At 46.1% G+C, this 72,089-nt stretch overlaps 3 long non-coding RNA genes and 1 other non-coding gene across 4 annotated transcripts; 1 reads left to right on the top strand and 3 right to left on the bottom strand.

Annotated features, from left to right (window-relative positions):
- Positions 1–38,347: 38,347 nt before the first annotated feature.
- trnal-caa (transfer RNA leucine (anticodon CAA)) lies at positions 38,348–38,460 on the bottom strand. The gene is made up of 2 exons: positions 38,423–38,460; positions 38,348–38,393 (listed from the first exon to the last, which is right to left on the bottom strand). It is a non-coding gene; the product is annotated as a tRNA-Leu (tRNA).
- A 13,635-nt stretch (positions 38,461–52,095) lies between these two features.
- LOC148666148 (uncharacterized) lies at positions 52,096–54,068 on the bottom strand. The gene is made up of 4 exons (XR_015936613.1): positions 53,581–54,068; positions 53,055–53,102; positions 52,630–52,685; positions 52,096–52,238 (listed from the first exon to the last, which is right to left on the bottom strand). It is a non-coding gene; the product is annotated as an uncharacterized LOC148666148 (long non-coding RNA).
- Positions 54,069–54,080: 12 nt separating this feature from the next.
- Positions 54,081–65,890, bottom strand: LOC148666146 (uncharacterized). The gene is made up of 4 exons (XR_015936611.1): positions 65,813–65,890; positions 64,178–64,251; positions 63,236–63,306; positions 54,081–54,103 (listed from the first exon to the last, which is right to left on the bottom strand). It is a non-coding gene; the product is annotated as an uncharacterized LOC148666146 (long non-coding RNA).
- LOC148666147 (uncharacterized) lies at positions 54,316–54,998 on the top strand. The gene is made up of 2 exons (XR_015936612.1): positions 54,316–54,496; positions 54,668–54,998. It is a non-coding gene; the product is annotated as an uncharacterized LOC148666147 (long non-coding RNA).
- Positions 65,891–72,089: the final 6,199 nt, after the last annotated feature.

The following is a 72,089-nucleotide window of genomic DNA, read 5'->3' as shown; positions in this document are numbered from 1 at the left end:
AAGAAGCATTTCAGCGTCTTAAACACCTGTTCACTACAGCCCCCATCCTAAAACACCCTGATCCAACTTTGCCCTTTGTGGTCGAAGTGGATGCTTCTGGCCATGGTGTGGGTGCTGTTCTCTCCCAACGTCATGGAGAAAAACAGATTCTTCATCCCTGTGCCTTCTTCTCTAAGAAGCTATCACCTGCCCAAATGAACTACGACGTCGGTAACCGTGAGCTTTTGGCCATTAAGCTGGCATTGGAGGAATGGAGGCACTGGTTAGAGGGTGCTCATCACCCTTTTTTAATTTACACTGATCATAAAAACCTGGAGTATCTGCAGTCGGCCAAACGTCTTTGTCCTCGCCAGGCTAGGTGGTCCCTTTTTTTTTCCAGATTTAATTTCTTGATCACCTACACTCCAGGTTCCAAGAACGTCAAGGCAGACGCCCTTTCACGGATCCACGACCCCCCTGAGGCCGAATTGATTCCAGAACCCATCATCCCGTCTGGAAAGTTCCTGGCAGCGGTAAGATGGGACATTGAGGTAATTGTCCGACGAGCCTTGGTAGGGCAGACGGTACCTCCTCAGTGCCCTCAGGACAAGTTATTTGTCTCTAATTCCGTCAGATCGGCAGTTTTACAATGGGGACACGACTCCCGCTTCGCCGGACACCCTGGATTCCACCGTACCTTGGATTTCATCTCCAGAGACTTCTGGTGGCCAACTATGGCCAAGGATGTCAAGGAATATGTCCAGGCCTGCTCTATCTGCTCCCAAATTAAGTCTTCCCGGATGAGGGCAGGGGGCCTTCTTCAACCCTTACCCATCCCGGACCGTCCTTGGACCCACCTCTCAGTAGATTTTATTACTGACCTTCCACCCAGCCATGGACACACGACTATTATGGTGGTGGTAGACCGTTTTTCCAAATCTGGCCATTTTATTCCCCTACCATCCTTACCGACAGCTCGAGAACTAGCAGAATTGTTTGTACAACATATCTTCCGACTGCATGGCATCCCTAAGGATATTGTTTCTGATAGGGGCCCTCAGTTTGTCTCCCGATTTTGGAGGGCCTTCTGTAAGTCACTGGGCGCCTCAGTCTCACTTACCTCAGCTTATCACCCTCAGGCCAACGGTCAGACTGAACGAATGAATCAGGAACTGCTGACCTATTTACGGACTTATATCTCCTCTACCCATGATAATTGGGTGTCCTTGCTCCCATGGGCAGAGTATGCACACAATTCTTTGTATACCACATCTACCGGCATGTCTCCCTTTTAGTGTGCTTTGGGTTATCAGCCTCCTCTTATCCCTGACTCCCATCCCAACACAGAGGTACCTTCAGTTCAGGACTACATCTCTAACCTGAAGACCTTCTGGAGGAAGGCCAAAGCCACCCTTCTTCGCACCTCAGCTCAGCGGAAGAAGGTGACTGATCGGCGCCGTCGTATCCCACCCAGACTTCGATGTGGTCAGTTTGTTTGGTTATCTACTCGTAACCTTCCTCTTAAGCAACCTTCTGGCAAGCTTGCTCCCAGGTACATTGGTCCTTTTCGTGTCCTCGCCCAGATCACTCCTGTGACTTACCGACTGGCCTTGCCTCCTACCCTTCGGATCCACCCTACTTTCCATGTTTCCCTCCTTAAACCCTTTCACAGATCCACCCTGTCTAAACCGGAAAAAAAAAACCACCGCCTCGAGTAATTGATGGACTCCCTGCTTACACGGTCAATAAAATCCTGGATTCCCGATGGTCTCGTGGATCCCTACAATATCTCGTCGATTGGGAAGGCTACGGTCCGGAGGAGCGCTCGTGGGTCTCGGAGAAGGATATTCTGGACCCCAACCTCATCCAAGACTTCCACCTTAACTTCCCGGATCGTCCCGTTAGGGATTCAGGAGCCGCCCGTAGAGGGGGGGGTAATGTTACGATCCCTGCCTCCCGGCAACGGAGGAGGCAGAAGTAGGCGTAGCCCCTATCCATCAGTTCACCTATCAGTTTTCCCATTCACCACCACACCCCCGTCTCATCCTACTTAAACACCTGTCCTTCCCTACCTCGTTGCTCAGTATTGGTTTTCCCTTTCGAGCTTTCTGGTTGCGCTTCTTCTACTCTGTGTTCGTCTTGGCTTTCAGTTTGTGGTTTTTCCCTTTGGACTTTGGCTTTTCGGATCTCGGCTTGGATTGGTTACTTTCGCTCTGTTTGGATTACTGGCTACCCCTGGATTCTCGGATTGCTCTACGGACTACGACTTCGGATCTCGCTTCGGCTTCGGTACTCGTTCCCTTTCGGATTTCTGGCTTCCCCTGGACTCTCGGCTCGTTCCTACGATTACGGTTTGCTTTCGGATTACGACTTGGTTTTGTTCGCTCCTGCAAGTGGGTTCACTCACTGGTTCGGTCCCTATTACCGAATACATAACAATTAGACCTAATTGACCAGTTAAAGTGAGTTGTTCTGCTTTCTGCACAGAAATCAGTGCTCTCTTCTCAATGTGTGGGTGAGTCTGTCAGTGATATAACAGCTAGGCAGGACTGCCATTGTGGTCTATTTCATCACCTGTGACCCCATCTTCCAAAGACAACAGTCCAATCTAGCATAGAGTGTCCCGGACTGCTCCGTCAGTGACAGTGAGAGGTTTATCTTGTCTCTTGTTCCGCCAGAATGTAACAAATAGTGACCCCTTAATGGAGGAAACTTTAGCTTTTGTAGGTAATTATACCACTTGACAATGTTGCAGGTGTTGGGGGGGGGGGAACCCCTAGTGATCCCACAGTCTCACATAGACAATGGCCAGTCTACTCATACCTCCAGTCAACACAGCCCTGACCCCTGTTATGTCACCCAGGTCTACACTGTAAGACAATGATTATTTAGTAAAATTGTAAGGAATGCATTCCAAAGCAGTCAATGGAAGTATGGAATTAAAATAGTCAAGTCTTGATAAATAGAGTATATTATCTATTTATTATACCTTTACATTGTGACAAAAACAAATTTCAAGTCCATTATGAGCACACACAGCATATTAAAGATGGGTCTCTGCACTGTTAAGGAATCTGTTCACTTATAAAAACTTTAGCTAATAAACCTGAAATGTCATTTCTTTTACTGCTTGTTCTTTAAGGTACTAACTCATTGACATTATGAAGATTAAAATAAGACTATTCAAAAAGAAAAAGCATTTATCACAAATGTATCATGCCAAATAAAATCTAGTAATCAAGAGCAATTAAGAAAAGGAAACAAAACCATCTTTTGAGGATGCCAGATAGAAATGTAAACACACACTCACACGTGGGGCCAATCTTACCAGAAATCAATTAACCCACCAATAATCTTGGACTGATGTCTGAAAACCAGAGCAAACAGTACAATATTGAGGTACTAAAGCTATTAGTAGAACAGATCTAACTTCTCAACATAATACTTATGTCTGAACTTCATTGAATAGTGACACTTCAATCTTTCATATTCAATATTTTTCACAAAATCAACAGCTGAGAACAGACCGCCATGTACCTTTATCCAGTGGTTTTCAGAGCAGAGACATCCGTGTGGGCAAGAGTTCTTTCCCTGAGGTCCACTGCACGTCAGCTAGCCACGTTCTGGCTGGGTCGTGTGTACTCCTGGGAACGTCGCCTGTAATGAATATTGGAGACTTTGTACAAATTAATAATGTGAGCATATTAATATGATTTGTGTTGAGGCCAAACATAGACAATCACTGTTAAAACTTGAATTCAACCTCCAGTGTCTGATTTTGAAATGCTGATCATCACCCGTCTTCTGGCTTCTAGATGCACGTGTTAATGGATATTTCTTGTCTTCTTTTTTTTTCCCCCATATGCTCTTCTCTGTATCATTAAGTACTTCTGGGTCATTTCATGTACCTCGTGGCATCTTGGCTGGTGGTGAATGGCAGGCAGCTGCTCTAAAAATAACATGCCTATTAATATGATGTTGAAGACAAAACCAAAACAATACAACTTTGTTTTGCACTTTAAAATTTATCACAAGCTTGTCATATTTACAGTCATCAACTGATTTAGGCTGCTGTTCCTGTGAAAAATGTCCTTTGTTTAAGAAAGATTCAATTTAAAATCTTTAGGTTTTAAATATAAACCACTGGCAATATGGTAATCACTTTTACAACTTTTAAGAAGTTGCAAGATAGCTCTACAACTATGTTGTCCTTAACCTATTCAGAAACTACCACTAATATTGTAAGAAATTGTTCTCTAGGCTCTAGATCTTGTGGGCTCTGTTCTCGATGAATTGGAAAGGTGTCGTTCATGAAGTCCAGTACTCTGTCGATCTCTCTCTTACCAAGAGACTACCCATCTAACGCTGCAGGAAACTCCAGTGCCTGGTCTGGGAATGCTGTGCTATTCAGATTCTGTCAATAAATTTCAAGAATGGTTCACCTTTTTGTTTACACTGTGGCATTTCTTTGCAGTAACAATTGAGTGGGATAGTTATCTGCCTTCTATACTCTCCTGAAAATCATGTATCTTTTTAGCAGTCCCATATCCCTTCCTTATATCCTTGCTGATGAGAATGAGAAATGCTATTTTCAAGACATAAACACGAATATAATTTTTACATTAATTCCAAGGTACAAGAAAATGAATATCTTCAAAATATGCACTTTAATATACTTACTTAGTTTCTTTTTTGGAAATGGTCAGTGAACCAACCACTCCAGAGCTTGTCCTTCACCTTGAAATGATTTCCTGGAAATGCTGTAATCACAGAGGAGCTCTTCTCCCCTCAACAATGTCCCTTTTTGTCACAGACAGAATTATGACAGGCTGTTCGTTGATTATAAATGACTTTCTTACAGCCCTTACATTGTCTTTTCTCTTTGATGGATTTATCCATCTTCCGATTTGCCTCCTTATCCAGGAGGCAGGCTCAGTGTTTTTCACGAGCATCAATGCAGTTTTTGTGCAGGTTCATCTGAAAAGAAAAGACATCTCATCTCTCCCTGTGAGCTTCAGCAGTTGTCTTTGTGATGACCTTGCCATTGTTATCACACACCACCTCTCCCTTCTGGAAACACCTGGAAGTCACAAACTTCTTCCCCTTCACAGGATCGTCAGTGATGCTCAGGCCTTCCCAGATTTGATACTTTATCAACTTTTTAATTTGCATGTCATTTGGTGGCAGTCCTGTGTTGGGCTTCCAATTCTCTAGCACTTCGACACTGTTGATACATTGGCTGACCAGTCCATCTTCTTCGTCTCCTTTCACAGCTGCTGACCTGGGCATTACAGCGTAGTTTAGTGAAGTAAAGATGAAACGGCTGATAAAACACAAATAAAATGCAATTAAGGTACATTCCAGATTTTCTTAAATACTGTACATGATTGGAGCTATGCAGGTGGAGGTCTTTTGTTCGGTATTAACATGGATTTTAATTGGCTTCTATGAAAATTGGCCATGGTGTGAGTGAGTCCTGTGATGGACTGGTGTCACATTATGGGTGATACAGTACTTTGCATCCACTGCTTGCCAGGATGGTTCCAGTTCTACCACAACCCTGAATTGAGTGGATGGGTATATCAATGTAGCCATCAACTTGCATGTTCCCCTTCTTCACTAAATGTAAAGGAAGCCAGCTGCTGTTTTAGGTTTTGTGCTCTTTAACAGGAATTATGACCATTTTTGTGCCCACTTATTGAGACAACACTTTCTTTGCACCCATTTCTCGAACTGTAATAGCGAGAAAATAAAAATGAATACACCAAACTGTAAAAATCCCATATATGTAATTTATTACTTTTGTTGTATGAAAGTATCCTTACTCTCATGTTCTTTACCACCCCTGGGTGCTGCAGGTGCTTCAGGTGGAGAAAGGCCTGCAGGTAATACAGTACAAGAAGCTGCTCAGGCAAGGTGATGTCTTGCCCAGTCTGTGCAACACATCTCTCTTTGCAACCATCAACACCTTCCAGCAATCCTTCGTACTTGGTTCTGGACTCTGCAACTGTCTATATCTGTGGGAGAAATTCGTACTCATCAACTTTTTTTGTATTCAAATTAAAAGTACAACTGAAAGAAGTTTTATAATGAAAATGACCTAATTTTAGTAATCTCTTGGCAACATTCTTACTGTTCTTCTTCTGAATATCCTTTAGGATACTTTGGAAGTTGATGATGAGGTTAGCCAGGCTGGGATCCTCTACTTTCACACTGATATCATTTAGGATGTAGCCCGGAAAATGGTTTATGTTCTTAATATAATTAGCAATGATTTGGTGAGACAGTCCAGTGGTCTTCATTTGGTTACAATAATTGTTGTTTTGGATAGGCCCTTTACAAAGTTTAAGGAAGATGCAGATGGATCCATAAAAACAGGAATCTGGAAACATTTTCTACCTGATAAATGTAGAGTCACTATGTTTATGGCTGAGATTTCACATGGGTGAATTTTAAGCTAAGGAGTAAAAACATGTGCTATGGAAATATCACTGCTCAATTTTAAATGCCTTTAAAAAATAAATACCTCCTGAGAGCAATCTGCCACTCCAAGATCCTTGGTAAGGTCCTGTTTAAACCCAGCCAGGTGAGGAGCATCCAGGGAGTGCGTTCTGTCCAGTCCAGCCTGGGTCACCATCTTCCTGAAAGCCTGCTGATGGCTTTTAAGAACTGGGGGGACAGAAGGAATACAAAATACACATTTAAACATTTTTACTTCTAAGACAAACTAGAATACAAGTATAAAACAAAAGATACATTTGGAAAAAATAGAAAGTTCTCCAGAACTCACATCTTCCCCTTCCTCTTCCACTTCAGTCTCTGGCATCTCTTCCTCCTGGACAGCAGCCTCTTGCTCAGGGCATCTGGACCACTGGTATATCATTTTAACATACCCTTACATAAAGGTAAAGGTTAGAAATGAAACAGAAGAACCCTTATAAATTCTAAATATCTTACCTTGCTGATGTGTCTTCAAGATTCCACATAAAACAGTCCATGGACTCCGCCAGTCTCACATTCTCACCACACATGAGCCCTATGCTCTTGCAATCCCCGACCTGCCGATTCCTCAAGGGATTCAACAAGTCCTTCCTGGCCTGGAGAAGGACCTTGCTGATCTCCTCTGCTGAGGTTCATTTCATACACACCCTCTTTAGGTGAAGAGGAAACTGGTCAAATGTCTTCAGGCAGGTCTTGCACACCAGAGGAATCCTCATGGGTCTCTTTTGAAAATAAATAACTTTTGTGTAAAGGAACAAGTCAAGACTGTTTCAGTTTCTTAACCGAGCCTTAATTTTCTCTCCAATAGCTTCACCATATTGTTTATTGTATTTTTATCAGAATTATACCTTGCTCTAAAATAATGACTTTATAAAACAACTTAACTCTTACTTGGTCATGTTCGCAGTCTTTCCAGTAGAAGTCGTTGTAGAATTTAAAAACTGCTGTGATAATTTGATCTGCCCGAGTGTCCTTCCCTAACCCAGTATTGATAGTTTGTGTACTGTAGGGTCCAAAGGTGGTGTTCTGCAATTTCCTCCCATAATGTTTCTTTGATCAGTTGGAAGCAAGTGTGAAAGCTTCCTCCCAGTGGGGAAGCTCAAGATCCTCTAGTTGTATGACAGATTTTCGTCGTAGTGCTCTTCGAGGATCTGCAGTGTGGTGTGAAGCCAATTTTTGGCATTGCTTACCAGCTTCAGATATGTGAGTTTGGGTGGCTTGGCAGGTTTTATGAGTTCCTCGGTCTTCCGTCGTAGGCTGGCGGGTGCTCGGTTCTCCCGTCCAATAAAACTGCTGTGTTTTGTAAATGGTGGACTGTTTGGATCATTTTGTAGATGATCCTGGTTCCTTGGTGGAAGGTATCCTGTCTGACATGTTTGCTGTGTAGGCAGTGTGGAGGGTGACCATATGGTTGCGTGCATTGTCAACTCTGGATTGATCCATACTTACCATTTAAATGCCTAAAGCTTCGTTGACACCGTTAGGTTTCCACTGTTAGGCAGCTTTAACTCTGTAGAATCTGTGGCTCCATAGGAAGACTATCTTGCCTTTCTGTGTGTCGCTATGTTTCTGCCTGGGTCTTCTTCAGGCATTGTTCTGGAACACTGTGTCCATGCTGGCTTGTTTTTATCCTGTTTTGTAAGGGGCAGTGTGTTGTAGTTCCTCCTAGGGGGCTAGTTTGTATCCTATGGTCTGTGTTCCTTCTGTACGTTTCTGTATGAGTAGGTGCAGTTTCAGTTGGTGAATGGGTTTCTGCTTTCCCTGGTGGGGATTATGCATGGACCATTAACATCTCAATAGGCAATCAGGGTATTTTGTTTTCCTCCCTAGTAGGACTGTGCAAGCTGTGTGAGTTTCCATAGCTGATTGGTTTCAGTTATTCTTCTGTTTGTTGCGTGTTAGTATGGTGAAGAGTTCCAGTCCCTGTAGGATCTGGCTAGTTAGGAGAGGGGAACGAAGCTCCTTCTCCCAGACTTTATTCGAGAGGGGACCATCTGGGACAAGGAGAGTACTCTCCTTCCAACGACTAAAACCCTCCCAGTTTTTCTGATGTACAGGTCTTGTGTAAAGATAGTATTAAGTCTTTTGATCCACTCCCTTTCCTTTTTCTTTCTTTCTGTCTCTGTCCAGTTGGGGTTGCTTTCCAGTCCCGTGGTTCCTGATGTACCTGTGTTGTGTCAGCTGGGTTCGGATGGAGTTACCCGTTCCCCCCACATAGGTCACCCCGCACTTTTTGCACTGGATGCTGTAGATGGCGTTATTGATGTTTTCTGAGAGTGCCCTTTGCAACTGGAAGATTTCTTTAGTTTCTTTGTTTTGGATAGTTGTTTTCTGTTATGAAATGTTTGGCTCTTGGTGTATATGATCTGTTGTGTACAGATTTTAGCTTGCTTTGGTCTAATTAATGCTAAAGGTTTTTGTTTTTTTCTGTGTGCAGATATGATTTTGTGCTCCCTCAGTATGTTTGTGTTTTCTAATATCATGGTTTTTGGTTGGTTTTTATGCTGAGTTGAAAATATGATGTGTTGAGGGGTATTTTTCTGTCATCTGGAGTTTTTCTATTTAGAAATGTTTGTGCCACATTTTTGAGGAAACTTTGTGTGTATCTTCTCTGGCATAAAGCTTGGAAGAGTGTTTATTTGGCTTCCTCAAAGTCTTGTTGTTGTGTACAGATTTTGTGGAAGTGTAGGAGTTGTGATTTTACCAGTCCTTTGAAAGTATGTTTTGGGTGGAAGCTATCCTTGTGCAGTAAGCCGTGTGAATGTGTCTTTGAAAAATACCTTGATGTCCAGTTTGTCTGTGTTGTTGAAGGAAGAAACTTTGTATGTGGTGGTGTCTATGAAGTCTATCAGGCTACCATGCTTGGTGTATTTGAGTTTAATGGACCTGTGGTGTGTGTTGAGGGTGTTAATGATTTCTTGTAAGGCTTGATATGTGCTGCCTATATGTTTATTTTTTATATCTTTGCCCTGTGATGGACTGGTGTCCTTTCCAGGGTGTAGCCTGCCATGTGTCTATTTCTTGCCACATTTTAAAGTGGAGTTATAATCTTACTATTTTTACAGTTTTAAATTGACATTTACAAATGTATATTAAAGCAGCTACCCACCTGAACTAAACTATGTCAGCATGTGTAGTCTGCAAAGGAACAAGTAATAGGTTTATTCCATACTGAAAAGAGAAGAGAGAAAACTCAACGTTTCGTCTGTGAAGCCTTCAGGTGTGAGAAAGACAGGGCAGGTTACAAAGGTTAAATAGCACAGAAGAACAAAAGCTGGGAGAGGGGAGGAGGCAGGAGCGGCAGAGAGGCCACTCAGGAAGTGCAAAGTGGAGAGAGGTGAAGAAAGGTATGAAGTCAAGACCTGCAAGAGAATAGAGAAGATTACATTAAAATAAGTCAGTCATTGAGAGATCCTGGCCATTTGAGGTGAAAAGAAAAACTATGGGCTTGCAGAAATCTTTAACCTTCCCAGCCCTAATATGTTCTCTGAAGCGTTCTCCTAGACTCCTTTCGGTTTCCCAAATGTAGATAGCTGGGCATTTTTTGCAAGCGATACAGTAAATGAGATACAGGATGTTGTCAGGGTTATCCGGAATTGTCCTGTGATGCCCTGAATGTCGTTAGATATGTATTTGCAAGTGATGCAGCGAGTGCTGTTGCAGGGGAAGGTGCCAAGTGCGAGGGAGCTGTGAACAAGAAGCTTATGTGGTGGTCAGCGATAAGAGATGATTGAGAGGTCGGGAAAAAGAGTACCGATGGAGGGATCGTCCTGTAAAATGGAATCATTGTTAATGATGGTCCTGGGGATAGAAATTGGGTTAGGGTGGTAGGAAAGCACCGAGGGAATGCGGTTGTGAGACCAGGAGTTCCGGATTGAGTTGATGAGCCGAGGGCTGTTTTTGGCCTGGGAGTAGAATAAAGTGACACCTTTCGTCAAACTTTTTGACAGGTACCACGCCCCCTTTTTCAGGCAATGGGAGGCCGCCATGGGCAGATGTCCTGCCCCCTTTTTGGCTAATGGTGCATCATTACGAGTGGATGTCCCGCCCCCTCCAGAGCCAATGGTGTGTCATTATGAGTGTTGTTGTCCCGCCTTCCACTCCCTGGGCCTCAGGGTCCAAATACCCACCATCGCATCCCCCTCAATTTATAAATAAGTGTATGAAAGCACGTATTAGCGACGAGGGTTGGAAGGTGATCAAGTCTGCCGTAGGTTTCAGCGCGCTCTATTATAACCCTAAGGAATCGGGGCGTTACGGCGGTGTGTGGGGAGTCTGGTGAGGGCCGCGAGTTCCCGGGGTGTAAGCGGCACCAGCCGCAGCCAGGTGTCAGACTGGTTGACCCTGATAGCATGTCTCAAAAAACATCAAGCGCGCGCGCACACACACACACACACACACACACACACACACACACACACACACACACACACACACACACACACACTGAGTAAAGTGGGCCGCGAGATCCCGGGGTGTGGGCTGTTGCAGCCAGGGTCCGGTGACAGTGTGGTTGACCCTGACAGCAAGTCTCAAAATACAGCAAGGGTGTGTAAACACACACACACATACACACACAAAGTCTCCTCCAAACTCGCCGCAGTTTAATATTGACTATTTGTAGCGACTCTTTATCATCAGTCGTTGACGGTTCACTAACACCAGATTCCCCGTACGTGCTCACATGACAGCCACTGTCACACACCACTGAGTGCGGGGTCAGCTTTTGCTAAAAAGAAGACGAAGTGTTGAAAATGATATACGCTAAGCGCAGATTGAAACAACAATTCCATTATCAGAAAAAATATTTTAGCAACTTACCTCTTCAGTTTGCATAGCAGAGGAATCCGATGATTCACTACTCAAAGAAGCCATCTTCGCAGCAGTCAATATCGGGGCCTGACAGCTAAGGTGTCACACTTCAAAACCGGCAAGTCGGCTCATTTAAGCATAAACTCCAAATCCGTAACCATGCCTACATAGCTCAAGACAGTTTTCAAATGGTTGTGATGTTTTAGAATGCCCCACCATATCCCCCTGCCCCAAAATCACACGTGTTTTATCGAGAGCGAAAAGTAATCACGTTGAATTAAAATACGTAAGCTTATTTTTAATGAGAAATTCTCAACAGCTTTACAAAAGTTTGAAATACTTTTCCACATACCGTGAATGTAAAGTCTTTAAACCTTAAAAATATTCACATGCAACCCAAACCTCAAATGATGTGTGTTTGCCTAGAAAAGAAATTACATTGAATCAAAAAATGTAACTTATTTTATTTTTTGAGAAGAGCATTGTGGGGCTGGTCTTTATATTTTAGTGGATAGGTCATAAAAGTGTTAACATAATTGAATATGACACATTTAGCAGCGATAACTTTTAAGCACAATCAAAAAAATGATATTTATAATGCTTGAAGATTTTAACAATATAACGGACTTTACTAAAATGTTTACTTTTAAAATAAATCCTCACCCAGGCATCTGCTGTTAAAGGTTATGGGATGTAGACCCACGGTATCCAAAGAGGAACAGCTCTTTCCAGGGCACCCCGTCAAGAACAGCTCCTCGGACAGCGCGAAACAGGCCATCCAGCAGATCCGTCAAGCACGCCCTCAAATCCTTCAATCCATCACAACTGAAAAAAAAGAGGTGCAGCAGCCCCTCCGTCCACTTCCTGCACACAGGGCAGAGGGAGTCCTCCTCAGCATGGAAGCGCTGCAGTACCATCTTGGTGAAAACGCAGTTGTGACGGATGAAGTCCAGCTGCTTGCATCTCTAGGGCAGGAAAGGCAGCCTCAGACATGCCCAGATCCATGTCGGCTCGAGGTGGCGGAAGATCTTACCACAGAACTCCTCAGAGATTGGCACACTGAACCGTTTCGCCACCATCAGCCTGTAGAACATGCTGGTGGTGCACTCCAGGAGGTCCACCCCACGGTCCCCCCACTTCACCCTCAGCTCCAGCCAGGCTGGGCCTGCTGCCCCGTCTTGTGGACGGAGCTTCTCCAGCCAACTGTCCGGGAGACCGAGTTTGAGCTGCTCGTAATCCTGATGGATCTTACTGACAGGCAGCTTGTTGTCGACCTCTCGGACAGCGTCGACAATAGCCTGGGTGGGCAGAAAACTGTCCTTTACTTCATAAAGAAGATCCTTGACCTTGGATATGCCAGCCTCGTAGAGCCGCCTGTTCCATCGAGACCCCAGCAGGGGGTTGAGGAACAGAGGCTGCTCCAGAAGCTGGGCCCGGGTCTCCGGCGTGTAGGAGACATGCTGGGACATGAACTCCCCCCACGCCAGCAGGACCTCCCTGTAAAAGGGGGGCAGATGTTTTACCAGCCCCGGAGTCAGCCTCATCAGGAGGGTCTCCTGCCCCAAGCCCCCACAAGTCATCGAGGTACCGTACCATTAAAAATCTTCCAAATGCCGACATTATCCAGGTCAAGGAATTTCTTCACTACTTTCAGCCTAAAGCTTTTCAGCTTCAGGCCTACATCACACAGCTTCAGCCCACCCCTGGAGATTTCCCCAATGAGGGTGTCATGAGCAACCCGTGGAGGCTTCCCCTCCCACACGAATCCCACCACAAGTTGCCTAATCTCGTTCTCTACCCATTCAGGAAGAGGCATCACAGACACTGGGTACCACAAGAGGCACAGGCACAGTGTGTTAACGAGCAGGACCCTTCCCTTTAGGGTCAGGGACCTGTGTCTCCACTGATTTAGCCTGGCCCTCATCTTAATGAGCTTCTCCTTCCACAGGAGAAGCCCAGTGGCCTGCTCATCAGCGCTAATGTAGACGGCAAGGACCTTCAGGTGACCCGTCTCCACCCTGAAAGGGTTGCCGAGGAGCGGTGCAAGGTCTGCCCTCCCCAATGGCATGACCTCAGACTTCTCCAAGTTTACCTTGCCGCCCGAGGCAGCGCAGGAGGCCTGCACCACCTCCAAAATGGCCGAGATCTCCACCACCTCTGCCAACGTCAGTGTGGTGTCGTCAGCATATTGGTATATCAACGAGGTGGCGGTGCCCCCAGGCAAGGTGACACCGCACACCCCCTCCTTACTGGGGATCGCCAGACCCAGGGGCTCAGCCACTAAGGAGTAGAGCAGAGCTGACAGAGGGCAGCCCTGCTGCACTGACCTGGTCACTGGAAAGAAGCTTGTGAGGGAACCGTTCACCTTGACACAGCTCATGATCCCCTTGTACACGAGCCTCACCCAGGAGATGAAGGCCTCGCCGAAGCCGAAGCTCTTCAAGACCTCAAACAGGAAGGAATGCTCCACACTGTCGAAGGCCATCTCCTGGTCCAGTTTCAGGACGTATCCGCCCTTCGGCTGCTCCCGCATAAGGTCCACGACATCTCTGATGGAGCACACCGTGTCCGCGATGTCTCTCCCCTTGACGCAGTAGGTCTGCGAAGGCGACAGGATCCTGGGCAGAACCTTCCCGAGCCTGAGGGAGAGAACACGAGTTAGGATCTTATAGTCTGTGTTCAACAGACTGATCGGGCGAAAGTTTTTCAAAAGGGAGGGATCCCCCTGCTTTTTGTAGACGAGAGATCACCCCCCTTCTCATAGATGGGGTCAGAGCGCCGGTCCTGGCAATCTCCTGGAGCACCTCCAGAAGGAGGGGCCCCTGGGACTGCTGAAAGTGTCTGTAGAGCTCGGAGGAGAGCCCGTCTCACCCTGGGCTCTTGTTAGGAGACGAGCCCCGAAGTGCCTCAAGCACTTCCTCCAAGTTCAGCGCACTGTCACAGAGCTCACGATCGCTCTGTGACAGGCAGGTACTCACCCTGGCCAGCATGGCCTGGGTCTGCTGCTCATCCACCCATTCGGACCGGAACAAGGCGCTATAAAAAGAAAACACCTCATTCCTAACGGCCTCAGGGGCAGAGAGCCGCACACCGTCCTCTCCCACCAGCTCCTTGATGAAGGAGCTGCGCTGCCTCTCCTCCTCCAGGACGAAGAAGAACCTCGTGCTCTTCTCTCCCTTGGCCAGATACTGGGCTCTGCTGCGCACCCTGGCTCCTCTCCACTTCTCCTCCTCCAGGGCTTGCAGCTCACCCCTCAGCTCCAGCAAGAGCTCGCAGCCCCCGCCGTGATCTGCCAGGAGCCCGAGCTCTGAGGTGATCCGAGCCCGAAGCTCTCTCTCCCGCCTGGCCTTCTCCCGCCCCCGGGACAGGCCATACGAGATACTGAACTCTTTGATGGCGTACTTGAGATTATCCCACCAGACCAGCTTTTCTGACCTTATTAAAGCACCAGAGGCCGGGGCCCCGGTCCTCCTGTGCCCCTGCTAGAGAGAAGTGAAGCACAGCATGGTCGCTCAGGGTCGTGAACACATAGTGCATCCGGCTCAGGCACGGGAAGAGACTCATGTGCCCCTGCAACAGGTCGATCCGGCTCTGTCTCGAGACACCTTCGACGACCTGCCGCCGAGAAAAGTCCCTCCGTGCACCATAAGCCTGACGCCACGCATCCACGAACCCGTGAGCCTCCGCACTGCGCTCCAGGAAGCTGCGAGCAGCGCTGCTCTTAAAGGTCATCCCAACCGCGACATCGAGCGCACTCAGTGCACAGTTAAAATCTCCGACGACCAGCCCTGGCTGCTGAAAGCAGCTCGCCTCCAGCTGCTTGAAGAAGGCGAGCCGCTCAGCTTCCCCATTGTGGGCGTAGATGTTGCTCAGCAGCACGGACTGTCCAGGAAACCCAAGACAGACCTGCAGGAGCCGGCCCTCCGTGTCGCGGTGCAGGAGCCTTACGCTCTCGTACACTCCCCTCCTCACCAGCACAGCCACCCCCCTCCTGCACAGGCTGGAGGCGTTGCTGTAAAACAGCTCCCCGTCCCACTGTGCTCGCACCTTCCGAACACACTCCTCGTCCCAGAAGGTCTCCTGGAGGCAGACAACATCCGTCCGCCCCAGCAGAGCTAACACTGCCCCCAGCTTTGGTCAGTCCCTCAGCCCGTTGGTGTTTAAAGAGGCGAAAGTTGCCATCACGCATATGGCCATAAGAGTGAAATTAATTCTCCGGCCCGCGCGACAGTTCCCCCGCCCTTTCTGCCACATTCTCATTGCCAACACTTGTCGCTTCCTCCCCACCTCCTGTCTCCGCCACCGCAGAGACATCAGGGATGGGTCTGCGGACAACTCTTGAACTGGGCTTCAGGTTGGGCTGAGGCCTGACGTGGTGCCACTGGATCCCAGCCTTCGAGGGCCCAGGCGGTTGTACCCCGGCTTGCCCACTCCCCTCCCCCTCCTCCCTGTCCTCCCTCTCCACCCCATCCATCTCCACCACCTCCCCTTCCCCCTCCATCTTCATGCCCTGTAATACCCCTCCTCCGTCCCTGCCCCATCCATCTCCAGACACCCATCCTCCATTCCTACTTCCACCACTTCCCCTACCTCTCCTCCCACGACCATATCCAACTCCCCTTCCTCAGTCTCTGCCAACGGTGCCTGACCGAGTATTGAAGAGGCTCCCTCACCTGGCAGGCCGGTGTCTTGTGGCCGCTGCAGGGCAACCGGGCACTTCCCCTCAGGCTCCTCTGGGTCCTCGGGCGTCTTTTCGTCTGGGCCTATGTCCACCTTGCCAGGGTCTTTTCGCCGTTGCCGCTGCCGCTTGGTCACACGCCTCGCAGCAGCGCCTTTGCTGACCCCAGCAGGCTTCTCATGCCTGGACCCAGAAGAGGGCCCTGCTGGCTCACTGGTAAGCTTGGGAACCGCTGACGGTGATGGTGGTGGTGGTGCTGGTGCCGTCGCCTCCTCCCTCTGCCTCTCTCCCTGCACAGGCTGGGGTGTCAAAAGCCCACTGGTACGCTGAGGGGCCGCCTCTGGTGGTGGTGGTGCCCGTAGGATCTCAGCTGCACCACGCTGCACCGCCGCATGTTGTGGAGCAACCTCCCTCTGCTTCTCTTGCGGCACAGAGTGGGATGCAGCAGGATTGTTAGGGCAACGGGGCGCCCCTGGTGGTGGAGATGCTGGCTGGTCCCCGGCTCCTTTCTGCTGCGCTGTACCCAGGATTGGAGGGGCCTCCCTCTGCCTCTCCCCCATCACCGGCTGGGGCGTTGCTGGCTCACTGGGGTCCTGGGGCGCCGCTGCTGGCAACTCTCCATGCTCAGCTGCAGCGGCCACTCGTAGTCCATCTTCAACCACCTCGGCGTTGCGGGCAGCTGCTCCTGCTCCGGCTGGATCTTCCGGCTCCGGCTCGCAGTTGCAGCTCATGAGCGCATGGAGGCAGTCCGGGCACTTGGCAGCGGTGCAGTTCCTGGCGCGGTGGCCGGGCTGTCTGCACTCATAGCAGAGGAACTCAGGGCAGTCCTTGGCAATGTGCCCCGAGTCCAGGCAGACATGACACACCCTTTGTTGCTGGTCGTGGAGGACCCTGAAGTACTGGTCCCCCTCTGCCGTGGCGAAGCGGGTGCTGTATGGCAACGAGGCTACATGCCATCAGCAATGGTGGTCCCAGGGTAGTGGCGCATCCTGATGTCCGAAATCACTCTCACCCCCCAGCTACTCAGCTTCTCCTTGATAGTCTCGTCTGAGATATATGCCGGGAGGTGGAGGAAGGAAACCACTACCTCCTTCTGCTCCAGCCAGCGGCAGGGTCCGCGTGTTCTTTTGAGTACAGAGTCAGTTCAAACTCTTTTGGCGTCTGGGGGCGGCAGGCAAAAAGAGAGCCCTCCCCACAGACGCCATGCACCGCTTCTATAATAGCACCCGCAGATGGTTTCTCCACACCGCTCACATCCACCACAACAGTATGCGCCCTTGCAAAAACCCGCCGGGGGGGTCGATCCGAATTCCTCATCCTTCTCTTTCCTACACCACTCTCCTCCTCCACTACAATAACATTCTCTGCCTCCATGTTTTTTCCTTCCATTAAAACACAAACAGGACTCAGAAAGCAACAAAAAAGCAACAACAAAAAACCAAAAGTCTCTCCCCTCCCCAAACAGCGCTAGGCTGAAGGGGAGGGCTTCAAAAATCAACCAAAAATTCACAAAAAACCACAAAAATTCACAAAAAACAAAGTCTTACTTGAGACAAACAAATGCTCTATTCCTCTCCTTCTTCCTGCTCTCACGCTGACCACGGCCCCTGTGACGTCAGAGGGCCTGCTCAAGGGGGTGTGGCCGTAAGCGAGAGCAGGGCTCAATGGCACCTTTCTTATAGAGAGGACAGCTCCGTCACCTCTTTTACGACGCTGCTTTTTTCCCTTGCGTTTTTCTCTTCTTCCCACGTTTTCTCTCTTCACTGCCTTCGTCCCCACTCTATTTCACTTCAGTCTTTCACTTGTAGCGGCAATGCTTGTTAATAAGACAGAATTAAGTGTTGCTGTGCTTTCCCAAATGAGGCCCCATCTCTCTGTTCATCTATGTAGTGCAGCCAATGAGAAGCTATTCATGCAGGCTGATTTAAAGATGTTTTCTATTGATAAGAGACAGCTCCCAAATGGGGATGCACTTAGCTAAGACTGGCTATCATGATCAATGGTCATCCATTGGCGCCTATCTGTCTAGGGAGTGCCAGATGGACATCTGGACTGCATTCCTAAGTGTCAGGAGTAAGTGACTCATATCTCACCTTGATCAACCAATCAGGGACTGGTAGGGCCGAGTAACCCACGTGGGTCTCTGATGCCCATGAAACTTTCAGCCAATGAACAAGCTGAAGTTCCTCCAGGTAAAAACAGGCAACACAGAACTATTCAAAGGAGAACTCCAGGGGTGCGAGACAGTTCCAGGGCAGGACAGCCCAGGTGCAGAAAGGCTCCCAAGGGCAGGACATTCTCGCAGCGCGCCTCCTGACCATCCTGAGACTCAGCCCGGACAACCACGGAACGGCCAGTGTGTCAGAGTGCCAGAACTTTCCTCTATTCTAAGAGTCTAGAGCGGAGGTTACCAGAGAGTAACCAGAGGATCCACACGAGGTTAGCACCAGCAGCAAGCCTCGTGAACAGGTCAGAACTGTGGACAGCTGAATCACTATTCAGAACTAGCGCTTCATCAGGAACGAACCGGTATTCTTCCTCACCTGCTGGGACCCACACTCATCTTTTCTCCTGTGCACAAACTTTGCTAGTTAAAGCCAACACTAACTAGCCGGTCAGTGAGCATCAGCAGCGCACCGTCGCAAGCCACACAGCACAGCCTGGCACGGAGCCAGAGAGCCCGCAGGATATCTACATCCCCAGAGATTGGATGAGCATTCAACTGCACTGCATCACAGCTCGAGAATTCAATTGTTATTCCAACCAGTTGATATCAATTTAATTCCTAAGAGTTATGTACTTGTTTTGAGTATCTAATGTAGAAGTTATAACCAATTTCATTTACGAAACGGTCTAAATGAATGATATACTGAACGTATGTCCTCTTGATATATGTAACTCTTCATAACTGATTGAATATATACCTTTTGGAACAAGTAATAGGTTTATTCCATGCTGAAAAAAAGAAGAAAGAACACAACGTTTCGGCCGTGGAGCCTTCTTCAGGTGTGAGAGAGACAGGGCAGTAGGCAAAGGTAAAGTAGCGGGAGAACAAAGGTTGAGAGGGAGGAGGAGTGAGAGGCGGGAGCAGGGGACAGAAAGAGAGGCCAATCAAGAGGTGTGAAGTCAGAATGGGTGCAGAGAGGTGTGAAATGAAACTTCCAATGAATGGAGAAAATTTAAAAGAACAGTAATCTGTCGTTAAGGGAAGGGAGAATGTGTGATCCTAGCTGCAGAATAATTTTAGTTTCGGTGGTCTTTCTGATGTATGAGTTCGGAAAACCGTCTTTGAGAACACAGACGGAGAGATTAGAGTGGTCGTGGCCGTCAGAGGTGAAATGAGAAACAATGGGCTTGGAGAGATCTTTAATCTTCACAGCCCTGACGTGTTCTCTGAAGCGGTCTCCGAGTCTCCTTCCTGTTTCCCCAATGTAGATGGCTGGGCATTTACTGCAAGAGATACAGTAAATAAGGTTGCTGGAGGTACAAGATGCTGTCTGGGTGATCCGGAATTGTCCTGAGGGGCCTTGAATGAGTGTGGTGGTGGCTGTGTACTTGCAGGTGATACAGCGAGCTCTTTTGCAAGGGAAAGTGCCTGGTGTGGATGGTTGCTGAGGGCGGTCAAGGGAGCTGTGGACAAGGAGGTTACGCAGATTAGGTGGTCGGCGATATGAGATGATAGGGCGATCAGAAAAGAGGGCCCCAATGGAGGGATCATCCTGTAGGATGGAAAAGTTCTGGTTGATGGTCCTGGGGATAGGAAGTGTGTTAGGGTGGTAAGGAAGCACCAAAGGAATGCGGTTGTTACGGCGGGAGTTCCTGATCGGGTTGATGGTCCGGGGGGTGTTTTTGGCTCGGGCAAGGGCCCTGTCAATCACACTGCTGGGGTATCCTCTGTTGATAAAAAATGAGTACATTTCGAGGGCTTGGTTTTCGAAGTCGATGTCGTCGCTGCATAATCGTCGTAACCTAAGGAACTGTGAAAAAGGAAGAGAGTTTTTAGTGTGGTTGGGGTGAAATGAGCTGTACAGGAGGTAGCTGTGTGAATCCGTGGGTTTGTAATAAACTGAAGTGGACAGTCGGGGGTAGTTGATAGACAAGTGGATGTCTAGAAACGGAAGAGTGGTGGAAGAAATGTTAACCGTATATTTGAGGGACGGGTGGAAGTTGGTGAAATGGTGCAGGAAGAATTCAAGCTGATCGTTGGAGCATGTGGCGGCACCGACGCAGTCATCGATACATCGTTTGTAGAGGTCAGGGACATAGCCAGTGTAGGAAGCGAAGAAGCGTTCTTCTACCCAGCCGACAAAAATGTTGGCATAGCTGGGTCCCATTCTGGTGCCCATGGCAACTCCACTGACCTGTTGGTAAAAAAGATTATTGAAAGAGAATGCGTTCAGTGTGAGGACCAGTTCTGCAAGGCGTACCAGGGTGTGGGTGGGTGGATCAAGCACTGTGCGTTTGTCCAGCGTGTGCTTGAGGGCTGTAAGGCCGTCATTATGGGGAATGACGGTGTACAGAGATGTGATGTCCATGGTAAAAATGTGGCATTCGGTACCCTGAAATTGGAAATCATTGAAAAGTTGGAGCGCGTGGTTGGTGTCTTTGATGTATGAGGGAAGATCTTCAACCAGCGGTCTCATGAGGCTGTCGAGAAAGGCTGAGATGTAAGTAGTTGGACAGTTACATGCTGATACGATGGGGCGTCCAGGGGTGTCCGGTTTGTGGATTTTGGGGAGGAGGTAAAATTGAGATACCTGTGGGTGTTCCATGATGAGCCGGTTCGCCTCCTGGGGGAGCTCGTTGCCGCTGATAAGAAGGGAAATGGTGGATACCACTTCCTTTTGGTAGTCAGTGGTAGGGTCCTGTTGGAGAGGGAGGTAGGCAGAAGTGTCAGTTAGTTGTCTAGAGGCTTCAAAGATATATAGATCTTTACGCCACACCACAACAGCACCTCCTTTGTCCGCTGGTTTGATGACGATATCATCCCTGTTGCGGAGAGACTGGAGCGCCTGATTTTCTCCTTGGGTGAGGTTAGACCTATGTTTACTGGGTATAGAGAGTGCCTTGGGAGCTTGATTAGTGCATTGGTTGATGAAATAATCAACTGGTGGAAAACGGCCAGAGGTTTTCTGTTCTTTTAAATTTTCTCCATTCATTGGAAGTTTCATTTCACACCTCTCTGCACCCATTCTGACTTCACACCTCTTGATTGGCCTCTCTTTCTGTCCCCTGCTCCCGCCTCTCACTCCTCCTCCCTCTCAACCTTTGTTCTCCCGCTACTTTACCTTTGCCTACTGCCCTGTCTCTCTCACACCTGAAGAAGGCTCCACGGCCGAAACGTTGTGTTCTCTTTCTTCTTTTTTTCAGCATGGAATAAACCTATTACTTGTTCCTTTGCAGCCTACGCATGCTGACGCAGCTACCCACCTGAACTATATACCTTTTGTATGCTGATAACCCTCTCGATAAGATCTGTTAGGTTTACATGCATATTTTATGTATAAATATTTTATGTATAAATATTTTATTAATAAATATTTCCTCGTGTATTAGTACCTGTGTGTATGCGTTGTTTGAGTTATATCGCATGGTTGGATTCTAAGGCCATTAAAAGAATCATTTTATTATTTACTGCTACAATTAATAATTGTCCCAGTAAATGCCCAAACCCTACAGAACTGGTGCCTCGTGAGAGCACACTACAACTGTATTATTAATTATTATTATTATTATTATTATTATTATTATTATTATTATTATTATTATTGAGAGACAGGCTCACTGTCTGTTCCTCAGGCTGGGACAGGAGATCACACACTGTATTTTTATTATTGAGAGACAGGCTCACTGTTCCTCAGGGTGGGACAGGAGATGACATACTGAATTATTATTATTGAGAGACAGGCTCACTGTATGTATTTTTATTACTGAGAGAGAGGTTCACTGTCTGTTCCTAATGCTGGGAAAGGAGATCACACACTGCATTATTATTATTGAGAGACAAGCTCACTGTTCCTCAGGCTGGGACAGGAGATCACACTGTATTATTATTATTGAGAGTCTGGCTCACTGTTCCCCAGGCTGGGAGAGGAGGTCACACACTGTATTATTATTATTGAGAGACAGGCTAACTGTCTGTTCCTCAGGCTGGGACAGGAGATCACACACTGTATTTTTATTATTGAGAGACAGGCTCACTGTTCCTCAGGCTGGGACAGGAGATCACACTGTATTATTATTATTGAGAGACAAGCTCACTGTTCCTCTGGCTGGGAGAGGAGGTCACACACTGTATTATTATTATTGAGAGACAGGCTCACTGTCTGTTCCTCAGGCTAGGACAGGAAGTCACACACTGTATTATTATTATTATTGAGAGACAGGCTCACTGTCTGTTCCTCACGCTGGGACAGGAGATCACCCATTGTATTAATATTATTGAGAGACAGGCTCACTGTTCCTCAGGCTGGGACAGTAGATCACACTGTATTATTATTATTGAGAGACAGGCTCACTGTCTGTTCCTCAGGCTAGGACAGGAAGTCATACACTGTATTATTATTATTGAGAGACAGGTTCACTGTCTGTTCCTCAGGCTGGGACAGGAGATCACACACTGTATTATTATTATCGAGAGACCTGCTCTTTCCTGACTGTTCCTTAGGCTGGGACAGGAGATCATAATCTGCTTTATTATTATTGAGAGACTGGCTCACTCCTGTCTGTTCCTCAGGTTGGGACAGGAGATCACACACTGTATTATTATTGAGAGACGGGCTGACTGTCTGTTCCTCAGGCTGGAACAGTGGATCACATACTATATTATTATAACTGAGAGACAGGCTCACTTTCTATTCCCCAGACTGGGACAGAAGATCACACACTGTATTATTATTGAGAGACAAGCTCACTGTCTGTTCCTCATGCTGGGACAGGAGATCACACACTGTATTATTTTTATTGAGAGACAGGCTCACTGTCTCTTCCTCAGGCTGGGACAGGAGGTCACACACTGTATTATTATTATTATTGAGAGACAGGTTCACTGTCTGTTCCTCAGGCTGGGACAGGAGATCACACACTGTATTATTATTATTGATAGACAGGCTCACTGTTCCTCAGGCTGGGACAGGAGATCACACTTTATTATTATTATTATTGAGAGACAGGCTCACTGTCTGTTCCTCATGCTGGGACAGGAGATCACACTCTGTATTATTATTATTGAGAGATAGGTTCACTGTCTGTTCCTCCGACTGGGACAGGAGATCACACGGTTTATTAATATTATTGTTGAGAGACATGCTCACTGTCTGTTCCTCTGGCTTTGGCAGGAAATGACACACTGTATTATTAGTAATGAGAGACAGGCTCAGTGTTCCTCATGCTGGGACAGGAGATCAAAAACTGTATTATTATTATTGAGAGACAGGCTCACTGTCTGTTCCTCAGATTTGGACAGGAGATCACACACTGTATTATTATTATCGAGAGACTTGCTCTTTCTTGACTGTTCCTTAGGCTGGGACAGGAGATGATAATCTGCTTTATTATTATTGAGAGACTGGCTCACTCCTGTCTGTTCCTCAAGATGGGACAGTGGATCACACACTATATTATTATTACTGAGAGACAGGCTCACTTTCAATTCCCCAGACTGGGACAGAAGATCACACACTGTATTATTATTATTGAGAGACAGGCTCACTGTCTGTTCCCCAGGCTGGGACAGGAGATCACACAATGTATTATTATTATTATTGAGATACAGGCTCACTGTCTGTTCCTCAGACAGGGACAGGAGATCACACAGTTTATTAATATTATTGTTGAGAGACATGATCACTGTCTGTTCCTCAGACTGGGACAGGATATTCCACACTGGATTATTATTATTGAGAGACAGGATCACTGTCTGTTCCTCAGGCTAAGACAGGAGATCACACACTGGATTATTATTATTGAGAGACAGGTTTAGTGTCTGCTCCCCAGGCTGGGACAGGAGATCACACAATGTATTATTATTATTATTGAGATACAGGCTCACTGTCTGTTCCTCAGACAGGGACAGGAGATCACACAGTTTATTAATATTATTGTTGAGAGACATGTTCACTGTCTGTTCCTCTGGCTGGGGCAGGAAATGACACACTGTATTATTATTATTGAGAGACAGGCTCGCTGTCTGCTCCTCAGGCTGGGACAGGAGATCACACACTGTATTATTATTATTGAGAGACAGGCTCACTGTCTTTTCCTCAGGCTGGGAAAGGAAGTCACACACTGTATTATTATTATTGAGAGACTGGCTCACTCCTGTCTGTTCCTCAGGTTGGGACAGGAGATCACACACTGTATTATTATTATTGAGAGACGGGCTGACTGTCTGTTCCTCAGGCTGGGACAGTGGATCACACGACGTTGCGCTGCTGATGCTCTCTGAAGACCGGCTAGTTAGTTTTGGCTGAAACTAGCGAAGTTTGTGCACAGGAGAAAAGGTGACTGTGGGTCCCAGCAGGTCAGGAAGAAGACCAGTTCGTTCCTGATGAAGCGATAGTTCTGAATAGTGATTCAGCTGTCCACAGTTCCGACCTGTTCACGAGGCCTGCTGCTGGTGCTAACCTCGGGTGGATCGTTTGGTTACTCTCTGGCAACCTCCGCTCTCGACTCTTAGAACAAAGCAAAGTTCTGGCACTCGGACACACTGGCCGTTCCGTGGTTGTCCAGGCTGAGTCTCAGGATGGTCAGGAGGCGCGCTGCGAGAATGTTCTGCCCTTGGGAGCCTTTCTGCTCCTGGGCCGTCCCGCCCTGGAATTGTCTCACAGCCCTGGGATTCTCCTTTGAATTCCCTTTAGAATAGTCTTGGAGCTCTGTGTTTCCTGTTTTTACCTGGAGGAACTTCAGCTCGTTTATTGGATGAAAGTTTCATGGGCATCAGAGACCCACGTGGGTTACTCGGCCCTACCAGTCCCTGATTGGTTGATCAAGGTGAGATATGAGTCACTTACTCCTGACACTTAGGAATGCAGTCCAGATGTCCATCTGGCACTCCCTAGACAGATAGGCGCCAATGGATGCCCATTGATCATGATAGCCAGACTTAGCTAAATGCATCCCCATTTGGGAGCTGTCCCTTATCAAAAGAAAACATCTTTAAATCAGCCTGCCTGAATAGCTTCTCTGTGGCTGCACCACAGAGATGAAGAGAGAGATGGGGCCTCATTTGGGAAAGCACAGCAACACTTAATTCTGTCTTATTAACAAGCATTGCCGCTACAATTAGTAGGAAGAAAGATACAATATTTTGAAAATGTAATATGTTTTAAAGGATTAAAGGGAAAAGAAATACTTTATATACGCAAACTAATTCTACTGAGCTCCTCTAAACAATATCGCCTGAAGAATTGTCAAAGCACAGTGTATCAATTTGGGTGACAGTTGGGGAAAAGGATCACAACATTGAAAACCACAAGGCTTATTTTCAACAACAAAATTTGTGCTTTATAATATTTGACAAAAAAATTAATATTACACGCACGGAAATCAATATTTACCATTAGGGTAGAATGCAGCATAGAACAGTTGGATAGAAGGTTAGTGTAACTCTATAGTGCATCACAGAGGCTGGTCTCTTCCCCTCATTATGCAGGCTGACTTGTTCACAGTGAACTGTCCTCCAGCGATAGTCAGCTGTAATCACTGATGCAGACATGATGTTAATACTCTGACAGCATCTTGGCTGATTTGGTTAAAGTGTTTTCCTATTAAACAGGAGATTCTGCGTTCAAATCCCAGCAGTGTCTTTCTTCTTGTCTTGTCTTACAAAATGTATCACTATGGATGATTACATGCAGCTTGATTTTGTTTAATGCAAGTTTTCATTCCCTTTCTGATGGCTCTCTACAGTAATTTTTAAAAGTACTAATCGGGATGGATTACTGTACATATCCTCAGTAAAGGGGAATATATAAGTAGTGACTATCCAAATTGCATTTTTGTGTGAAACACATTTCAGAAAATCGAAAACCAATTTTCAAAACTCACAATAACAAGACAAAGGCAAAACATAAGTTCACTTGCACTTTATGCATATTTACCACAACCTTGCCTTCTGATCATAAAAAGTCTTAATTTTAATATAGCAGTTTTAAATGGGACATTCAGAACATGGCATATGAGAATATATGGTTAACCGAGGATGAGCAAAGGATGATCGCACTTTCTGCTTATTGCTATGAACCTACCCCTGGTTATAAAAATGTCTCAAAATTCTGACACTGAGGTGTGAGACACAATGTAACAGGCTCTCATAATCCCGAAATACAAGAAATTTTACTGTAGCGTTTTATAAATTTGACCCTGTGAACATTGCATGTCCCTCCATCCTCATTACCAAAACATCTCAATGTCCCGACACTATGTACTTTTGTAATTACAACAATTCACTGTTTCATTTATGAGTTGTGACATTGTGAACATGGCATGTTAAAGTATTTAGAAAATCTAGATCAGAACAGGCTAAATGCAATTCCTAGTGATTTATCATTTTCTTACTTTCTAAATGAAAAAAATATTTTTTCAGTGATTATGACACTTCAGTATGACATAAAATATGCTTCAATGACAGAATAAATAATAATAATAAATAATCATCGAAAAAATACCCAAAGTGGACATTCATAGTTGTGATTATAGGAATGTTAGATATCGGGTGAGTAGCTGCGTCAGCATGCGTAGGCTGCAAAGGAACAAGTAAAGGACTATTCCTGCTGAAAAGAGAAGAAAAGAATCACAATGTTTCGGCTGTGGAGCCTTCTTCAGGTGTGAGAAAGACAGGGCAGTAAGCAAAGATAATTTTCTTTTTATCTTTGCTGAGTGCAGTTTATCGCTGATGACAACATCAAAGACATTAAGGAGTTTTTACAGCTAACAGCTCCACATCAACTTCCTTACATAACTAACCTCATCAGATCCCTCAACTCCCAACTCTTCCAGTTTCTCACTTCAGAGAAGGAAAAAAAACTCAAAATCCTCTACAGAGAAAAACCATCAACACCCTTATCACCTCCACCAATCCTAACCTTGGTGTTACTACACCCTCTGACCTTTCCCTTTCACCCCTTTGCATCCTCAGCTAACATATTTTAATAGTACAACAAAATTACAATAGATTGTACAGTATTTATGTTTAAAATTAAGGTAAATATGTCAAAATATCGAAGTCCAAATGCACGGTGCTAATGTAACAATGCTTGCATGTTCTTAAACAAATCTGCATTGTATTTTTAAAATATTTCAGCAGAGGATGCAACGAGGGTATAAATGATGACTCGACTTTTTCTTGGGTGAATATGGTTTTCTGGGGAGTTGCGATGTTGGGCATACAGTAATTGGACATTTCCCGGTGATTCTGACACCTGTTAAGCACTCGCATTTCCTGCAAATATTAAAATGGTTAAGGTTTCGCTGAGAAATCCAATCGACCTTTGCGAAGACAATGTTTACATCACATAAGAAACACGTCTCTGGGTGGACTCGAACCACCAACCTTTCAGTGAACAACCGAACGCGCCACACAGACGGAATGGTGGGTCCGTGTCTCACATCACAACTTTCAGGTTAAGCTGGTAATATTTCTTCTGCACTGATAATCAAGAATTGAATTTCATTTCTCGCAAGCTGTGTGAATTTCTTGAAATACAAGTTTTCCAGAAAGGAAATGAATACATGCATTCAACGAAATCAAGCCCTTTGTGATAGTCCGAAATGGTACGTTATGTACCACAAGATAGGAAAAAAAACATGACTGGGATTTTAACCTACGTGACCTACGGTACCAGACCGGAGTAAAGTTAGCTTGAAGTTCGAAAACGATTTTGGCACGCCTGTAGCGTTTACACGAAACCTCTTAGAATCGCGAGAATACTTTCTTTGTGTATAAAATACATTGTGAATGCTTTCTCAGCCTTTACTTTTTCGTTTATATGACATTTTTTTGACCAAGCACGAATATTCTTTTGTCCATATCTTCGCAACAGAAGCACAGAACGCCTTCAAACCAAATGCATTTTAAAGACCACGACATGTGGATATTTCCACAGCCTCTACATCTAAGTATCAGTGAGCTAATTATCTTTTTTTAAACCTCCGGTTTTTCATCGATGCGTAATTACGCACTAACTGGAACCCGGGGGACCGCTGTATACACAAGTTCACAACGCGAGAAATACTGTTCAATACGGCTTCATGCGAAAAACCCGTATATGACCATAGGCAACAGAATAGTGCAGTCTCCAATTACTCAGACTGTAAGCACGGGAATAAAGCTTTGTCTGAATTCTGAAACCCTTCCTTTACGTCCTGTTTTCATTCAAGGTAAGAGTCAACTATATTCACAATACTACTGACAGCAGGAAGATTAAAATATTCTTTACTCAGCAGCTTATTAAAAACAGCTCCCATGATGTTCAAACCGATTTTTTACACAGAACACTAACACAGCTTTGCGTTCTGAATCTCTTTTTCTCGTGCGTTTATTTAATGTGGCACAATGCACTGGGATAGGGGTATTCTGTTCACAAACCAATAGCATTTAAACCACAGCTCCCACAATGCTGCAAGTAAGTGTTTTGCACACTAAGCAGAGAGCGATGTCTTCCTCGTTAGTATAGTGGCGAGTATCCCCACCTGTCACGCGGGAGACCGGGGTACATCAGGACGTGCATTGAAGTGAAAGCAGGATGTGCTGCGACATGCACTGTGCAGATCCCGCCACACTAAGAGGTGAGTGGGTCTGTTCGATCACAGCGCTAGACGAATCCCCAAACAGTGTGCGTGGCGACAAACGAAACGGGCCTGTTCCCGCCCGGTTTTGAACCGTGGAAATCGGGCCCAGTAGAATGTGCAGAATGTGGCGCTGCCTTGTAGAATTCTCCGCTCTTGTAGAATTCAGGAAACAGTCTCTTTTTGCACGCTCCTGTACTTCACAGAGGTCTTGAGCGACCGGTCATTTGTTCCCAATGTATTTCCGGTGCCTTCATGCACTCTTGTACCAAATGCATGTTCCTTCTGTACGCGGAGCCGATCATTTGCAATTGGGCGGTGCCGACAGACCAGGACGAGCTCTGTCGGCTCAAAAGCAGCGCAGGACCTGCAAGAACAACAGAAAGATTAGCATCTAGTGGGGGCCTCTTACTGAGCCCAAGATCTCATCAAGAATCGGCTCCAGCAACAGGGCTGGGCGGATTGTTCCATTCTCCGACCACTCTCGGTGTTAACAAGTCCCTCCTGGTCTCTGCTTGAAATGCACTTTCCTGCGTTTGCTTTGGTGTAACTGGCTTCCCCTGCATGGGCGAATGTGAAGAAGATCCTTAGTAAGTCATTGAAGAAAACCGAGAAGAGGTCGGAGTGGCCTCTGTCGTTCACCAACGACCCAGTCAGGCAGTACTCCTCTGTAAAGCGCCGTTCGTTCACATCGATTGGCTTTTTTTTGCCTTCATTCGTGCAAGTAATAAAAGCAGATGCCCCTATTCTGCCGTGACCCAGACTCAAACCCTGGTTGTTACGGCCACATCACAACGTACTGACCACTATATGATCACGGCGAGTTACTGAGACACACGGGGCAGGGTGGAAAAGGCTGTGCTCTCTTCGTGTGACATACAGATGCAGCCATTCAAAATGGGTGGGGTATGTCGCGGCATACCCTGGTGGGCGTGTCGTGGTATCACGCAGTATCACGCGGTTAATCGCGTCCTTTGACGCCATGCCAGAAAGTATCCGATATCACCTTGTAAAACCGCCAGGGGGAGCTTAACCTCTCATGTACAGCATTTGAGCTTTTAAATTTGAACTGTGTATTACAGCATGTTAATCATCAGTCATTAAAATGTTGGTATATTTTATGAAAGCAAGATTGCTCAGTTGGACAAAAGTACACAACCTACCTTTATCAGAAATATTTATGCATCAAAGCCTTTACCGAAGATATTACTAATAGTATTAATTATGAATGACTTTGGACAAGTTGTATACTCAAAGTATAATTTCTTTAGCACATTTGTACAAGCACTTGGAATCTGTCCAAGCCCTACTTTGTCAGGCATTTTGTTTTACTTCAACGGGCATAAAAACTTCCTTGCTTTTAACAGGGCGTTTCATAATTTCTAACTACGAAAATGATTTAAAATACGACACTTATCATTCAACTAGAGCTCAAAATATCACAAGGATCCTCAAGAGCACAGCAAAGACTGTATTAAAAGATACTTGTATGAGATACATGAGAATCCAGGCTTTTTTTATCAACGCTTTCTTTTCCGTATACCAGATCTTATGGAACCACTTCAGAAGGGTGTCAGCCAGTCAGATTCCGGGAACCGGTAGATTAAAGGAAAAATACACACATTCCATTTCTCCCTAAACATTTTAAGCATCGAAGTATTTAACTAACATGTGAAATAGCGTGTGAAAAAGTGGTAGTTTTAAGCTTTTCTCCTAATATAATATGGAATCGCGTATCTAAAGAATTTAATAACGATATGATTATAGTCGTGTACTGCGACAGGGCTGTATAGGGCTGTTTCGCCTCAATCTTCATGTGATTTCCCTTGTAGCCTACTGGTCTACATGCCTGACTACCAACTCACAGGTTGTGTGTTTAAATCCAGCTGGTGCTGGACTTTCCTTTTAACAAACATTTCTTCGAAAAAATAGAATAGCAATATTATGGACAATCAATTGACTTTTATATTTCAAAGTATCACAACATGATCGATTCTAAGTCATTTTTGATAACAATGAATAGTCACCTTCTTCCCTTCTGACAACGGTCCCTGCTTCTGCTTCCTGCTTCTATTGTGTGTGTGTGTAATAGAGTAAATTTTTATAGAGAAATGGAGGCTGGACAGTATGCGTTACAATATAAACATTTATATTGATTTAAATAGTCTTTTGATTTAAATCGCAAACGCATTTTTAATTATATGTGTTTTTTAATCATAATCAGGCTAATGCAACATAAATTGATACAGTATCTTTGTCTTCTAAGTATCTTAATAAACTTTCAGCATAACTTTCTGCCCGTTTAGATTTATTTTTCTTGGGATTTTGGGATCAAACATGGAAGGATTAGATTGTAATCGTTTTTATTTTTCAAATACATTTTAGAAAAGTGTAATCTATACCTGCATTTATAACTTAGTTTTTAAAATTAGTCAAGCAATATGAAGCATCTCCTTTTACTTTTAAGTCCCTTAAATACATTGAGCACAGCTTTCTCACCACTTAAGATTGCTTTTTGATACCATCCTTACACAAAGCAGAAACTTTCCGATGACATACAGTACAAGTGGAAAGATTACAGATTTTAATCCTCTTTAATTTTGTTACGTTATACGTTTCAGGAACGTTTCATCTAAACAAACACCCCAAAACTATTCTCGATTGTATTTCTGAATGTTATGTTACACCTACAGTAGTTCACTGCTTTAAATACATCGAATTAAGAAAGTTATGTGTAGCACTTTAGATCTTTTTTTCTGAACCAGGGAAAACCTGATCATGTTTCTCTATAACAATAATAAAAAACTTTATTTTAAATATCACCATTAAAAGTGGCATCTCAAAGCAATACAGTAGATCGAAAAACAGTTAAAAGGGACCAAAGTAAATACCAGACAAACGCAAACACGTTTTTAATAAAATGCTTTTATTCATTCAGCAGAGAGTGAGAGAGACATCCAGCAGAGAGAGACACACACACCGGTTTCCATTGACAAAATTGTTTTTTTTCAATTCCTCTTGTCTAACAGGAATGTTTTATTTGTGGACAGACTGTTAGACTAGAGGAAAAGAGCGCCTCCTTCTACGAAGCATTTCGTTGATCCGATCACGAATTCTTTTCCAGCCGCACGCAGTAAGGGTTGAGAATCCCTGATTCACCATGCTACTAATGGTTTCCCGGAGATTGCAAGGCAAGGCACTTTTGCCTCTGGACCCATCGAAATTAACAGACGTGGTCCACCCCCAGTAAATTTCAAAAGTCACAAGATTTCGAAACACGAGGGCGGCATAGCGGTCGGCTCTTGCTTTCCCGTCTATGCCGATGCACTGCAAGTACAACCCCCCCTCCATCTCCTGAGTGATGGGTAGCAGTTGGACATCTGGGAGAATTATTCGTCCCACTGGCGTCTGTGAATTCCGCTCTGTAAACAGTGCTTCCTGGGGGTAGAAAGACGGCGGGGACAGCATCAACAGATTCCTGCGTGGTGGTGAACGGAGAGGCCGGGATGGAGTGTCCTGAGGCGGTGTGTGCTCTGCGGGGGGCAGAGCTTCCGCCAGGCATTGCAACCTGCGCGGCGGGGGAGGCACTTTTCGGGAGACAGCTGCTCAACTGTTTGACTGCTGGAACATACTGTCTCCTTCCTCTGCATTTTCAGGAGTGTCTCTAGCCTCCCAATCCTCCCCAGTAATGCATCGTACTGCTCCCGCTGCTGCCGAAATGTCTCCACACAGGTGCTGCTTCTACAGGTTGGCACCCTGGCCAGTGGCCGAGAGCAGAGACCCACGGCCTGTGGCAAAATAACATAATTCATGTAAGAAATAAAGTCACACAGTAGTATTCATCAGTCGCGGAACAGACATCAAAATAAACTTTTCTTTTTTTCCGTCTTACCGCTTTCTTTTATACTGTCCTGGTGGTAGATTTCGAAGATCGTTTCGCCCGTGCGGTGTTTTCTTGAAGAACAGGCTACGAAGAAATAATTATAATTGAATTTAAAATTCAAAACGGCAATAATACCTTGTAATATGCGCTGTAATCGCGTATTTCAGATGAAGTCTGCTGTATTTGCTTACCCTTCGCTCTTTGGAAGCTGGGGCGGCAGAAGCACCCCGTCTCTTCCCGTAAAAGGTCTTGGTCTCCATACTGTACTGTGGTCGCTGTAGTGCAGGTTCGCAGTTTTTTTTGTGATGGGAGCTCACCCAATCCCTTTGTGTATTTATGCTATATTCACATGTACGGCTAGAATGTTCATTGTCTTCCAATGAAAGGCGGGTGCCTCTTGCCGAAGTCTGGAGACATTAGAGGCTTGCCACACCCGGACTGTTAAACCAACGCATTAGCACGTCAAAGCCCATTGAGGAGCCGGGCGCAATAATTGTTTTGTCCCTTGATTTACTGATCTGCATTAATTATGGAAATCGAGTTCCTGCTCTTTGCAGACGACCTGGTCCTGCTGTCCCCCACAGAACAGAGGCTGCGCCAGAATCTGGCACTGCTGGAGCAGCACTGTCAGACCTGGGCGCCGACAGTCAATCTGGACAAGACCAGAGTTATGGTTTTCCAGAAAAAAAGCCAGACCTCAGGGAAACAGGTACAAATTCACACTTAACAACACATTAACACCTAACAACGGGAGCAGGGACGAATAAGGCCAGTACCCACTATTGTTAAACATACAGAAAAGAATATTAAAGTATTGAATATTAGTATTGGCTTTAGTATTAGCCATACAGAAAATTAAAGTGCCCCTTTTCCATTCAGCAGGTGCCTGAGCCGGTGTGTCCTATCTTCTGACAGTCACCGTTGTGAATGTCTGTAGAGTGTATCTTATTTTTAGTACTAAAATAAATACTTAGTACTTTAGTACTAAGTACTAAAATACTAGTACCGAGGGAGCGTCTGCATTTATAACTTCGTTTTTAAAATTAGTCAAGCAATATGAAGCATCTCCTTTTACTTTTAAGTCCCTTAAATGCATTGAGCACAGCTACTCACCACTTAAGATTGCTTTTTGATACCATCCTTACACAAAGCAGAAACTTTCCGATGACATACAGTACAAGTGGAAAGATTACAGATTTTAATCGTCTTTAATTTTGTTACGTTATACGTTTTAGGAACGTTTCATCTAAACAAACACCACAAAACTATTCTCGATTGTATTTCTGAATGTTATGTTACACCTACAGTAGTTCACTGCTTTAAATACATCGAATTAAGAAAGTTATGTGTAGGACTTTAGATCTTTTTTTCTGAAGCAAGGAAAATCTAATCATGTTTCTCTATAACAATAATAAAAAAAACTTTATTTTACATATCACCTTTAAAAGTGGCATCTCAAAGCAATACAGTAGATCGAAAAACAGTTAAAAGGGACCAAAGTAAATACCAGACAAACACAAACGCGTTTTTAATAAAATGCTTTTATTCATATAGCAGAGAGTGAGAGGGACATCCAGCAGAGAGAGACACACACACCGGTTTCCATTGACAAAATAGTTTTTTTTCAATTCCTCTTGTCTAACAGGAATGTTTTGTTTGTGGACAGACTGTTAGACTAGAGGAAAAGAGCGCCTCCTTCTATGAAGCATTTCGTTGATCCGATCACGAATTCTTTTCCAGCCGCACGCAGTAAGGGTTGAGAATCTCTGATTCACCATGCTACTAATGGTTTCCCGGAGATTGCAAGGCAAGGCACTTTTGCCTCTGGACCCATCGAAATTAACAGACATAGTCCACCCCCAGTAAATTTAAAAAGTCACAAGATTTCGAAACACAAGGGCGGCGTAGCGGTCGGCTCTTGCTTTCCCGTCTATGCCGATGCACTGCAAGTACAACCCCCCCTCCATCTCCTGAGTGATGGGTAGCAGTTGGATATCTGGGAGAATTATTCGTCCCACTGGCGTCTGTGAATTCCGCTCTGTAAACAGTGCTTCCTGGGGGGAGATAGACGGCGGGGACAGCATCAACAGATTCCTGCGTGGTGGTGAACGGAGAGGCCGGGATGGAGTGTCCTGAGGCGGTGTGTGCTCTGCGGGGGGCAGAGCTTCCGCCAGGCATTGCAACCTGCGCGGCGGGGAGAGGCACTTTTCGGGAGACAGCTGCTCAACTGTTTGACTGCTGGAACATACTGTCTCCTTCCTCTGCATTTTCAGGAGTGTCTCTAGCCTCCCAATCCTCCCCAGTAATGCATCGTACTGCTCCCGCTGCTGCCGAAATGTCTCCACACAGGTGCTGCTTCTACAGGTTGGCACCCTGGCCAGTGGCCGAGAGCAGAGACCCACGGCCTGTGGCAAAATAACATAATTCATGTAAGAAATAAAGTCACACAGTAGTATTCATCAGTCGCGGAACAGACATCAAAATAAACTTTTCTTTTTTTCCGTCTTACCGCTTTCTTTTATACTGTCCTGGTGGTAGATTTCGAAGATCGTTTCGCCCGTGCAGTGTTTTCTTGAAGAACAGGCTACGAAGAAATAATTATAATTGAATTTAAAATTAAAAACGGCAATAATACCTTGTAATATGCGCTGTAATCGTGTATTTCAGATGAAGTCTGCTGTATTTGCTTACCCTTCGCTCTTTGGAAGCTGGGGCAGCAGAAGCACCCCGTCTCTTCCCGTAAAAGGTCTTGGTCTCCATACTGTACTGTGGTCGCTGTAGTGCAGGTTTGCAGTTTTTTTTGTGATGGGAGCTCACCCAATCCCTTTGTGTATTTATGTTATATTCACATGTACGGCTAGAATGTTCATTGTCTTCCAATGAAAGGCGGGTGCCTCTTGCCGAAGTCTGGAGACATTAGAGGCTTGCCACACCCGGACTGTTAAACCAACGCATTAGCACGTCAAAGCCCATTGAGGAGCCGGGCGCAATAATTGTTTTGTCCCTTGATTTACTGATCTGCATTAATTATGGAAATCGAGTTCCTGCTCTTTGCAGACGACCTGGTCCCGCTGTCGCCCACAGAACAGAGGCTGCACCAGAACCTGGCGCTGCTGGAGCAGCACTGTCAGACCTGGGCGCCGACAGTCAATCTGGACAAGACCAGAGTTATGGTTTTCCAGAAAAAAAGCCAGACCTCAGGGAAACAGGTACAAATTCACACTTAACAACACATTAACACCAAACAATGTTTGTATTATATTCCCTATTAATCAAACTCTACTCTACACAGAGAGGGGCTTGTCCCCTCCACCCGCCCCTCTCTGTGTACAGTAGAGCCTCCTGTCCAGCCAGCACATGTCCACAGACACTCACAACAGCGACATATCATAAAACGTTTGCACATATAGTTAAATTATTAGTTGTTTTTCAGGAAGTTAAAAAAAACACTTGAAATACTGACCACGACTTTAGAAGCATAAATTACCTTACACTCAATTTAAACACAAGCTTTTTAGCCCTCTAAGCTGGTTCATACAGAAATGTAGAGAACCAGGATCAGAACACACAGCTTCATTAGCGAATACATATGCAGGACAACTGGAGAAGACGTTTTACAGTGGATGGATTTTTAGAAACATCCCATCAGTGACATCACTGAAGTCAACTCCTAGGTAACTGTCGTGTGGATAGTTTCACAAGAATCAGACAAAGGTTTAAGCATCGCTTGTTCTAGATAAAACTGCAAATAAAAAAAAACAACAACCCATAACGTACTTCTTTGCGGCTCTGTTTGCCAAAATCATATATTCACAACGTGAAATTAGAAAATAATATTACGTAACCAAAATCCGCAATATGGAAACAGAACCTGTGTAATTGTTGACAGATGATGTACTCGTAACATTTTTACAAGACGAACTACAACATTTAAAAAATGACTTGTATGTACTTGATATCTCTAATCAATCCACGGCGATATAGTTAAAGCAGAGTCCCCGCACAAAACGAAACTAAAACGCCCTGGGCATACCGTTGCGCGCTTCTTATCAGTTGCTCAAAAGTAATTTGACCGTATGAAATGCATAATATAAACCTAGAAACATATAAGTGAGCAGTATTTACGTAGTATCGGTGTCAAGACATACCTCTCAAATACTGTAAATCAAGTTAAAAATATCTCAAGACCGATTCTGGTCATAATGAAACCATGTTTCATGTATGAAGTACCGAGACCAGCCATATACTGTATGTTTATGTTCCAAAATTAATATCGTTTATGGCCTTCACACGCCTTACAGTATGCTCCTATTCTTTTTATGCTCAGCTATTAAGATTTCCCTTCAGTGGTAAAATTCCATATAAATATTCAATACTACAACGGGCACAGTAAAGACGTTTACAGTAAATCTTTCTACGACAGACCAACGGACCACGAGTGCCCCTGTCGGTCAACCAATCACATACCGCGGTACCCCGCGTCATCTTGCGTCATCTTGCGCCAAAATGCGTGACGCCGTAGCCAATTACCTCCAGTACGTGTCTGTACCGGGCACTTTGAATGGCTGCATCTGTATAAATTGAATTGTTCTATTTTTCAGGCTTGCATAGTCTTATTCATATTTCAGTTAAACCTTTTCTTCTGTAGTAATTTCATTTGATATTAAAATTAGTCCTGACTTAAGAATTTTGTAATAAGTTTCAGTTTCAGTTTAATCGTGCCCAGAAGCTACCAAAACTGGTAATGTTCACATAATGTGTAATGCAAAAGCAGCAGTTGGGGTGGGAAACAAAAGGCATTTCTTGGTATGAATCCTAAAACTTCATAGATGGCGTTCTAGGACTTCTCGCTTCAGATAAAGCTATCAATACATCACAGATTTCTACTCAATCAATATCAGCAGTGTTATCACTACCGAACGCTAAATATAGATCCTGGCAATACTTCATGAGTTGTTCGTTAGAAAATTGTTTATGGTTTTTTTTAAACATATTTTCAATACCAGACAAAAAGTCGAAAGTTTCAATTTCATGCATCTGATGAAATCTCTCTTCGATGGAAGTTATAAGTACAGTACATCCAAAATACTGCGGAATCAATCAAATTTACATGTTTCTTGTGGATCCAGAAGATCATTTTGAGAATCAAAACATGCCTGTCTTTTCTTTTTTCGAGGACAAAGGAGTAGCAGCAGGAGTAGCAGTAATGGCAAGAACGTGTTTAGAGTTCAGCACTTCTCATTTCTAATGCAGAGCCATCGACTCGGAAAGCACCGCCCGCGATAAAAGAAATTGCAGAATTGGTCTGTTCATGCTGCCTACACGCTTTGAATTGCTGGCATTTTCTGCAAGCGTTCCTTTTTGAGGGTTCATGAAATTCCTCACATTTGAGCCAACACTAAAATATTTCATTCGGGGTCGCCTAATTCATAATGCAAACCGAATCTACAGGGGAATGCTGTGGCACATGAAGCCGTTTGTTAGTCTGTTGTGAGGGGTGGAATGGAAATCGAGTTGGTGAATAGAAAATGAAACAGGAGTCACTTCTTGAGCTACGAATTCCAAAAAGTATGAAAACCTGTGCATTTTAACAGTGCAGAATACTCACAAATTGCACTGAGTTGCTTGCTTTCTTCTGCTGCTTTTATATTTCAGTCATTCACTGTCAGCTAGCACTGGAACAATTCAAGAGAGGTAAAAACAGAAGCTGTCAGGAGTGGGATTTGAACCCATGCCTCCATTTGGAGACCAGACCACCCAAGCCAGCTGGAAAGACACATGTCCTTGAGTCTGGCGCCTTAGACCACTCGGCCACCCTGACAAGCAAGAGCAAGTGGTGTGCTGAATGCACCAGTAGTTGATTAAACTGAGTTTCTTCCCTGAAATGATTTGCTTGCGAAGAGCCAAGTTGCCTTGAATGGATCTTGGAAATCAAATATACGGATGGATTGTTATTCGGTTGTGAGTTTTGAGGGGCGTATTATAATTGAGTTGGTGAAAAGGCGCTTTTTGTTAGTCTGTCGGGAGGCTGCACAAGGTGTTTAGAGGGAGAACTTCTAAAAGGCAGGCTCCATAGGTAATGATCACATTTTCTTGCATGCTAATCGAAAGAAATATTAAGAAACTTTCCCGATACCAGTTTTTTACAAAAGTAAAGGCACACGGCACATGTGTGCCACATCACTTCCGAGTTTAGTGACAACTACCTCAGAGATTGTAAGCTGGGTAGTTTCAGATAACATCACTTTTTTTTATCAAAGGTTCAAGCAAACCCGAATACTTTTGCAAGAGACATTTCAGAATCCCAGTCCAATCCAGTACGATTGCTGGATCCTTCGAATTCGACTGAACTATAGCACAGATCTGCAGTCCACCATTAGAATACTGTGGGTGTGTTGTATAAGCCATACCGCCCAAAATAGTTCTAAAACAGGAGATGCATCCTCATTTAGGAATGTGGTATAAAGTGAAATGGTCTGGGAAGAGTCCTACGTTTCAACAGTTCAAAATAGATGTAATGGGGTATTTACGGACTCTTTCGAAATGTAAGAACAACCTGTGCGGACCTTATCTTTATTTACGTCGTGTAAACGTTTTTCATAAAGTGTAATTGTATTATAGCATGTGCCACTGACGATTTTCTTGATACGTTATATGTGCTCTTGTTTGTATTGTATGTAGTTTTGTTGTTCAAATAAAACGTAAAAGACACAACTTTCCGGATGCGGCTGCTGTAAAAATAAAATGACATCAAGGGCGCTGTACGCAGAGGTGTGAAGCCTGTTTCATAGAAGAACTATATCCAGAGGTGTTAAAGAAGTCTAGATCTCACTAGAAAGTGCTGGATTAAGGCTCCAGCCCCTTCAGGGGCTTGGGTTTGAATCTCACCTTGTTAGGTGCTTCTGTTGAGACCCCTTCCAACTGACTTCAAACGAAAGGGAGGGAGCTGCTTTTTGGCAGTCTCTCGAGAAACTAAGCAAAGTGTTTAAAGATACTTTGTCAGCTTGACATCAAGGCAGAAAACAAAAACTTTCTTGCGTCCACTCAAACCAAATGCGGTTTGCCACCTTTTGCGTTATGCAGGGAATGACGTCTGCCGATCACTTTTGAGTCAATGCAAATCGTAGTGTGCCCTCCATTTTAATGTTGGTTGTGCTAGCGTGCTGCTTCTGTCTGTGAAACTTTATGCAATCAAGGCATTTAATGTTTTTTTTAATAATTGGAAAAAAAATGTACTATTTTTTTTCTTAAATATTGATGGTTTAAAAACTTATTTAATGTGAAACAGGCATTGTGATTGTAAAACGGTCAAAATGTTAGTGAAGAAATCAGTAATGTGAGGAAAGGTGAATTGTGGGAGCCTCTTGACTCCCTGTGTTGTGTTTCTCTCTCATTCTACTTGGAGTGGTGCCGTCGCTTCTGGATAGTCTGTCTTGGGTCATTCCGGACAAGTCACGTATAACTGTGCTTCACCACAAGAAGAGACACCTCACTTGCGAGGATCCCAACAGTATATTTCCCCTTTCAGAGCCCATGGGAGTGAATTTCATACACAATTAAAAAAGCCTAATTTTATTTAGAGGCTTAAGACACTTTTTTAATTAAAAAAGTGACCTGAAACGCCTTAGCTTTCAGGTTTGCTAGAACCTGTAATAATAAAGTGGTCTCAAACTTTCATTGTCTGATGTAGCTGTCTCTAAAGTTGGACATGATGTTTTGGAGATGCTGAGATATTGAGAAGAACTCAACTACATGGTGAGAATTCTAGGTTCAGCACCAGCAGATGGTGAAAAACTCTTAGCTGACCCCAACCTAATTTGAACATGCAACTTTCTGAGCTAGAATCAACTACACTACCACTGTGCCCCACCCTATAGTCTTCTTTAGCTCCCCAAAGGAGAAAAATCAGTGTCCCAAAAAAAGTGCTTCCCGAAATGTCTTTAACAGTGTAGCGGCGAGGCTTAATAATAAGGCAGAATTAAGTGTTCTGAGCCTTCCCAAATGAGGCCCCATTTCTCTGTTCATCTCTGTGGTGCAGCCACAGAGAAACCATTCATGCAAGATGTTTTCTTTTGATAAGGACAGCTCCCAAAGGGGGATGCACTTAGCTAAGCCTGGCTATCATGATCAATGGTCATCCATTGGCGCCTATCTGTCTAGGGAGTGCCAGTTGGACGTCTGGACTGCATTACTAAGTGTCAGGACTAAGTGACTCATATCTCACCTTGATCAACCAATCAGGGACTGGTAGGGCCGATTCAGATTCAGATTCAGATTCAACAATTCTAAAGGGAATTCAAAGGAGAATTCCAGGGCAGGACGGCCCAGGAGCAGAAGGCTCCCAAGGGCAGGACATTCTCGCAGCGCGCCTCCTGACCATCCTGAGACTCAGCCCGGACAACCACGGAACGGCCAGTGTGTCCGGGTGCCAGAACTTTCCTTTGTTCTAAGAGTCTAGAGTGGAGGTTGCCAGAGAGTAACCAGCAGCAGGCCTCGTGAACAGGTCGGAACTGTGGACAGCTGAATCACTATTCAGAACTAGCTCTTCATCAGGAACGAACCGGTCCTCTTCCTGACTTGCTGGGACCCACAGTCATCTTTTCTCCTGCGCACAAACTTTGCTAGTTAAAGCCAACAGTGAGCATCAGCAGCGCACCGTCGCAAGCCGCACAGCACAGCCTGGCACGGAGCCAGAGAGCGCGGATTGGACAGCAACAGCCTGCAACTGTTTCTTTGTGCCCGCAGGAGATCTGAATCCCCAGAGATTAGATGAGTATTCAACTTCAATGCATTACAGCTCGAGAATTCAATTGTTATCCCAACCAGTTGATATCAATTTAATTCCTAAGAGTTATGTACTTGTTTGAGTATCTAATGTAGAAGTTGTAACCAAGTTCACTTTACGAAACGGTCTTAATGAATGATATACTGAACGTATGTCCTCTTGATATATGTAACTCTTTGTAACTGACCGAATATACCTTTTGTATTCTGATAACCCTCTCGATAAGATCTGTTAGGTTTATATGCATATTCTACGTATTAATAAATGTATCCTCGTGTATTAGTACCTGTGTGTGAGCGTTTTTTGAGTTATGTCGCATGGTTGGATTCTAAAGCCATCAAAAGAATCAACTTTGTGATTTACTGCTACAATTAATAATTGTCTCAGTAAATGCCCAAACCCTACAGAACTGGTGCCTTCAGAGAGCCACTATGATTACATATTTGGCGTCCTTGAACCAGTTTTCCCTACATTATTTGGCGTCCCTGGCACGGGCGTGGCAAGACTGAAATGAGTCAACCAAGCGGAATAATTCAATAAAAAACGCCGCGGGTTTCATACACGACAATACAGTGTGCTGAAAGCCGAAAGAAAAAGTTCCCCTTGCTCTTTAAGCAGTGCTTGATTGTCTTGTGATCTTTTGCAATCTACCGGGTTGATTGCATACTTGATCTTGTGGTTTTCTGTGGTAAAACTGTGATTTCGTACTTAAAAGTAATACTCTTTAAGTTAACGATGGTTGCTAAAAGGTCTGAATTCGAGTCGCTATTAAGCACTCTCTCTAGCAGCGACAGGTCTGACCACGATCTCTTCCATATCTCCGTCAGTGGAGAAGCTAGTAGAATAAATCTCCATTCTCTGAGAGAGCTAGCGAAGGACATAGAGAGATTTGACCCCGCAGTGTCAGAGAATATCGAGAGTTATATTCAAGACCTCAGGTATACCCTGCAGTACCTGCCAAACGCCACAGAACAGGAGAAAGTGTTTCTGGTCAGGAAAACTACCAGCAGAGCTGTACATGAGTGGATGGCTAGGCAGATGAAAGAAGTCTGTAATGATTTAGAGGAGCTGTGTCAAGCACTTATCGAAGAATACAGTGCGTTTATTGACCCGACTGCTGCGATAGCCGCCGCTCTTAACATTAAGCACGAGAGAGCAGAGTCCCCTCGCGAATATTACGAGAGACTTAGACGAACTTATTTTGCAGGGCGAAATGATGAGGGTTGCGAAGAGAACACACATTTCAAGGGTTTATTCATTGCGAATCTCCACCCGTCAGTCAGAAAGATGATCTTAATGCATACAGATGCACAGACCATGAAAATGACTGATATTAAGAGATTCGTGCAGAAAGCCTGGGAGTATGATGACCAAAAGCGCTCTGAGCAAAAAGCTGTTAAAGCGTCTGTGTTCGCCGTCAGAGCCAGGAGGGTTAACTCCCCCCTGCTCGAAGGAGCACAGGCTCCTGAGCTGGCTAAGCCCCGTTCCAAAGCACTCACACGGGACCGCACCCAGCGTCCTAAGTGCCATGAGAACACCGGGGGAGGGAAAGGGCTAGAAAAGGCTGAACAAAAGGATTCAGTAGCCGCCCGCCTGGCCAGGCTTGAACAAGCTTTATTAGGACAGGGACAACCGCTCCCCAAGGCTGCCGGAAGCATGAATGAGCTGATACTCTTCACTGGAGGAGGCGGAGACCCGCCCCCTCTCCCTCCCTCAGTCTATCTGATTGAGCGGAAGGGTTCCCGCCTGGATGAATTCAGCCACTCCCAAGTGAGTGCTGACTCCACCCCTGAAGTCACAGAGCAGGCAGTAAAACACAGAGGAAAACAAGAAGCTTTTACCTCAAGGCTGCCATGGGAGATGTCTTACCCAGTGAGACACTGATTGACACTGAGGTTGAAAGGTGTTTGATGTCACACGGCAAGCTCAAACGGGTAGAAAAAGAAAAGGGCATGCGACTCAGAGAGGAACCTTTGGTGGATCACCAGAGAGGCAAGGTGTGGAAACAGGTCAAGGCTCCTAAGCCTTCTGTACAGAAGGAAAGGGGGGCCAAGAGGCAGACTGTGCTCACAAAGTGCCCACCGAACACAGAAGCCTATGCGGAGATTCCTTCTGTTCCCTCTGGACAAGAAATAAAAATATTTTCTTGTTCCCCGGATATACAGGGAAGTCGTGTCCCGGCTGAGGTCACAACAGCCTCCCTGCCACAGGAGCGGTGCTCCAAGCAGCCGGCTGATCCACCAGGTAAAGCACACACCTTTTACGTCCCTAAAGAGGAGCAGATCTCCCCACCTGGCGATGAAAAGGAGCTTTCCCTGTGCACCCTGGCACCCAAGAGGGGTCAGGACCACCACCCTGCAGTGGTGGAAGGGATCCAGATGGCAGGAGAGCAGGTTGGTGATGAAGCCCTCACCCTTAGCCCTGACAGGTCCTCTATTAGTGAGGATCTGCTTGAGCAGCTGTTGCAGGGCCACCGCCAGGTGCCCCTGGTGCAACATTCACAGGTTAGACAGGAGGTCCAGCTGGACGCTGAGACTACTGCGCTGTGGACACACCTGATCCCAGATGCCGATTCCCTCTGCTGTGACCCAGGGAACCTGCAGTCAGGTAATATTATTTCTCACAACTACCAGGTAGTGAGTGAGACTGACCTGATTGTTCCTGCCTCAACGGCAGGGTTGCCAACACACCCAGTCCCCCAGAAGGGACAGGGAATGAAAGCCGAGACGGTTTTCTTACAGCCACCAGCTCAGTTTGTCAGTCTGAGTCTGACCAACAGTGGTTCAGCCAGACTGGAGCTGGATGGTCAAGCCACCCGCCTGCCAGTGCAGGACATCGCAAAGAGGGGTGTCAGAATCCCCGCCTGCACTGACATGGGCCTGGTGAATGATAGTGAGTTCAAAGACAGTGAACTAGCTATCCCAGTGCTGGGGCAGCTCCCTGAATCCCTAGGGAGGGAAGGGGGGAGCGAGCAGGTGTCCTACACCTACCCCCAGCGAACGATAGAAGGATTCCTCAATCGTGAAGTGTGCAGGGTGGACCTGAACAGTGAGAATAGGGTAACAATCCCAGATCACTCAGGTGCTCCAGATGACCACTCAGCCGAGGGTCAGGCATGCTCCACCGCTGCACCGCCCCCTGCAGGGTTCCTAGAGCACAGGCATGAACAAATCGAAAAAGCAGATGCCCTGGAAACGGATGAGCAGCATCAGCCGCTGCGTCAGATCTCCCCAGATTTCCAGGATGTTGGTGCCCAAGATGCCACAGGGCATACTGAGAAAGACACCATGTACATGCTGTGCCAGCTTAGAAAGGCAACAGTCACTCAGAAGGAGATGATTGGGATCAGCCACCCGAAAAGACTTTTGGGAGGACTGATTGCTGCCACCACTGTTGTGCATTTGCTATTTCTGGTAGGTTTGTGTGCTACTGGCACTCTCACCCTGACTGCCCCAAGAAGGCAGGGGTCAGAGATGCCAGAGGGTAGTGACAGACTGTATCGACAGCAGCGAAAGTTGGAAAGCTTAGGGAAAACCCTACAGGCAATTTCCTATGCAACAGGGTTAAATCTTATTCCCCAATCAGTGGACATGATTGTTGGTGTTATACAGTGGGTTTATGCTTGTGTGCAACAGGCCAGAATGTTGACACAAGACCTGTTAAGGGAGTTTAGTGCCACTGTAGCCAGTCTAACCACGGCACAAATCCCAACCCACTTGATTCCACTCTTCTCAGTAGAGGAGTATGTGACATTAACCCCATCGCTCATAGCTCACCCAGAAGGCAATCCAAGATTGAATTCGGTTCCAAATCTTGAGATGGGTATGGCTACCAAAGCTATCCATTGGCTGTGTCTAAACGATTCACCAATGAAGGGTGTAAAGCTACTAACGAGCAGAGGGAGGTTAATGAACCCCATGAAGAGCAGGTGGGAAGTAAATGGCTGGTCAGCACACCACATTTAACAGACACTGTGACTTGTGACAGGTATGATACAGCTACCACAATGCAGCTACCTAACCAATAGTTTTCCCGAGGAGGCCATAGTACAGCATGGTAACTTAACACTGTACGGTCTGGAACCAGACAATATAAGACCAAACTTGAGGCCGTGGATGCCTTCAGGTGCCACACTATTGAATTGGATAGAAATCCAAGAAACAGTATGCCCTGAAGAGGTAAAGGTTTAGTTTGCTTTAATGGAACAAACCTCCAAACCACCCTAGCAGATACCCAACACAGGTGTTGTGGTTTATCGGGGGCTGGGAACAGGAACTGTTGTTATTGTAACACTACTGCCAGGTAGCTGGATCATGACTGACAGTGTACTCTGAATGCTGTACTCTCACATCAAGATGTACTCTGGGTAGCATGAATGAGTCAAAGGTAGCATGTCAAAAGAAAGGAAGTGACTTCTCCCCAAATATCTACCACAGAGGTATCAGATATTGACAGTGAACTTCCTGATGTGTAATTCCTAGACTTAGATAATGTCTCCTACCGTGTTTATACATACTCCAGATGTTATTCATCCTGTTTGTATCCAATGCTGGTTCTGGTATGAATTCTCGAGGAGTAATGTAGACATTTAAGATTAATGTTCTAATGGCAAGGGACATCACTTAACTCTGTTTTGTTTTGAAGGCAACAACGCCTCAGGACCTCGTGACCTTCAAAAAGGGGGGATATGTAGCGGCGAGGCTTAATAATAAGGCAGAATTAAGTGTTCTGAGCCTTCCCAAATGAGGCCCCATTTCTCTGTTCATCTCTGTGGTGCAGCCACAGAGAAACTATTCATGCAAGATGTTTTCTTTTGATAAGGACAGCTCCCAAAGGGGGATGCACTTAGCTAAGCCTGGCTATCATGATCAATGGTCATCCATTGGCGCCTATCTGTCTAGGGAGTGCCAGTTGGACATCTGGACTGCATTACTAAGTGTCAGGAGTGACTCATATCTCACCTTGATCAACCAATCAGGGACTGGTAGGGCCGAGTAACCCACGTGGGACTCTGATGCCCATGGAACTTTCATCCAATCAATGAGCTGAAGTTCCTCCAGGTAAAAACAGGCAACACAGAGATTCGACAAGATTGAGATTCAGATTCAGATTCAGATTCAACAATTCTAAAGGGAATTCAAAGGAGAATTCCAGGGCAGGACGGCCCAGGAGCAGAAGGCTCCCAAGGGCAGGACATTCTCGCAGCGCGCCTCCTGACCATCCTGAGACTCAGCCCGGACAACCACGGAACGGCCAGTGTGTCCGAGTGCCAGAACTTTCCTTTGTTCTAAGAGTCTAGAGTGGAGGTTGCCAGAGAGTAACCAGCAGCAGGCCTCGTGAACAGGTCGGAACTGTGGACAGCTGAATCACTATTCAGAACTAGCTCTTCATCAGGAACGAACCGGTCCTCTTCCTGACTTGCTGGGACCCACAGTCATCTTTTCTCCTGTGCACAAACTTTGCTAGTTAAAGCGGACAGTGAGCATCAGCAGCGCACCGTCGCAAGCCGCACAGCACAGCCTGGCACGGAGCCAGAGAGCGCGGATTGGACAGCAACAGCCTGCAACTGTTTCTTTGTGCCCGCAGGAGATCTGAATCCCCAAAGATTGGATGAGTATTCAACTTCAATGCATTACAGCTCGAGAATTCAATTGTTATCCCAACCAGTTGATATCAATTTAATTCCTAAGAGTTATGTACTTGTTTGAGTATCTAATGTAGAAGTTGTAACCAAGTTCACTTTACGAAACGGTCTTAATGAATGATATACTGAACGTATGTCCTCTTGATATGTGTAACTCTTTGTAACTGATTGAATATATATCTTTTGTATTCTGATAACCCTCTCGATAAGATCTGTTAGATTTACATGCATATTTTATGTATTAATAAATGTATCCTCGTGTATTAGTACCTGTGTGTGCGCGTTGTTTGAGTTATGTCGCATGGTTGGATTCTAAAGCCATCAAAAGAATCAACTTTGTGATTTACTGCTACAATTAATAATTGTCTCAGTAAATGCCCAAACCCTACAGAACTGGTGCCTTCAGAGAGCCCCTATGATTACATATTCAGCTCCCTGAACCGGCTTAATCTACAGGGGTCAGTGTTGGGAGCTGTAGGGTATCGGGAGTTTAGGGGTCAGTGTGGGGAGCTGTAGGGTATCGGGAGTTTAGGGGTCAGTGGGGGGAGCTGTAGGGTATCGGGAGTTTAGGGGTCAGTGTGGGGAGCTGTAGGGTATCGGGAGTTTAGGGGTCAGTGTGGGGAGCTGTAGGGTATCGGGAGTTTAGGGGTCAGTGGGGGGAGCTGTAGGGTAGATGTGGGGCACCGGGCCCACCACAGGGCGGCCGGTCCAGTTTCGCGGAAGGCGACCGGGTCAGACTTACGGAAAAGCACCGGGACTTGGGCCGGGACCTCTCCCGCTGCCAGTCCGGGTTCGGCCTGACCGGTGTGACCTGTGAAAACGCCAAACAGCCCATCTCCGAGACAGCTCTAACCAAATAGCCAAGCCCAGTCGTGTCGAGACTAGGGGCCTTGGGCAGTCTCTACAGTGTGTCCAGTGAGACTGTGGACAGGTGAGTGTGTCCAGTGTGTCCAGTGAGAGTCTGGACAGGTGAGTGTGTACAGTGTGTCCAGTGAGAGTCTGGACAGGTGAGTCTCTACAGTGTGTCCAGTAAGAGTCCGGACAGGTGAGTGTGTACAGTGTGTCCAGTGAGAGTCTGGACAGGTGAGTCTCTACAGTGTGTTTAGTGAGAGTGTGGACAGGTGAGTGTGTACAGTGCGTCCAGTGAGAGTCTGGACAGGTGAGTCTCTACAGTGTGTCCAGTGAGAGTCTGGACAGGTGAGTCTGACCAGTGTGTCCAGTAAGAGTCTGGACAGGTGAGTCTGACCAGTGTGTCCAGTGAGAGTCTGGACAGGTGAGTGTGTACAGTGTGTCCAGTAAGAGTCCGGACAGGTGAGTGTATCCAGTGTGTCCAGTGAAAGTCTGGACAGGTGAGTGTGTCCAGTGTGTCCAGGAAGAGTCTGGACAGGTGAGTCTCTACAGTGGGTCCAGTAAGAGTCTGGACAGGTGAGTCTCTACAGTGTTGTCCAGTAAGAGTCTGGACAGGTGAGTGTGTACAGTGTGTCCAGTAAGAGTCCGGACAGGTGAGTGTATCCAGTGTGTCCAGTGAATGTCTGGACAGGTGAGTGTGTCCAGTGTGTCCAGGAAGAGTCTGGACAGGTGAGTGTGTACAGTGTGTCCAGTAAGAGTCTGGACAGGTGAGTGTGTACAGTCTGTCCAGTAAGAGTCTGGACAGGTGAGTCTCTACAGTGGGTCCAGGAAGAGTCTGGACAGGTGAGTCTCTACAGTGGGTCCAGGAAGAGTGTGGGACATCCAGAGGCAATCTGTGCTCTCAGAAGGCCATAATGGACCTGCAGCTTGGTATTTCTCGGACCCGCGACCCTGTCTCTTGAGCTGAGGCGTGTGCTCAGTCAAGATCACCACTGGAAGTGTCTCTCCTCGTCTGGAGGTGTTACCGTGAGACCTGGTCTGTCAAGCGCTTTGCGCTGCAATGTCTGTGAAAGGTGCTCTATCAGTGAAGTTTATTATTATTATTATTATAATACAGCGAGCGCTGCTGGGGGCGGAGAGGCCAGTCGGAGGAGGGCTGGACGCTGGACGCTGAACGGTGGGCGGCAGGGGTGGACTTACGACGCCTCGCCGGGCCCGGGTCCTGCTGCGACCGCGCACGGCCGTGCGGCATCTCTGTCGGTCCATCGTCCTGCCGAGACAAGCAGAGTCACAGAGGGGAGGGGAGGGGGCGGAGCCACACAGCTGGGCGGCTTGTTCCCCACCCCCGCCCCCCTCTGTGTACAGAAGAGCCTCCTGTCCTGACTGGAGGACCTCACCCAGCTGTGTCCTGAGAGAAGCCAGGGTATCAGCTTTGTTCCACACCCCCGCCACCCTCTGTGTACAGTAGAGCCTCCTGTCCTGACTGGAGGAGCTCACCCAGCTGTGTCTGGAGAAGAGCCAGGGTATCAGCTTTGTTCCACACCCCCGCCACCCTCTGTGTACAGTAGAGCCTCCTGTCCTGACTGGAGGAGCTCACCCAGCTGTGTCTGGAGAGAAGCCAGGGTATTGGCTTTGTTACACACCCCCGTCACTATTTGTGTAGAGATGCACCTCCTCTCAATATCTTTTTACAGCACAATCACACCCATAAGAGTGGAGTAACGGTAAAAAAAACAACTTATTTCTCCACTTATTTTGTTATTTCTCGCCAGCGGCGCTTTTGACTGACTTACCGATTTCACAGGGATATTGAAGAGCGATTCTGAAGCTGAAACTAACGATTGAAGTCGAAGTAACTTTATTGGAAGAAACACGTGTTTAGAAAGGACTATATAGTGCTTTCCTCCTCTTCTCTCCTCTGAGCTCATGGGGCTCCGGCGCCGCCCCCCGCTAGAATCCGCCGCTCTGTGACGTCAGGCGGCTCATTGTGACGCCTCCGTGACATCGCACCCAGCCGGGTGTCCCTGTACGACCCCGGTAGTCGCCACCTCGGACAGGCTGGGGAAACGGGTCCAGCTGTTTCCGGCCCAAGGGTTACAAAAGCTGCACTTGAATTTAAAGACAAAATCACGTCAAGGGTGCATTCAGCACCCCCACGTCCAACACGGGTTTCCGTGGGGTTTGGTTCAGTGAAATTAGGACCCCCCCCCGAACCCCAAATCAAAGAAAGACCAACCTCCACTCCCCTCTAGCGCCCAAGGGCGGAAATTTCGGGCCACGACACGTCCAAAAAACACGGGTACCCCCCCGTACTGCGGGGAAAAGAAACGCCATTTTCTTTTCCGAGCGCTGCGTGGGACCTCACGACCCCCCCCCCCCAAAAAAAAACGGGCTTCGCAGACGAGGAAAACCAGGCATGTCGACCTCTCTACAATACCACCCGGCTGTTTCTGTTTCAAACCGTGGGGAAAAAAATAAATACAATTTCGCCCCTCACCGACCGCCGCGCAAAAAAACACAACTTCACGCTACAGAAACGGCCAGTGTGAGGGGGGGCACGGGAAAAAAATAAAACCTGCGTGTTTTCGGCAGAGTAAGCTCAGCGGGGAAACTCCCTGAATCTCGGGGTTGCTTCTTGAACCCCGAAAACGACCTTTTTTCTCTCTCTCGTTTTCTTGGTGTCTGGGACGTTCACGAACTCCGCCGCGTCGGTGCGATTCCCAGCGGGACTTGAACATAACCCCCCCCCGTGGAGCCACAGCGCCCCCGTGTGGCCGAGAGGACCACCACCCGCAGGGCTGAGCTTTTACTGCCGTGTCCCGCTTTCACTCTGGCGATGAAGGAGGGAATCAAGGAGGAGAATTAATATTGTGATCCACCAGTCCATCACAGGACACACACACACCCTGGACAGGACAGCAGTCCTTCACAGGATATAAGTCCATTACAGTACACACACACACCCTGGAAAGGACAGCAGACCATCACAGGACACACACACACACTCACACACCCTGGACAGGACAGCAGTCCATCACAGGACACACACACACTCACACACCCTGGACAGGACACCAGCCCATCACAGGATGTTCAGTGCCTCTCTCTAATAAAGTAGAAACGTGACATTAAACTCCGTTCGAAACGGGAGAAATCACCAGGACACGATACACCTTGCTCCGGACGATGGGAGAAGACCTGTACCTTCACGAGTCCGGGTTGTGAAAACTTCTTCTGGCAGTTCAAAACGTTTCGAAGAGACTACAGCGCTACCCTGTTTTCCATTTCTATTGTGTATTATTATACAGTCATAAGTATCTGTCCTGATCACAGAGTCCCCCTCTCACTACCAGGACTGAAGCCCAGTGCAGCACGAATAATAATAATAATTAATAAGTCTGGACCCTCCACTCAGAGCTCTTCCCAGGTCAGGGGGATCCCCTCCAGCCCCCCCAGTGTGCAGCCCCCACCTGGATGATGCTCCAGTCCGCTCAGCACACAGCAGCTCTCAGTGGGGAGGAGAGCAGAGGGATGGAGCCAGTTCAGAGAGGGGGGTGATAAGGAGGCCATGATGGGTCAAGACCAGGGGGGGAATCAGGCCAGGACACTGGGGTAACACCCCTACTCTTCTCCAGAGACACCCCGGGATTGTTTATGAGCACAGAGAGTCAGGACCTCGGTTTGACGTCTCGTCCGAAGGACAGCGCCTGTTTACAGTCCAGTGTCCCCCGTCACTATACTGGGGCATCAGGACACAAAGACCACAGGGTGAGAGCGCCCCCTGCTGGCCCCACTCACACCACTCCCAGCAGCAACCTTGGGGGGGGGGGGGAGGGAAAAAACCAAAAGCTAAACAGATTTTTTTTTAAAACCTTTTTAATGATGCTTAACAAAAGAACAAAAATTACAATACAGATTACGTCCAGTCTGGGGACCCTCAGCTTAGGTCCAGTCCAGTCTAGGGCCCCTCAGCTCCGGTCCAGTCCAGTCCAGTCCAGATCTTAGCAGGCACAGAACCAGGAAAGGAACCTGGAAAGAATATTGTTATTGCAGGTGTGAGGGACATAGACACAGACGTCACCATGACATCAAACAGCAAGAGGAGACTCCTCCTTGAATCACAGACATGACCGGGCGGCACCCCCCTGTCTGCTCACCTGCCCCTCCTCTTACTCTTCTTGTCCTTCCCGGCAGCCTGCTCCTCTTCTCCCTCGCTCTTCCTCTCCTGAGCAACGGTCTCCGCCACTTCCATTGGCTCGTCCTGATCTTCTGTCTCCACCGACATGCAGCTCAGGGACTTCAAAAAGATGCACCAGCGCTTCTGAAGCAGAGACAGGAGAGTCACGTTAAGAGTCGGACTGGACACTCCAGGACATGAACACTGCACTGAGAGAGAGAGGGGTTCATACAGACACATGACTGGACACTCCAGTACATGAACACTGCACTGAGAGAGAGAGGGGTTCATACAGACACACTGACTGGACACTCCAGTACATGAACACTGCACTGAGAGAGAGAGGGGTTCATACAGACACACTGACTGGACACTCCAATACATGAACACTGCACTGAGAGAGAGAGGGGTTCATACAGACACGCTGACTGGACACTCCAGTACATGAACACTGCACTGAGAGAGAGAGGGGTTCATACAGACACACTGACTGGACACTGGACAGGAGTAAAGAGAGGATCAGAGCATTACCCACCTTCTTTTTCTTCTGTCTCACAGGAGGTGGTGATTGGACCTCCTCCAGCTGGAGTCCTTGGAGGGAGAGAGGGGGCAGGAGAGGGACAGCACAGGGAGAGAAAGAGAGAGACAGGTGAGTCAAGTGTCCCAAGAGCACAGAGACTCTGCTGAGATCACACTCGCAGTGAGTGAGCCTGGGTGTAGCCCACTAATACTGACCCACTGGACACCACAGGACAGAGAGGAGGAGGAGGAGAGAGACACACTGCCTGGACACCACAGGACAGAGAGGAGGAGGAGAGAGACACACTGAGGACAGAGAGGAGGAGGAGAGAGACACTGACAGACAGGGCTGAAAGAGAGAAACACTGAGACCCAGGGACAGACAAGACGGCCAAACTCCACCACAGACAGGACAGGAGGCAGGGTGGGACCAGCACTGACCTCCTTCCTCTCTCCTGCCAAAGGAGCTGTCTCCACCTCCTCTTCCTCCTGCAAGTCAAGAGACAGGCTGAGAGAGAGACGGGCTGGTGGGATATCGGCGAACAGAGCTGAAGGCAGAGAGCGGGGGAGACAGGCCCAGCTGGGACAACGCAGGACAGACAGAGAGACAGACAGAAAGGAAGGAGAGAGAGAGACAAAGATGAAGGCACAGAAAGACAGCAGGCAAAGAGAAAGATTGAGATTGAGGGACAAACAAACCGAGAGAGAGAGAGGAAGGAGAGAGAGAGACAGAGATCGAGGGACAGACAGACTGACAGACGGGGCTGAAAGAGAGAGACAGAGAGGCAGGGACAGACAGACAGCAGGACGAGAGAGAGACAGAGATCGAGGGACAATAATTTGGTTTCAAAATTTATTCTGAAAATATACAATCATTCTCTCCTGAAAAATATCGAGTTCAAATTATACATTATGTACAATATTATAATCAACATATGGCTAATCATCAAAAATAAAAAAACTGTACTGGGGGACACAGCTGGCTGTGCTGTTCTGGACAGAACACACTGAGGTCCAGTTTCCACCTCCTGCAGGATCAAACAGCACCCCCACTGGCTCTCCAGTGAACAGAGGGACAGACAGAGAGGCTTCAGGCTGCAGGGTGACAGTGTCTCTGTGAGCTGAAAGACAATCAGGACAGAGGATGATAGAAGAACACACTCTGTCAAGAATATAGAGCCCTCTAGTGACCCTACTGTAGACCTGCTCACCGCCCACAGTGACGATCACAGTGCTGATACTGCTTCCCTTAAGGTCCCTCACTGTGTAGTTGCCCTGATCAGCTGGAGTGAGGGAGCAGAGTGTCAGAGAGCTGTTCTGCACTGACACTCACTGTTCGTACCTGGGGCCAGGGAGCCCTGTGTTGCTCAGTAAGACTATACAAGACTGGACAGATCCTGCAGGATCAAACAGCACCTCCACTGGACCAGCAGTGTGGAGGGGGAGAGACAGAGAGGCACCAGGTTGCAGGCTGTGGACTTCTGAGTGAGCTGAAAAGGGACAGGTAGAAACATGTTGAATATTTAGTTTTACAACAATACCTTGAGTTTGGACTGCGATCAGCTTCATTTTGTATTTCAGCTGTGAAAATGCAATTTCAAAAATGCACGCCCCAGTCATGTTAGGTTCAAGTTACAGTTGCATCACAACTCAATACATTTGCAATTCACTTCAAATGTTGTTTTTGTTTGATCCAGTCTGTCCTCACCTAAAGGAGATATGGACTCAGTCTTTGGAATTTGTATATATATTTCAGTGATCCCTCAGCCATTCCTTCTGTTTTGTAATTCAATTTCTCTTTTAAAATTCCTTCCCCACTTCTAGGACCTGCAGTTGCTGAACTCCACAATGGCTTCTAATGGAAAGTCTGTGACTGAGACCAAGTAAGTGTTCACTTTTTTATGAAACCATTATTTATTTTGGAGCAATGAGCAATTCTTATATAAATACAATAAAATCATTATGCTCAAACTATGAGAGAGAAAATTAAGGATAATTTAAGAAATCAGTCTTAGCTTGTTTCTATACACAGATGGTATTATTTATTTTCAAAGGAAACCCACGAGGATTCCCCTGGTGTGCAAGATGTGCCTGAATACTTTTGATCAGCTTCCTGCTCACTTGAAGAGGGTGTGTATGAAGCACGCCACGGCAGAAAAGATCAGGATGGCTTCTCAACAGGCGAGGAAGGACATGATAAATCACCTGAAGAACATCGTGGATTACAACAGAATAGAGATCGTGTCTGGCGAGGCAAACAGGGCAGTGGTTGTAAGACTGCTGGAGTCCTTGGCATTAGGGACTAAATATACTAAACGTATGATGCTAAAATGTTATTTTCACATATATTAATGTAATAAATGATTGCTTATGCTTTATGCACTACTTCACTGCTTCACTGCTCTATGCTGTCTGGAAATAAATCCTCAGACTGCTTACTGCCCTGGGCATGTACCAATAAATCCGAATGCACATCTGAATCCCAAACAGAATCTCTAGTAAAATACGATCATTTGTGAAACAGGCAAATGACTGTCTCAGGGGCCCATTCCTCATTCTCAAGACACATGTATGTAGGACGTACACCATGCATTGAGCAATAGGGACTGAAGACACCACAGGTAAGGTTAGAAGTCATTCTGAGGTGCCACATGTGGGGGATACAGCTAGGCATCTGAAATGCAGGGTTTGAGAGCCTTCAGGAGCACTGCATCCTTTGAGACAGACCCGTGAGTGTTAAACAAATGATCATTTCTTTCAGCATTAGGGACTAAATATACTAAACGTATGATGCTAAAATGTTATTTTCACATATATTAATGTACAGATGCAGCCATTCAAAGTGCGCGGTAAAGACACCGCAGTACAGATACCGCAGGTAAGATGACACGCGATACCGCGGTGCGTGATTGGTTGACCGACAGGGGCACTCGTGGTCCGTTGGTCTGTCGTAGAAAGACTTACTGTACTGTAAACGTCTTTACTGTGCCCGTTGTAGATATTGAATTTTACCACTGAAGGGAAATCTTAGTAGCTGAGCATAAAAAGAATAGGAGCATACTGTAACGCGTGTGAAGGCCATAAACGATATTAATTTTGGAACGTAAACATACAGTATATGGCTGGTCTTGGTACTTTAAAGAAAAAAATACGCACCAGTATTCCATTTCTCCCTAAACATTGTAAGCTTCGAAGTCTTTAACTAACGTGATACCGGAGTCAACAAGCATACTTTTAGAATTTGATTAAAAGGGAATATAATATGGAATCGCGTATCTCAATAATTTAATAACGGTATGATTATATCCGTGTACTGCGGCAGAGCTATGTAGGGCTGTTTCGCCTGCCTGATCATGTGAGCTCTCTTGTAGCCTACTGGTCTAGGTGCGTGACCACCAGCTGGTAGGTTGGGTGTTCGAATCCAGCTGGTACTGGACTTTCATTTTTATTTATTTATTTTTTAATCGCGTAACATAAACATATTACCGTATGCAAACTGTACTGTATACAGTATGTATATGTATATTTAATGTCTTAACTGTGCCCGTTTAATTGAATTTAAAAAACATATTTAACACGAACATTAAGCTGCTTACATCTTCCGCCTGAGAACAGTCACCCGTTGCTACCCAACGCAGAATGGTGATTGGCTGACACCATCTGACACCCCTCTGATTGGAGAAAAAAGACGTGCTGGTGTGCTATACCAGGAAGAGGATTCTTTCCATTCAAAACGTGTATTTTAAAAGTTTAAGAAGTAAAAACCTTACAGCGTACACAGATTTCTAAACTGATCAGGATCGTTATCTTTGTCTCATGCATAATAATGTTCACCGCTCTGTCCAGCAAATTAATAATAAACTTTATTTTATATAGCTTTTTAAACGAATAAGTAATTAGATTGCTCATAAACCTAATCACTTGCTTTTTCTTTTTATTTAGGCTCAGATTTCAACTATAGATCGTATTATTAATAACCATAATAACAACCAACCAACAAAAACAACCATATAAACATAATACCAACCAAAAACATAGATAACAACCACAATACAAAATCAAATAATCAAACCATTTTACACTCGCAAAGTCATCCAATTATCATAATCCCGCCCCTTATGCAAAACCAAACCTTCCTCCCATCCCAGTTTATCCTGTTTATCATAAACAAAATCCACCTCAATTTTCAACATAAAGCATTACACAAAATCAATACCTCAACACTCCATACTCAACAACGATAATTCACAAACAGCCAGAACATATAACTACACATTCCCAAACATACCTACTTTCCATAGCCCCGCCCCTCTCTCTCCCCTGGCGGTTGTAATTGTTTTTATTTTCAAATAAATTTTAGCAAAGTCATGTATTTTAAAAATCTTAAGATTTTTCTATTTATGTCTTTATTTAGTGGTTTCATTAGTGACAAAGGCTAAACTTTCTTGGAAAAATGTCTTTTATGTAAACCATGTTTGTTATTAATTCATTCAGGGCTAAAATATGTTCATTGTCTTCTAATGAAAGAAGGGTTCCTTTCGCCGTAGTCGAGAGCCTAGCCTTTAACTAGTAAGTACTGTATTTACTGGGTTTTTGAGGGGGGGGGGGGTGTCTTTCGCTGGAAATCTCGCCTCCTACTTTGAAAATACCCGTGAAACCGGTTCAATTCGTCACAGCCAGCACTCCTGCAGAGAGTTGGGTTGTACTTGCAGTGTATACAGTACACGCGTTATGCTCTTTGTTAATGTCTGTGAAGTTTTATTTAATCTCTGAGCCATACTGATTCTTCTGGAAGCACACCAGTATTCCACTTTCTCCCTAAACATTTTTAGGATCAGAGTCTTACATGTGGTTATTTCGAAAACGTTTGTACGTGCTCCTTCTTACCATGTTACTGTTTACCGTTACTGACCATATTAAGTTTAAGTGCCTGTGGGCACTTTTCCTGTCCGTGGGGGGTGGACCGTCTTTCATTAGAAGGTTAGTCTGTTCTACTCTGAGAATGTAGGGGGGGGGGGTGGGAAGTGCCCGCGGTCATTTAATTAGTATTAAAATCTTAGTTATCTTTCTAGTTCACAGGTTTGCATGCATAATTTAATTTTGAAAGCCACTGAGACATCAGGTACTACTGTTGTATTTATGAAAAAGAAACAAAACAAAAAACATACTAACAACTGTGCCATCCTACTCCTTAGTTAATACATTTTATTATTCATAAACAGTTAACATTGTTAGCAAAATATTTTGAATTATATTTAACCCTATTTTTTCTTTAGTTTTGTATTTAACTTATTATATGATAGTCAGACTTAATGTATATTAATGTATATTTGAACAATGAAAATATATTTTTACAAGATTTTACATTAAGCACTTAAAATTAATATGGTTAATAATAGTAAACTGTAACATGCTGTAACAAGATCGGTTAAACTTCGAAGAAAATCCTTTCAGAGAAAATGTTTCAGGTGTGAAGAACAAACCTGTTCCCACACACCCTGTCCCCACTACCATTAGAATATACACAAACATTTTAGCGTTTCATTCTGAGCAGAAGACCCTCACACCTGAAGAGTGCTGGCTGTGACGAATTAAACCGGTTTTACAGGTTTCAATCACAGATTGGGACTCAGTAAAGTAACACACAGCGCCAGTGGATTTGATAATACTGTACCTAACCAAAATCCGCAATATGGAAACAGAACCTGTGTAATTGTTGATAGATGATGTACTCGTAACATTTTTTCAAGACGAACTACAACATTTAAAAAATGACTTGTATGTACTTGATATCTCTAATCAATCCACGGGTCCCAGCACAAAACGAAAGTAAAACGCATACCGTTTCGCGCTTCTTATTAGTTGCTCAAAAGTAATTTGACCGTATGAAATGCATAATATAAACCTAGAAACATATACGTGAGCAGTACTTAAGCACTGTAGTATCGGTGTTAAGACTTACCTCTCAAATACTGTAAATCAAGTTAAAAATATCTCAAGAACGATTCTGGTCGTAATGAAACCATGTTTCGTGTATGTTTTCTTTTTCATCTTGAAATAACTCATTTCTAAATACCTTTTTCACTGTTAACATCTTGTAGCAACTTTGCGACAAAATATACACTCTGACAGTTCATCCTGCTACCAACATTAAATAAAACAAATCTTAAGATTTCTATATTTATGTCTTTATTTAGTGGTTTCATTCGAAGCTTACAATGTTTAGGGAGAAATGGAATACTGGTGCGTATTTTTTTCTTTAAAGTACCGAGACCAGCCATATACTGTATGTTTATGTTAAGATTTCCCTTCAGTGGTAAAATTAGATATGAATATTCAATACTTAAACGGGCACAGTTAAGACATTAAATATACATATACATATTGTATACAGTACAGTTTGCATATGGTAATATGTTTATGTTACGCGATTAAAAAATAAATAAATAAAACTGGAAGGTCCAGCACCACCATTATGTTTATATGGTTGTTTTTGTTGGTTGGTTGTTATTATGGTTATTAATAATACGATCTATAGTTGAAATCTGAGCCTAAATAAAAAGAAAAAGCAAGTGATTAGGTTTATGAGCAATCTAATTTCTTATTCGTTTAAAACGCTATATAAAATAAAGTTTATTATTAATTTGCTGGACAGAGCGGTGAACATTATTATGCATAAGACAAAGATAACGATCCTGATCAGTTTAGAAATCTGTGTACGCTGTAAGGTTTTTACTTCTTAAACTTTTAAAATACACGTTTTGAATGGAAAGAAATCCTCTTCCTGGTATAGCACACCAGCACGTCTTTTTTCTCCAATCAGAGGGGTGTCAGATGGTGTCAGCCAATCACCATTCTGCGTTGGGTAGCAACGGGTGACTGTTCTCAGGCGGAAGATGTAAGCAGCTTAATGTTCGTGTTAAATATTTTTTTTTAATTCAATTAAACGGGCACAGTTAAGACATTAAATATACATATACATACTGTATACAGTACAGTTTGCATACGGTAATATGTTTATGTTACGCGATTAAAAAATAAATAAATAAAAATGAAAAGTCCAGTACCAGCTGGATTCGAACACCCAACCTACCAGCTGGTGGTCACGCACCTAGACCAGTAGGCTACAAGAGAGCTCACATGATCAGGCAGGCGAAACAGCCCTACATAGCTCTGCCGCAGTACACGGATATAATCATACCGTTATTAAATTATTGAGATATGCGATTCCATATTATATTCCCTTTTAATCAAATTCTAAAAGTATGCTTGTTGACTCCGGTTTCACGTTAGTTAAAGACTTCGAAGCTTACAATGTTTAGGGAGAAATGGAATACCGGTGTGTATTTTTCCTTGTGATATTTTAAGCTCTAGTTGAATGATAGGTGTCGCATTTTAAATCATTTTCGTAGCTAGAAATTATGAAACGCCCTGTTAAAAGCAAGGAAGTTTTTATGCCCCGTTGAAGTAAAACAAAATGCCTGACAAAGTATGGCTTGGACAGATTCCAAGTGCTTGTACAAATGTGCTAAAGAAATTATACTTTGAGTATACAGCTTGTCCAAAGTCATCCATTATTAATACTATTAGTAATATCTTCAGTAAAGGCTTTGATGCATAAATATTTCTGATAAAGGTAGGTTGTGTACTTCTGTCCAACTGAGCAATCTTGCTTTCATAATATATACCAACATTTTAATGACTGATGATTAACATGCTGTAATACACAGTTCCAAATTAAAGGCTCAAATGCTGTACATGAGAGGTTAAGCTCCCCCTGGCGGTTTTACAAGGCGACGCCGGATAGTTAGTCACGTGACACACGTGATACCGCGTGATACTGCGTGATACTGTGACACGCCCACCGGGGTATGCCGCGAAATACCTCACCCATTTTGAATGGCTGCATCTGTAATAAATCATTGCTTATGCTTTAACAACAAATCTTATTAAAATAAAAGCTTAAGTTTTGTATTTATCTTGTACCATAGAACATGATTTTCTTTGTATTTCATGCCCACAATGTGTCCAAATGTTCTATGATCATTTCTTTCAGCATTAGGGACTAAATATACTAAACATATGATGCTAAAATCCTGAAACAATGATGTGCTCCATCTCGTCAGTAGATTGGATTCCAAAACTGATTTGGGTCAATATACATTACCTTTGAAGATAAGGTACAGTCTACTGTAGGGAACCATCAACGTAGAAAGCATTGGCCTTCCCTGGGGGGCAGGTAGGTGCAAAAGATAAACCTTTATCCTATCTTTATCCTAAGATAAGTGGCTAAGCTCATCATGTTGCCATAGTAGACAAAGTTCTAAAAAATGTTAAATAACTTTTAAAAAAAGCATTTTGGTCTTTCAGTACTGTACAAGGTGAATTAAACTGTCCCTGGTAATGCAAAGTAATTAGAAGCATCCCAGAAACTTTATCTCTAGAAACATTAGCTGTTTTATATCATGTAATTTAGTGTGATGTTGTCAGAATTCAAGGACATTATCACACACAGAAATTGGTTCAGTTATTTGGTTCAGAGTATTTTGATCCCGAGTTCTGAATCCCAAACAGAATCTCTAGTAAAATAGGAGGCACTGGACTATAAATACCCATCCATGTTATAACACACTCACCAAGGGTTTTTTAGTTTAACTCTGAGCTTTGAGAGATTTAATACCTATGGTACCCATATTCATCCTTTATTTAAGGGAAGTACACATCCTAGACAAACAGGAAACCCTCTTGCCCCAAGGGAAGACCGGTACTTTGGATGATAATGATTGAACCTGGCTTACAACAGACATCTTTTGAAATGGTAATTCTTTCAGGTGGCTTGGCAAACTTCCTGCCCCAGCTAAGACAGGTACTTTGGATGTTAATGCTTGAGACTAGACATCTTTGGAAATGGTAATTCTTTCCGAGGGCTTGGGAAACTCTATTTCTTTGAATGCACCTGCACTCTTGAATATACTTTAAACCCATGCTTAGCCATGTTTTTAAAATTAAATTATAACGATTTCTGTGTTTGATAATGGTAGCAAAGGCTTACTGGATACGAGTGTCAAGTGTCGACACGAGTGTGAGCAGCGTCGATTCGAGTGTGAACGGTGTCAACACGAGTCCTGTTGTTCCGTACAGTGTCAATACGAGTGTGAACAGTGAGTCCTGTTGGTCAGTACAGTGTCAATACGAGTGTGAACAGTGTCGACACGAGTGTGAACAGTGAGTCCCGTTGATCAAAAAAGTATCAATAAGTGTGAACGGTTAGTCCTGTTGTTCAGTATAGTGTCAATACGAGTGTGAACAATGAGTCCTGTTGCTCAGTACAGTGTCAATACGAGTGTGATAAGTGTCGACATGAGTGTGAACACTGAGTCTTGTTGATCAAAAAAGTATCAATAAGTGTGAACGGTGAGTCCTGTTGTTCAGTATAGTGTCAATACGAGTGTGAACAGCGAGTCCTGTTGTTTAGTACAGTGTCAATATGAGTGTGAACAGTGAGTCCTGTTGTTCAGTACAGTGTCAATACGAGTGTGAACAGTGAGTCCGGTTCTGTACAGTGTCAATACGAGTGTGAACACTGAGTCCGGTTCTGTACAGTGTAAACTCTTGCTCTGCACAGTATTAACGGGTGAGAACATGTGTTTTATTCTTTGCAGAATTAACACAGACAGATACTGCTGTTGAATACTCCATAGTCAACAAACCCCGAGCCGCACAAAGTGAGGATCTTTTACTTCTATCTATTAAACTAGCAGAAATAAAACATCATGATAACCTCTTGCTGCTCTGTCCAGTTTTAACACAAGTGTGAACATTTGTAATAATAGTGAGTCCTGCTGTTGTGTCCAGTGTGAATACAAGCGTGAACAGTGAGTCCTGTCGTCTGAACAGTGTCAATACGCGTGTGAACAGTGAGCCCTGTTGTTCAGTATGGTGTTAATGTAAGTCTTATCCTGTATAGTATAAGTTAACATAAGTATTGACCCGTATCCTGTTCTCTACAGACATCACACTACCCAACAGTGATGTGGAGTACGCCACCGTCAACAAACCGAGAGCAGCACAAAGTGAGGACTTTTTTAACTCTTTACCACAGTATAAAACCCACAGGAGTAATGAGAATGACACTAAAAACAACAACACTGATAGTGAACAAGAGATTTTGAACAATACACATTCTAGTCAGATTTAAATACCCACAGACTTGACCGTTGGAAGTAGTAAAAAAATGCAAATTATTTTTTTTCTGCGTGCAGGTTTTCTAAGAATTGAAGAAAGGTTAAAAACGAGAGAACGCCATTCGGTTTTTCAAGCCTGTCTGGTAGTTAGTGATTAATTGGACCCATGATTTCATCCTCCTGTATCTGGAGAGAAGCCAGGGTATCGGCATCAACAACAAGGCTGGGCAGCTTGTTCCCCACCCGCCTCTGTGTAAAGACGCGTCACCCATTCTTGGTTTTATTTTCACCTTTCACTATACGTGAAGAATTCCAAAAGGTGCACAAATGCTCTGGAGCTATTCTGTGGTTCGGCGATGTCTCTGGAGCCTTTTGTCACAGTGTGCAACTTCCCTGTGTGTCTCCCCGAACACAGGGTCTGACTGAAGGGGCACTGACCTGCAGGAATGGGAGGAGACCGAGCTGGGACGGTTCTGCCACGTCAGCGAAACTCTGGACCCCGACTTCATCTGCCAAAGAAACAGCAGCGTCAATTAACTCAGCCAGCGAGTTCAACTGTCGCCTCCCTTCTCTCCATCTCCTACTGTGTTTCATTTACTCTTCCTCACTCTGTCTCCTGTCCGGTTGTCTGCACTTAAAACTGAGGTATTTCCTGTGATCTCCTCTCTCTCGCTGTGTCTCCTGTCCTGTGTGTTTGTTACTGAGGGATTCTCTGTGATCTCCTCTCTCTCGCTGTGTCTCCTGTCCTGTGTGTTTGTTACTGAGGGATTCTCTGTGATCTCCTCTCTCTCTCACTGTGTCTCCTGTCCTGTGTGTTAGTATGTTTGTTACTGAGGTATTTCCTGTGATCTCCTCTCTCTCACTGTGTCTCCTGTTCTTCAGTGTTTTAATCCTCTTAAATAATTTAGCTCATTCCTCTCTCACTCACTGCGACTCCTATCCATTCTATGTTCAGTTCCTCTGACTTGCCTCTTGCATCAGCGCTAGCAATATCATGCATCTATTTAATTTAAAATTATTGATCTGTCACCTTGATAGTTCGATCTCGGCTACAGTTAGCATAGATGGCACAATTAAAAGGACGATGAGCTCAACATCTGTGCGCGTCTAATTAACTGAACCGTACAGAACATCCTGCCTCAGCTAGTCTCTCGCTGGCAGGGTCGCCCATCGGCGAGACCACGTCTCCAGGAAATTCTGCGGACTGGACACCGCGGGAGGGTGGGGCTGTGTTTCCGCACGAACGCCAGAAATCACTCAGGATCTCCAGAGAGACTCCTGTAGCCTTACAGCATCACAGTCACAGGCCTCAGCATTGCAACTGTATAATATCAAAAGCCCAGACACCCTGAGGTGAGGCCGACCAGTCTGAAGTATTACCTGTAAACACCAGGCACACTGGAACCTGACTTCATCGTCCACTTAGCGCAGAGGTGGGGCGGACAGTCAGATTTCTGGGGAGAAAAAAAACAACACCAGGAATTTAGCATACTGAAAGGATCATGGAGTGATGATCTGGCTGAACCCGCTTGGCTGAGGGCTCCTGGCCAGAGGACGAGGAGGCTGGGACCCCCCCTGCACAGCGAGGAGGAGTGACCAGGGGGGGTCCCGTCGCATCATCCAGGTGGGGGCTGTACATTGGTGGCGGTAGAGGGATACCCCATTCCCTGTGCAGCGCATTGAGTGGAGTGTCCAGAAAAGCGCTATATAAGTGTTAGCAATTATATAGCTCAGCCCCTCAGTAGTTGAGATCTCTGTTATACCCATCTAGAAACATGCAATCAGCATGTTATTGCTGAAGCAATAGTCACAACATTATTCCACACCTGGGTGAGAGGCGGGTTATGATGACAGTCATGCTTTCTACACCTTATACTGAGCTCAGAAATGGACCGGGCGGACATCTCACAAGCAGATCCCTCCGCGTATAAGAAAGGCAACTTGTCTCAGCAAAAATACCACGGATTCACATCCAAAATATGATAAAAAGGCAAAAACCCCACACTTGGAATGCAAACGTACCCTACAAAGGAAACACGGTTTTAAAACCAACTTGATTTTCCCCTGGAGAAACCTTTTTATGGACACACATCGCATCTATTACACATGTAGAACTAAATATAAAGATAAAACTTAATATAAGAAGTCATGACATATCACACATGACAAAGTCTGGTCCAGAATAAACAGTTTACACTGACCCACCTTTATTTAACCTGGTCACTCACTTCTATTAACTGTTTAACTGCGTAACAAATGAATATGTGTTTCAATTTGGGATCTACACCTGGGAGCCCTGAAATGTTGGCCAGAGGGGAGAAGCTGATATTCAGACGTGAGAATATATTATGATGTTGTTTTTCACCTATCTAATCAAAGCTTGTTCAAAAATGATCTGATTATAGGACACACGAGTTTATAATCATACTCATTCCACTTTTTAACCCCGTATATATGCACAATATGAAACGTATATACACTAAATCTCACGTGTGACTCCCATAATATACATTTCTTTACGAAAATTAGGAACACTTATTACAATTATCAACCCCCCATGACGAGGCAATATTTCATACCTTTGTTTCTTTGTGGGTTCAAAGTTCTGTCCTGTCGTTTCACACGTAATGTTTTGGTAGTTATCTCAATTTTCCTTTGCAATTATCTCCAAGATCATCATCAACTTTTTGTAAAACGCTATGCACAACTGATATTTAAAGAAAGTCCTGTACCAAAAGGTCTTCGTAGGGAAAGACAACTTTTTTTTCCTTACGTCAGTCGCTACACGGTTACTCTTAAAATCCATTCATCGCCTTAAGGTTAAGACAGGTATCGAGCCACCTGCGTATCTAACGGACGTTTAAAATAAAAAAATGGCGTGTAATGTTGCGAAGGGCTACTGTTTTTTTATAGTTTGTCGATTGTAGGGGACGTGGGCCGCGACAGAAATACTGGTCGGAGTAGGAAAAGGTTTATTGATGGTTTATTGTACCGCAACGGTCACAATTGACTCACCAGCAAAGATGGCGCCGAGGCCACATCGACTCCCTCCCGCCCTGCCTCGCACCGAAGCTCGAGCTGCGGAGCGCGACGCCGAACCGCCGGTCCGCGGGCGCGGGCGCCGGACATAGACGTCATAACCCCTTCCGAGGCGCAGGAATTATAGATCACTGTAGTTTCTTCTGGACCCGGGTTAGGGACAGTGTGCCCTCCGTGAGAGTCTTCTGAGGAAGCCAGTGTCTCATGGGTGTCCAGGCTGGGTACCATCTGTCCATCACAGGACACACACACACTCACTCACACACCCTGGACAGGACACCAGTCCATCACAGGACACACACACACCCTGGATAGGACACCAGTCCATCACAGGACACACAGACACACACACTCACACACCCTGGACAGGACACCAGTCCATCACAGGACACACAGACACACACACTCACACACCCTGGACAGGACACCAGTCCATCACATGACACACACACACTCACTCACACACCCTGGACAGGACAGCAGTCCATCACAGGACACACACACACTCACTCACACACCCTGGACAGGACAGCAGTCCATCACAGGACACACACACCAGGTCCAGTTTTCCCAGAATTAGCCCAAAAGGCTGTCTTTGGACCCGGAGAACACAGGGAGACCATGCAGACTCCACACAGACAGTCCCCCCCCCCCCCGGGTCCAGACCCGAGCCCGGAGCCCCCCCGCGCTGAACCCCTCCGTACAGACGGCCGCACACAGCTCCGTTGTTCCCGATTCCCGAGGTGATCTGTTAAAAGAAGCCGGTGTGTTGCCTCCAGGTGAGGCCTGCGGCCCGACCCAGATAACCCCTGAACCCCGTCTCTACTGTCACTCCAGTCAGGACAGGAGGCTCTTCTGTACACAGAAGGGGGTGGGGGTGGGGAACAAGCTGCCCAGCCCTGTGGTTGAAGCCGATACCCCGGCTTCTCTCCAGACACAGCTGGGTGAGCTCCTCCAGTCAGGACAGGGGGCTCTACTGTACACAGAGGGTGGCAGGGGTGTGGAACAACTCCTTTGTTCGGTGCCTTGGGGCATTCTTGTTGTGAAAGGCGCTATATAAAAAAACTAAATTGAAATTGAATCTTACAGGTTTGGGTTTTTCGGAGATCTTGTCAGAGATCTTGTCTGACGTGCCCGTTTCAAAAACGTAACGACACTCCTCACGTCCGAGCGCCGCCGGTCTGTGACGTAACGTATCCTAACACAACCATGACGGTTTCATCATGGACAGCACGAAAGCCCGAAAAGTGGTTGACGTTTTAATTTGGCAACGCCACGATGGATCCCAGTTTTTTTTATGTTTTGGAGGCCAAAGAGGACAAAAAAGGAAACGTCCGGAGGTGGATCGATGGTCATCTCTGCGGTTGTTCTGATGTTTTGGAAAAAACAAAACAAAAAAAAAACGGCTCGCTTGCCTGGTCGTGTAGTGTTTCCACACCCCACGCAAATCAGCTTCTCTTCGCCCCCGGGGGCTCGTCGCCCGCCGCACCCCTCTCACGTGATAGGGGCTTCCCCCGGCTGTGACGTACTTACCCTACCCCCTTCGGCCAACGTCATACCGAAGGTCGCGCTTCGGGCCGCGGCGATGTTGACGGACTGTCTTGTAGCGTGAGAAGGGTTTACATTTTCACTTAAGGAGTTGGCCATCGTTATATTTCGCGAGGTATAATACGGGGGGAAAAAGAACATTTATATTTATCAACCTACTAGTAATACTGGGTGGATGTCACGTTCCCCAAAGTTCAGTGCCTCTCTCTAATAAAGCAGAAACGCGACATTAAAATCACCAGGACACGATACACCTTGCTCCGGACGATGGGAGAAGACCTGTACCTTCACGAGTCCGGGTTGTGAAAACTTCTTCTGGCAGTTCAAAACGTTTCGAAGAGACTACAGCGCTACCCTGTGTTCCATTTCTATCGTGTATTATTATACAGTCATAAGTATCTGTACTGATCACAGAGTCCCCCTCTCACTGCCAGGACAGGAGCCCAGTGCAGCACGAATAATAATAATAATTAATAAGTCTGGACCCTCCACTCAGAGCTCTTCCCAGGTCAGGGGGATCCCCTCCAGCCCCCCCAGTGTGCAGCCCCCACCTGGATGATGCTCCAGTCCGCTCAGCACACAGCAGCTCTCAGTGGGGAGGAGAGCAGAGGGATGGAGCCAGTTCAGAGAGGGGGGTGATAAGGAGGCCATGATGGGTCAAGACCAGGGGGGGAATCAGGCCAGGACACTGGGGTAACACCCCTACTCTTCTCCAGAGACACCCCGGGATTGTTTATGAGCACAGAGAGTCAGGACCTCGGTTTGACGTCTCGTCCGAAGGACAGCGCCTGTTTACAGTCCAGTGTCCCCCGTCACTATACTGGGGCATCAGGACACAAAGACCACAGGGTGAGAGCGCCCCCTGCTGGCCCCACTCACACCACTCCCAGCAGCAACCTTGGGGGGGGGGGGGAGGGAAAAAACCAAAAGCTAAACAGATTTTTTTTAAAAACATTTTATTGATGCTTTACAAAAGTCCAGTCCAGTCTGGTGTCCCTCAGCTCCAGTCTAATCCAGTCTGGTGTCCCTCAGCTCCAGTCCAGTCCAGTCTGGGGTCCCTCAGCTTCAGTCGAGACTGGGGTCCCTCAGCTTCGGTCCAGCACAGTCTGGGGTCCCTCAGCTCCAGTCCAGTCCAGTCTGGTGTCTCTCAGCTCCGGTCCAGTCCAGCCTATTGTCCCTAGGCTCCAGTCCAGTCGTCTGGTGTCCCTCAGCTCTGGTCCAGTCCAGTCCAGTCCAGTCCAGTCCAGATCTTATCAGGCACAGAACCAGGAAAGGAACCTGGAAAGAATATTGTTATTGCAGGTGTGAGGGACACAGACACAGACGTCACCATGACATCAAACAGCAAGAGGAGACTCCTCCTTGAATCACAGACACGACCGGGCGGCGCCCCCCTGTCTGCTCACCTGCACCTCCTCTTCCTCTTCTTGTCCTTCCCGGCAGCCAGCTCCTCCTCTCCCTCGCTCTTCCTCTCCTGAGCTACGGTCTCCGCCGCCTCCATCGGCTCGTCCTGATCTTCTGTCTCCACCGACACGCAGCTCAGGGACTTTAAAAAGGCGCATCGGCGCTTCTGAAGCAGAGACAGGAGAGTCACGTTAAGAGTCGGACTGGACACTCCAGGACATGAACACTGCACTGAGAGAGAGAGGGGTTCATACTGACACACTGACTGGACACTCCAGGACATGAACACTGCACTGAGAGAGAGAGGGGTTCATACAAACACACTGACTGGACACTCCAGTACATGAACACTGCACTGAGAGAGAGAGGGGTTCATACAGACACACTGACTGGACACTGACTGGACACTGGACAGGAGTAAAGAGAGGATCAGAGCATTACCCACCTTATTTTTCTTCTGTCTCACAGGAGGTGGTGATTGGACCTCCTCCAGCTGGAGTCAGAGGAGGGAGAGAGGGGGCAGGAGAGGGACAGCACAGGGAGAGAAAGAGAGAGACAGGTGAGTCAAGTGTCCCAAGAGCACAGAGACTCTGCTGAGATCACACTCGCAGTGAGTGAGCCTGGGTGTAGCCCACTAATACTGACCCACTGGACACCATAGGACAGAGAGGAGGAGGAGAGAGACACACTGAGGACGGAGAGGAGGAGGAGAGAGACACTGACAGACAGGGCTGAAAGAGAGAGAGACAGAGAGGCAGGGACAGACAGACAGCAGGCCGAGAGAGAGACACTGAGATCGAGGGACAGACAGACTGACAGACAGGGCTGAAAGAGAGAGAGACAGAGAGGCAGGGACAGACAGACAGCAGGCCGAGAGAGACACTGACAGACAGGGCTGAAAGAGAGAGAGACACTGAGACCCAGGGACAGACAAGACGGCGAAACTCCACCACAGACAGGACAGGAGGCAGGGTGGGACCAGCACTGACCTCCTTCCTCTCTCCTGCCGGAGGAGCTGTCTCCACCTCCTCTTCCTCCTGCAAGTCAAGAGACAGGCTGAGAGAGAGACGGGCTGGCGGGACATCGGCGAACAGAGCTGAAGGCAGAGAGCCGGGGAGACAGGCCCAGCTGGGACAACGCAGGACAGACAGAGAGACAGCCAGGGAGACACACGAAGAGACACAGGGAGAGAGACCCAGCTGGGACAATGCAGGACAGACAGAGAGCAGGGAGACACACGGAGAGAGAGAGGAGGGAGGGAGACCTAGCTGGGACAACGCAGGACAGATAGAGAGCAGGGAGACACACGGAGAGACACAGGGAGACAGGCCCAGCTGGGACAACGCAGGACAGACAGAGAGCAGGGAGACATGGAAAGACACAGGGAGAGAGACAGGGAGAGAGGGACAGACACAGAGACTCAGACAGAAGGACAGAAAGACAGAAAGAGAGAAGTGCAGATGGACAGATGACAGAGACAGAGAAAAGGACAAATGGACTGATGGACAGAAAGACAGAAAAGGACAGAAAGACAGATGGACAGAAGGACAGATGGACTGAAGGATAGACGGACAGAAGGACAGATGGATGGGGCCGGAGGGGGGGGCCGGGGGCGGGGAGCGGAGGGGGCTCTCGGGCGAGGAGGGGGAGGACACCGAGCGGAACGAGTCGGGCGAGCCCGAGCGGGACGAGCCGGGCGACCCCGGGAGCTCCAGCTGCAGCTCGGCCGCCCTCTCCAGCTTCTGGACGAGCTCGGGGAGACACGAAGACACCACAGGATTCTGTCCAGCGGGGAGAGGGGGAGACACAACGCAGGGGGGATGAGGAGCAGAGACTACGCCTGGACAGGTGAGTATGTCCAGTGTGTCCAGTAAGAGTCTGGACAGGTGAGTGTGTACAGTGTGTCCACTGAGAGTTTGGACAGGTGAGTGTGTACAGTGTGTCCAGTAAGAGTCTGGACAGGTGAGTGTGTACAGTGTGTCCACTGAGAGTGTGGACAGGTGAGAGTGGACAGTGTGTCCAGTGAGTGTGGACAGGTGAGTGTGTACAGTGTGTCCAGTGAGAGTGTTGACAGGTGAGAGTGGACAGTGTGTCCAGTGAGTGTGGACAGGTGAGTGTGGACAGTGTGTCCAGTGAGAGTCTGGACAGGTGAGTGTGGACAGTAAGAGTCTGGACAGGTGAGTGTGTCCAGTGCGTCCAGTAAGAGTCTGGACAGGCGAGTGTGTCCAGTGTGTCCAGTAAGAGTCCGGACAGGCGAGTGTGTCCAGTGTGTCCAATAAGAGCCCGGACAGGTGAGTGTGGACAGTGTGTCCAGTAAGAGTCTGGACAGGTGGGTGTGTACAGTGTGTCCAGTGAGAGTGTGGACAGGTGAGTGTGTACAGTGTGTCCAGTGAGAGTGTGGACAGGTGAGTCTGTACAGTGTGTCCAGTAAGAGTCCGGACAGGCGAGTGTGTCCAGTGTGTCCAGTAAGAGTCCGGACAGGCGAGTGTGTCCAGTGTGTCCAGAAAGAGTGTGGACAGGTGTGTCCAACAGTAAGAAGCTGTCTTACCCTGTAACCTAGCTCAGGGGTGTTAGGGGGTGCTCTGTCTCCTCCCCAGATCTCACCTTCAGGCCTGCTGAAATGCCGGACCACTAGGAGACGCTGGAAACGAGGACACAAGACAGAGGTCAGGTCCACAGAGCTCACTCAATCACTACAGCAAGCAGAGACCTCTCGGCCATCAGGACTGTGGGGGTCAGAGTGGGGAGCTGTAGGGTATCGGGAGTTTAGGGGTCAGTGTGGGGAGCTGTAGGGTATCGGGAGTTTAGGGGTCAGAGTGGGGAGCTGTAGGGTATCGGGAGTTTAGAGGTCAGAGTGGGGAGCTGTAGGGTATCGGGAGTTTAGGGGTCAGTGGGGGGAGCTGTAGGGTAGATGTGGGGCACCGGGCCCACCACAGGGCGGCCGGTCCAGTCTCGCGGAAGGCGACCGGGTCAGACTTACGGAAAAGCACCGGGACTTGGGCCGGGACCTCTCCCGCTGCCAGTCCGGGTTCGGCCTGACCGGTGTGACCTGTGAAGACGCCAAACAGCCCATCTCCGAGACAGCTCTGACCACATAGCCCAGCCCAGTCGTGTCGAGACTAGGGGCCTTGGGCAGTCTCTACAGTGTGTCCAGTGAGAGTGTGGACAGGTGAGTGTTTACAGTGTGTCCAGTGAGAGTGTGGACAGGTGAGTGTGTACAGTGTGTCCAGTGAGAGTCTGGACAGGTGAGTGTGTCCAGTGTGTCCAGTGAGAGTCTGGACAGGTGAGTGTGTACAGTGTG

This window comes from Lepisosteus platostomus, chromosome 5, assembly GCF_059453375.1.
Source record: "Lepisosteus platostomus isolate fLepPlt1 chromosome 5, fLepPlt1.hap1, whole genome shotgun sequence".
In the NCBI taxonomy this organism is placed as follows: Eukaryota; Metazoa; Chordata; class Actinopteri; order Semionotiformes; family Lepisosteidae; genus Lepisosteus; species Lepisosteus platostomus.
This window is presented reverse-complemented; position numbering and strand designations above follow the sequence as displayed.